General features: G+C 47.9%; 2 protein-coding genes across 3 annotated transcripts in view; both read left to right on the forward strand.

The window, feature by feature from the left end:
• Positions 1-7259, forward strand: part of LOC8023738 (mitochondrial ribonuclease P protein 1 homolog) — a 13420-nt gene extending 6161 nt beyond the window's left edge. The window contains exons 3-4 of the mRNA XM_029982830.3: positions 4679-4861; positions 7040-7259. Of these exons, the coding sequence (XP_029838690.2) occupies positions 4679-4861; positions 7040-7070 (214 nt within the window). The 3' untranslated portion in view covers positions 7071-7259. The remainder of the gene's footprint in view (positions 1-4678; positions 4862-7039) is intronic.
• A 22583-nt stretch (positions 7260-29842) lies between these two features.
• Positions 29843-53398, forward strand: LOC8034444 (RNA-splicing ligase RtcB homolog). 2 transcript variants are annotated; one of them, XM_040207430.3, is made up of 11 exons: positions 29843-30006; positions 30117-30222; positions 31956-32102; positions 33323-33422; positions 34099-34255; positions 34576-34625; positions 39750-39856; positions 45434-45593; positions 47709-47884; positions 51613-51801; positions 52678-53398. In XM_040207430.3, the coding sequence occupies exons 2-11, from the start codon at positions 30127-30129 to the stop codon at positions 53014-53016; spliced, it is 1521 nt and encodes a 506-aa protein (XP_040063364.1). In that variant the 5' UTR covers positions 29843-30006; positions 30117-30126; the 3' UTR covers positions 53017-53398. The 2 variants fall into 2 exon arrangements, with proteins under 2 accessions (XP_040063364.1, XP_040063365.1); XM_040207431.3 differs by having other exon boundaries at positions 29849-30006; positions 30121-30222.
• Positions 53399-60948: the final 7550 nt, after the last annotated feature.

Genomic DNA, 60948 nt, shown 5'->3' on the forward strand with positions numbered 1-60948 from the left:
ATGACTACCGTAAAATCCCGAAAGGGTGCCCACCCTTTTGCCAGGGATAATTGTAGCAAAAAGGGGAGTGGGCCATGTTTCTGTAGTCAACTCCAAAAACAACGGAACTTACGAGAAATGGCAGGTTTCTTTGTGCCTTTTATTCTCGCTAATCCTCTTTGCTAAATCCATTGAAGGAACCATCACTGCCGCTGTCAAAAATCAAGTCCAAGGCCTCGTCCACCAGACTCTTGTGCTTCCCGGGTCCTGCCTCTGCCGCATCGTCCACCGACGCCAAACGGTCATTGAGTTCACCGTCCTCCGTTCCATCGAGGCTCGTTGAAATGCCGCACCTCTTGAAGGATCGCCGCTCCTTGTCCTCGGACATGGAGGCCCAAACCTCTGCCACAAAGTCTATGATGCTCTACCTAGACGGCCTCTTTGGATTTCCCTTGGGGGTCAGCTCGCCCGCACGGGGGAACACGGCCCAACGCTTGCGCAATGCATCGTTGAACGGTTTTATCCACGACACATTGGCCGGTTGCAGTATTGATGTGCAACTGCCTGGTATCAGGGCTACGTCTGTGTCCCTGGTGTAGAGAGCTTCTTGGGCAGCCTCAGTTTTACGAATCGGCACCTGGTCCAGCACGAGGAGCCTTCTCATGTCGTTGACGTTCGGTCCTTAGACCCTGCGTATTCACTCTTGGAGGACAGAGGTCATTCATTCATTTCTAGATGATGTGACCTGCACATTTTCTGAAACGAATACCAGTACAAATTAATTGACAACTTTGAACTGACTGACTTACGAAAGCGCATGCTGTAAGAAAGCTTAAATTCAACAAGCCTCAAACGCAACTGGTGGATAAATATGGTCCACCCACTGGGCGTACCTAACTGCCTGACCATTGAAATTGGGGAGTGGCTTTGCCATCTTCGAAGCAAGACGAAATTCGTGTGACTCCACAGTAACTGATGGCGCCACAATTGGACATGCTTTTTTTTTTCTTTTGCAAGTTCGAAGGGACGGTTAATGGTGGGGCGGCTTTATAGCTTCTGTTTCTGTCTTGCGTAGTTCTAAGCGTGTAGCTACCTATATCTACGGCAGAGGAAGTTTAAAAAAAACATATTTGGAACCTTGAGTGCAAATAGTGCCCTCGGGGGTATCATGGTCTCCACTTTTTACCTTGTCCGAACTCCGCTCCCCTCACAACTAATGAGAGGGGAGTGCTAAGAGGTTTGTCTTATCTGCAGAAAATCGAAGTTGTGCATCGGCCTTTAAGCACGATCAACGGTAGAAGCTTGACTCGCACTGCCGTTGCACACAAAGCCACGGTCATTCCTTGCCAGGCACAGCCGGTGCTGGTGATTCGGATACTTGAGTTGCAGGTAGTGTGGTTCATTCTGATTGCTGGACGGTCCATTCGCACCATACTCTGGTCCATATTGGCGATGTTCTGATCCGTATAATCATGCTCCCGGCGAAGAGTTGAAGCAGCCTTTCTGAAGACTGCAATCGCCTCAGTGTAGCCAGCAGGCAGCTTTTGACTTTCGTTTGTCCTAACCCGTATGGACACATCGTAGCGCTTTTTTCAGCAAGCAGTGTACTGGCACGATGCCTGAAAGTTGCCCAGACCCATCTGTGCCGCTAGCTCTCGTGCATGCTCTTGGAGAAGTCGGTTGCTGATGGCTCGACCGGCTGATCTCTCAGTCTCCAGGAAATCGATCAATGTGTCGTCAATTTCTTTGAAGTCGAATTAAACATTTTAGTGTTTATACAGCGTAAGGTCGGTCTGCCAGTAGGGGTGACACTGGTTTATACTGTAGAAGAACAATTTTGCCAGTACAGTACAACTGCTAACCTGGGTTCTTTAACGTGCTCATGCAGTACAGTGAAACCCGTTTAGAACGAACCCACGCACAGCGAATTATTGTCGATATCGAACTCACGGAAAATTTAAATAAAAATGCATGTGAAAAGTATGTTTTATAACGAACAACATATTGGCTATATCGAACTTTTTCCCCCCAGGAAGGCTTCCAAAAACGCGCAAACAATCATCTTCTAGCCTGTCCCTTCCCCCAAGAAAGAAGTATATAGGAAAGAAGAAAATTCCAGAAACTCAAGGTGCGAAAAAAATTGAGCGAACAGAAGCGATTCAGAAGTGGAAAACACTCGGCACGCACGCACAGAAAAAAAATCATCCCAAAGCGTTTCCTCATGAAGAGAAGCGATTCAGATGTGGAGATAAGCTAAAAGAACAAACTCTGCACTCATGCACACACAAAAAAGAAAAACTTAACAGCGCGTTGTTACAAGGTGGAAGTGAAAAGATGAGAAAGAAGCAGAAGCTCTCGCCTTACAACGAACTCATTTTGGAAGTTCGTTGTAAATGTTTTTTGCTATATCGAACTGACCGTAGAATTTCCTGCTGTTCGTTATAAATGGGTTTCACTGTAGTGATACCCGACCGCACACCGGTACGAAGCTCCTGAAGATCGAAATGGGCAGGGGTGGGGCTCGAACCCAGGATCCCTGGGTTTGATTTCTTCACTGAAGAGGTCACATTTTTGAAGACTAGAGTGGTAAGGGGGCAAAACCCAACAAAGGTTCAAGGTTGCTGTTTTGGTGCCCCCGCATCTGATCATTCGAATTGATAACCGGAAAGGAAAACAGTGACTGGGTCAATTTCTTCACTGAAGATTGTTCATCCAATACCCATCGTTCCCTTTAGCTTAGTCTTTAAATGGGAGTGCTGCATGAGCACTTGGTATTTCATGTTCCATTCCTGTTCACGCTTTCTGTCAACCTCGAAGTGGCGTGCACTCTTGCTCACGTTGATTCCGTTCTTGCAGTGCCACTCCACAATATCCACCTTCTTCTGGATGGTGTAGCTGGACCTCATCCTGGGACCACAGGAGATACGTCTTCACAGTTGACTGGCAGATTGAGGAATGAGATGGCCAGGTCATTCCGACCTAGTTTTTCTATACGGTTATCAATTCGGACTATTCGATGCGGGGGCGCCGAAAGAATAACCTTGACCTTTTGTTGGGTTTTGCCCCCCTACCACTCTAGTCCTCAAAAATGTGACCTCTTCCCTTTGTAAAAAGAATTGGGGCTTTCAACAACAAAAAAAAAAAGTCTACCTGTGCGTTTTTGATTTCCGGCAATCGCTATTTCCGGAGGATGGGCGATCTATTGTCAGAATGACTGAAATAGATATTTGGCCAACAGATGGGGGTGGGCCATCAATTGGGTGTCGTCACCCTTTCAGGATTTTACAGTACGTTTGGCTGGCTTACCAGAGTAGGGCAGTCACAAGTAAAAACATGGTAATCCATTAAAAGTGCAAACATGCTACGGCCGCATGCGTGACAGAGCTGTTAATGCATCAAGCTGCCACGCTGAGGATTGTGGTTCGAACCCCGCTCGGTCACACGTGCCACATGCGTAAGAGCAACGGTGACCCACTGTTCCGGGGCAGCCGCCGTTTTGTCACCATCGCAGAACGTACGGCGGCGTCTTTGTCGAATTGCGGGCACACGTTTGCCCAATTAAATGTTTATTTCCAGGTTTGCATTGATGTGCTGTTTTTGCTTGTGACACTATTATAGTGATGCCTCAATGATAATATGGACACCTCCTTTCCCCGCAAGGAAGAGTCCATAATGTGACTTGTTCATAATGAGACAAAAATGTGCGTATTTTCCCAGTTTGTGTTCCCAAAAATGGTGTCCATATAGCGGGGTGTTCATATTAATGGGGTCCGTATTACCGAAACATGACTGCATAATTTTTGTTAACTCTTGTTTTCATCATGTTCTGGCTATTTCAGGTAATAAGGTTATTTTTTTGGTCACACCACCCTCACTATTCAGAATGCCTCAATAATTTACCCTCGAAGCAAACGTATACCGTTGGCGTGTGACTAAACTTCAAACACAATTTCAAAATTTTTCTGTTGCACGGCACCAATTCTTTTTTTAATAATTTTGCTTTTAGAGCGCAGCTCTTAGGCGCCTGTTTCCAGCCTGAGCGGCGTCGCCGTCGGTGTAACTGCGCATTGCGTTATGGCACGTTTCCCATAATTATGTCACGTGTGACATTACGAGGGCAAAATCTTCCCGCTAAATGTAGTGGGGTAATTTTTCTGCTAAATTTAGTGAGAAAATTTTACCCTTGTGACGTCACACGTGACGTCACGTAAGGTCACATTTGACCCTCCCTACCATACTCTCTCCTCCTCCTCCTCAAGAGCTGTGCTCTAATTCGCCATTACAGAGAATCATAAAAATTTTTTTTTTTTTTACATTGTTTTTACTTGAGTGTAGAAAGTTGCTCATCTCAAGAGAGGCACTAAGTTGTTGGTGGGCACCCCTTAATGAAACATAGTCTTATATAACTTATTTCCAGAGGTGTTGGAACTAGTTTAATTTCTGCGTGCAATAGAGGAAAACATTTCTGCTTAGGTGAGAGATTGAGAACCAAGAAAATCTGGATACCCCATGTCCTAACACCTTCAAAGGGGAGCTACACACACTAAGCACATTTATAGAATAACCAGATTGTGCCCTTCCCGGCATGTCATTTATTATCTCTAAATTCAAAATAACTCTTGAAAAAACTCTAAAGGAAAAATAAATTCTATGCGGTAGGTTGTGGGAGTACAAAACTTGTTGCTCCGTCGCTTTTAAGGTGGGGAAAATCCTCATCCAAGACGCTGACATTGAACGCGCTGATGAACATCCTCCTGGAGATGAAGACTACAGGGGACTGGACGAAGGCGTTCAACTTCGTCCCTCGGCGGAAGCTGAAGAGCGAGCAGGAGCTCCAAGCCGAGGCCGAGCTTGCCGCAAAGAAAGAGGCCCAGAAGAAGAGGTGAGGACGCCATCTTTGCCTCGCATTGTCGCGTCGCCATATCCAGTATTGACTCCAGGGTGTTGACTCTGTCAAAGCGAAGATCTGCACTCATTTATATCTGGTTTGCCTAGGTATGGCTCAAATGTGTTTCTCTTCTAAATGTCGACACGAAAGATAAGCGTGAAATAGAAGCAAGTTGTGAGGCTCGGAACGAGACCTGCAACAAAAATATTCAACTGAATGTTTTCTTGGGGGGAGAGTTTGGTGTTTCTTGAAAAGCTGACATCCTTTCATGCTTTTCTTTTGCTTGTCTCCTCCTCTCTTACATTCTCTTATTCCTTCAGTCAATACCTCCGTACCTGTTGAAAGCTTGATACCCTTTCCTCCAATCAGAGAGGACTTAGTGCCATATGCTCCTCTATTTTACCCTTCTTTTCCTCCTGGGCAAGAAGAGGGAAAGAGGAGGACTAGCTGGGGAGCCAGCTGGTGATACCTATTTGAATGAAGAGCAAACTAAGGAAATGTCTTGCCTTTTCAAAAGGATAAAGTTATGGTTGCTGGCGGGGCGAGAAAGGCAGAAAGGAACTTCAGTTGCGCCGTCCCCGGCGCGAGCTCCCTACATTCACCCATGCTTCGGCGTCTTGTGCACTGCGAAAGTGCATGCAGCCAGAGCATGGCTTAAAGCACGGACCGGGTGCTGGAGGCCAAGCGTTCTAAATGCATGCCCTGCTGTTTTCATATTGAGGTATTTAGCGCACAGGGTAGGAAGAAGAAGGACAAGACAGAAAAGAGCGCTACTCACAACTACGTTTACTAATAAAAAGGGAAGAGAAAGAAAACACCTAAATAATCCCCCGCGGACTCGTGCACCTGCCACAGCCCCGTGAATGATGTTTTCATTTTGTCGGTGACTATGTGGAGTGCAAGTTCGTCTGCTTCTTGCACGTGGGTTGCGGTGACGTCCGAATGTTGAGCGCTGATTGGCTCTGGTTGGAAGGATAGGGGGTAGACTTCAATGCTTTGAAGTCCACCCTCTGTCCTTCCCATAGGAGCCAATTGGAGCTCGGCGTTCTGACGTCCCCGCAACCCATACGCAAGAAGCAGACGAGCTTGCGCTCTGCATAGTCTGCCTTTAATGTTTCCATTCCACAAGATGCACAGATTCTAATTGGTTGTGTCAGCCCACAGTATGAAAGCGTACTTGACTCTTCTTGTGAGAACTGGGAAGTTACACATACTGTAAAACACCGAGCAGGTGCCCAAATAAACGCGAAAAAATGGGGATTGGTGCTTGTTAGGGCCAAGAGCAGAAAAGGGGATGAGCCCTTGTTAGGGCCAAGAGCAAAAAAGCAGGGAGGCCACGTGACACAGTAGGCCTTTGCTTCATCCGACGGAATGGTGTAGGAACTCTTTAAAATCTTAAAGCTGTCGTGCCACTCTTGTCAAGCTTGCTTTGCGACCGTGCTCTAGCATGAAGCTTTTCCACTTCACGCCAACGCAGACGCATAAAGCTTTGCTATTTTGCATGGGCTTCTTGAAGAAGCAGCTGACACGATAAGAGCACCTCAGTTATCTAGTTCAGTGAGCTTGAAAGTTTTCTGGTTGGCCGCTTGATATGACCTTTGCCTATTTATTTTGGACGTCTTGAAGTTGGGGTTGTGAGCCCTTTTCACAACATGAGCACACTCCCGGTACCTTATGGTACAAGTCAAATAACTTTTACTTGACCTGAATTGTTGTTAAGTTACAAGTCTATGTCAAAGCTCAAGTTATCCTGAAAAAGTAACTAAATTACAGTTCATTTTCTAGGTTAGTAAAGACATTGGTACAGTTTAATTTTGATTCAGTACCCTGCTCACAACAATATTCGAAGCACTGTACTAACAACACATTGTGTTGCTGATGAGACTAAACCCATGTGACTTTGTGTTCGTCGGCATAATTTTGTGAAGGTAACTCTTACGTCATGTTCAAACATCTGATTACCTAGGTCATAGTTACTTCATTTAAGTTGAGGAGCATCTAGTTGCTGAAGTTATCACGAAATGCAGTAGCATACATACTTTTTGATAATGTATCACTGCTTTACAGATTTGCTTACTGGTCAGCAAAGGAAAGTGTGTCGACCATGTTTTTTTCGCGCAACTGTAGACCAAGCCGCGTCTGCACCGTTTTTTGTTTTTTTTTTGCTTGCAGGGTCTTACGAAGACTGCCTCCGGATTGGTAATTGCAGCAGGGTCGTCGTGCTCGCCCTAAAATTGTACCTCACTAGCAGAGAACGTACCTCTTGCCTGGCCAAGTTACCACACCGTGCATTCACGTGCACTTTGAATTCTGTGTTGCGTGCAGTTACCCGACCTCTGCATTGCAACGACCCTAAGATGTCTCTGTTCCATTAAATTGTCGTCGGCTAGTCTGCTTGGGGCTTCGTTTGTACCATGCTGCCTGGAACGAGTCTCGTGACAGTGCGCCAGGCTTGTATGTAGTTCAACTACTCTACTCAAGTTACCGTAGTTTAACTACTTTTTTTAGTAATTTAGTAACTTTCAATTACATTTTTATTTCTATAATTAGTAGTTTACTTTAATTACTTTGTCCAAGTAACTTCTACTCAAATTACAAATTAGTTTCGAATTTTGGTTGTTTTGCCTATCAACTACTAAAATTGGGCTCTAACCTACCTGCCTACGTGCCACTAAAATTGGGCTCTTGTGCCCATGAGCCACTAAAATTACCTATACCTGCACAAAAAGAGGTAACGTGTTGGAAGATCAGCTGATATATGTAAAGAGGGGGAAGAATGTGGCGAAGGAAGAGAAGGGGGGGGGGGGGGGGAGGTAAGAAAGTGGTTTGGAGATTCCAAAACCCCCTAAAGATTTTCACGAGCCCCCCACTGCAACAATACCACTACAAGGCGCGGGGAGCGAACAGACACGACACAAGAAAGGCCAAGTAACTGCGTCATTTGCGCCAAAGACTGGCGTTTCTTTGTGTCCAGAATATGGCGGTAGCTGTCCAGAGTTAAGTGTCATCATTTCTGATCCGGTGGACACGATCCTGGGGAAACTAGCCCTTAACAGCTCTGCTGTAAAAAAAATAAACAAGCAGTGTTACTGTAGGTACTACTGTCTAGAAAACTTGAATGTTACTTGAACTAGTATCTCTATACTTGTACTTGTACTTTACCACAGTATTTTTCTGGTGCTTTCCGAGAAAAGGAAAACTCCCGACTTCAAGCTACATTTCCCGAATTTGAAAACAAAAAATGGTGTATCGTCGTGTGAAAATGCGCTCTCTCGAGACGTCATCTTGTCATTTCTCCAAATGAAGTAATGGCGGCTATAAGAGCGGCACGGATAGATGCCTTACAATTTGGTTGTGCCAAATAGCTCGTCAGCGAGAGTAAATCAACTACTCTGGCGACTTGACTTTATACAATATTTGCTGCCATTTCCGTAAAAAACTGATACACCTCCGATTACCCCTTGAGTAATGCGTACTAGTTGAAAAACAGCTTCTAGGGAATGAAAGGGCATCATGGAAGCTTCCATTAAAATTACTTGTACTTTACCTTGAAATGTATTGTATATATAGTATGTTACTTCAAGTCCCTTGCACCCACTGTACTTACTACTTTACTTTAAATACATAACCTCTCATTTACTTTTTACTTTATTGTATTTGCTCGAGTAATAGCCACATTGTTTATTAAAGGGACTCTGACAGGGTGTTTATGCTCACAGAGGTTTTTAGTTGTACATGACATATGAGAGCCCAACTACCCAGAACACAATTTGCGATTTGAAATTCGGTTTCTTTCCGCCCGAAAACCGCCAATCAAGAACTGGCTGGTTCGAGTCTCGCTCACTTTCTTTTCTGTGGTCATGGGCCGTTTTCTAAGGTATCAACGTGACCACCAAATTGAATCAAGTTGTTGCTCACTGAAGGCACACACTCAATGTTAAAAATAAAAAAAAATATGAAACCTATTTCTTGTGGCCTCTAAAAAGCTGGAAATACGTTGATTGAAAAAAAAAGTTCCACAGACAACCGGAAGCATTCTGTGCGTGCGTCGTTTCGCGTATCGTGGGACTTGCGGGGACGGCGGCAGCGGACGACGGGCGTGGGACCTCTACTTCAGAACTGTCGTTCGCGGTACCTGCGAATTCAGTCTGCCTTTAAAAGAGAAATTTGGGACTGATTAAAAGAATTGGTATTCATCCCGTACGACACGCCCGACCATCAAGCCGATTTGCACGAAGACGTCGCCGAGGCGTCGCTCCCTTCTTGCGGCTGAAGACATCGCTCGCGCAAACGTCAAGCACGATGTGCCTACTTCGAGTTGAATATGCACCCGTACAATTTCTTTACAACGTGCGAATGTCGCCAATGTGTGGTGCTTCCCGATTTCGACCCAGGAGTGCTTTTGCTGGAGGAAAATCGGCAGCAAACTTTCCAACCTACAGTTTACCGGCTGGATTGTTACTAAGGAAAGAGATCACCCAGTAAAGAGATGCCCCAGTAGCTCAGTGGGAAAGACGTCCGCTTCACACACGGTAGAACCGGGCTCAGTCCCCAATGAAATCTTTTTTTTTTTTTTTCAGACATTTTTTGATGTCTGCATTTCTTCTTTTTTTTTTTACAATTATCACTGAAGAAACAAACAAAAAAATAACAAACAATTGTTGTGGACGACATGTCGCTGAATTAAATGGTATGGGATTTCTTTTCTGACACCTGCGAACTCATTGTAATCACTTTCCACAAAATGCAAGGAGCATGTAAATCAGGTAGCGTCCGCTTTCCGAGGTGCCCGTAAACGTTCTACAGGAATTGCATCCAGCCATTGGTCCCGATCCCGTTGATCTTTCGGAAACTTTGTCACACAATGCCACTTTTTTTCGGACGCAGGAAATGTGAGCCAGCTCTTCACGCAACATCTTGGGTGTATTCTTTTCGGAGCCGATCATGGAAATTCATTACGGGCACTCACTACTCATCTTCAACTCCTCAATGTACAAAACAACTCATCTTGGGGTACAGAACAGCGACCGGAACAAACATAACTGCAAAAGAATCGCACGGCAAACAACAGTTCCCACTTCGCCGCATGTCGTCTGCTACGCAGAAAAGAAAAAAAAAAACGCACGGTCGGGTGTAGCCACACGACTTCCGCCATTCACACTCTTCTCTCCACTTCTCCAACCTCTGTGTGCGGGTTTCGGTTTCGAGCAGTTGCGTTTTTTGGCTTCATTAAAAAAAAATGCGCTACTCTGTTGCAAAATATTAATTGCGTAGTCCTCCGACACCATAATGAAGCGCCTGGCAAAAACTGAAAAAAAATTTTTGGTGTGTGTCAGTGTCCATTTAAGAAAACCTGAGGGTTCGCTTTTCCGTGAGGCATGCGGCTTGCCAATCATCGCGACCGGCAGCATGATTCCAGTGGTTTACAGGACAGAGCGTCTTCGCGCGAAGATACCATCTGTGAAAATTTCATTTGTATGGAGAATCGTGTTCTCGATCTAGTTATTCGCTTTGTTATTTTTGCGCAACGTGATGATTGGCTGTATATGTGTTCCGTGGGAAAGCAGACACAAGGGTCTTGTTCATAAATAGTGCAGCTATTGAGTAAATACGGTACTTCAAGCACTTTTTATATGTTCTTTACGCAACTCTGTACACAAACCAACACTGTCTAAAAAATTAAGCTCAGGCAGTGCTAAATCTCAAAGGAGAAATGATACATTCGCAGGGCATCGTTGAGCAAAAAAAGAAAGTACCAGACAATTAGTCACACAGAAGCAGAACCAGCTTTTAAAGCATTACTCTGAAAAAAACTAGCTGATTCATATTTGGCTGGTACAATTTTGCTATCGGATCGAAACCTATGTACTTTCTTGATACTGTAAAAAAACTTGTAATAGTAACTTCAGAGTAACATGTGTTGGCGCTGTCGCAAAAGAGAATGACTGACCCCAGCTTGTGCCACCACCCGTGTGGCGCACTGTTCTTTTTGCTGGGCAGGCGTACCCGCCAGACATATATTAAACGCTCCCTTTTAAGCCTTCAGTGGTCCCTGTTTCCCATGTCGAGGCCCTAACACATGTAAATAACTTCAAGTAACTTGTTTTTCTCCTTTTTTAATGTATATATTAGGGATATGATGCTTGTGTGTCATACGATGTTAAATGTGTTTTACGCTACGAATTGTGCTTGTTGTGTAACATGTCATTTTGCTAGTTGTTTTATTGTGCCCTTTTATTTCATTTTACATTTCACGGTGTTCAATGTTGAACTAGCTGTTTCATTGTGCCTACTTTGTTATTTTTATTTTAACTGTGTAGGCCATGTTTGCTGAACATATTCCTTGGACTGTTGAACTGTTGGGGGAACAGAGACTCTATCAGGCTTCACACCTTTGTCTCTGCCCCCTGGGCAGAAAAACCCGCCAAACAAATAAAGTAAAAAAAAAAGAAGTAATTTGCTACTTTTTAACGGTAATTAGTAATCTTTTAATTACTTTCCATTTGAGTAATTTCTACTCCACTCAAATTACTTTTGAGGTCAGTACTCAGTAACTGAACTTAATTACTTTTTTTTAGTAACTTGTACATGTTTGCTGTGCACAAGTTGTCCCATTAAAACGAAAAGGGGGACGTCCAGCCGAGAGCATAATTAGGAGCCCAGCGTTTCGAGGCCTCCACGGCCTCTTTTTCAAGGGTGACCGTGACAATGGCTGTTGAGGAGCAATATATTTATTTTTGTCTTGCCGTCGTCAATCATCGTCCGACGTAAATGTACTGGTGCACTTCCATTGGTCCGAGTCGATGCATCGGGAAACTAGTACCATGTTTTCCGGCGTGTCGGTCATGGCTTCTTTTCCGAATTTCCTGCGGTGCGAGTGATGCGGCGGTTTTGTCTTATATTTGTTTTTCTCTTTATAAGTATGAGCCTTAACTGTGCAAGATGTAGGCCATATCGACATTGACAACGAAGGAGGAATGGCAGTGCACTCCCCGGATGGCCTGCTCTTCTGGCGGTTCAAACATTGTCCAAGGTGTGACGGCATAGGTCCATGGCTACAGCGACTCTCCATGCCATTCTTCACAGTGCTCCGTAACTGTGTAAAGAAGTGAAACTTACATAGCAACCTTTTTGTGTATTTTTGTGCATTTTTGCGCCAGTAGTCCTGCCCTCCCATTTTGCTAAGGCACAAATGCACGTGCGCCATACTTCCATCCTATGAGAAAGGTAGGGCAGGACCGCCTAGCGCAAAGATGCGCTCCGATTGGAAACCGTAACCTAAAAATGCATCCAAATTGAGCTTTTTCTTCTTTCTTTCTTTGGATGCCATAAAATGCTGTTTTTGCCTTGTACGTTTCTAAAAGGAGTTGATTTAGCGTTCAGAGGGAGAGAAGACATGTTCTCCTGCCACCACACCCGGAGCTTAGCCACCAGCAAGCCAGGCGATGGAGGCAACTTCAGACACTTGCCATCCTGACCCCACGATTCCTCCATAGAGTTCACCCCGTACTCTTCGATGGGTCCTGTACAAGATGCTGTGGTTCCGAAGACCCATCCCCAGATGGCACGAACGGACATGTTTTGGTCATGCCCGAAGTTTCAACCCCCACAGGAACTCCAAAAAAAACCTTGATGATCAAGGAGAAGGCATCATCTTTCACTAGACGTCCCTTCTACAGTCAGATGAGCTGCGGTTCCAGCTGCTCCTAATGGACAGGACGGAGCAAGTTGTTTGCCACCTTCAAGACAAACTCTTCAAGAGGCATTCCCAAATGTAACACAACCTTATGTCTACTTCCCATAAATGCCCATCCCCTATTTCCTTCCTACTGTTGAGCCCCTTGTGCAGTATAGTTAGGCGGGCAGGTGAGCCTAGCCCCTGTACACACTGCGCTCAATAAAGTTGTGCTGCCTGCTACTAGGTTCAGATCTGGTCCTGAAGCACCGATGGCGCCATTTCGCAGTAGCTATACTCCATTTCACCTTATGTTGTACCGCAGCGAAGGCTAGAAGCACGAGCTCATAGCGTTGGCAGCTGAACCTTCGTGCACGAGAGCTTGTGCCGCCGTGGTGTGCCATAGAGCAAGGAGCTCGCGCTTGTAGCCTTTCCTGCGGTACAACACAAGGTGAAACAGAGTATAGCAGTAGCCATATATTGCAACTTCCATGTTTTGACTCGTCGCTAAAGAGTGGCGCCACTGATCTCTTTGACAATTGCTGGATTGCGCTTCCCGCTCCCATGAGTGAAGCCACCAGACGGCCATCTTGCTCATAGAAACATTGCAGTTCTGCTAGCGTTGCAGAGGCTGGGGGCAGCGTGCTGAAGACATGTTTTCTACTTGTTCGTCATCATTTGCCGAAGAAGTTTTTTAGGACCCTGTATAAGCGCCGAGACTTGCCGTTGAGAACACATAGAAATCCATTTATAACAGGCGCCACACAAAGGGACCCCCCTCCGGAGCGGAGTTCCAGAACTGAGTTGGTTCTAATAACGTTGGCTCGGACCACCCTATAGTTTGGTCTAGGTGGTCTCCATGGGGCGGTCCAGGTTTTGAGGGCGAGTTTCCCAACTGAGTGTTTTAGTAATGTTGCCTCAGGTGGACGCTGGGCAAAGACAGCTCATGTTAAAGCGCCCCTGAAAAACAACAAAATGTTTTTTTTTTTTTTTAGACAGACTAGTTGGAATACACATGTCAAAAAATTAATTTTACGCAAAAAAATAAATATATATATATAGCAGCAATATTGACGGCGCGAGGCATGATTTAGTGGGTATTCATCTCCTTTCCACTTTTCTCTCTGGGCATTTCGGGCGCGTAGAGAGGTGGATTGAGGTGGATCGGATTCGCCTTCATGTTGAGGTGGAAAGAGCAAATCATATCGTTGAGCAAATGACCATTCCGTAACGTCATGGCCTTTGCGTGCAGAATTACAAATAAATCTCTCGCCGTCAATGTTGCTCTAAAAATGTCTTTTCGCGTAAAATTTATTTTTTGACGCAGTGTCCCATCAAACTCTTAAAAAAAAAAAAAATGGGCGTTTTCTAAGTACGCGGGAGTTTTGGGTTAAAGGCCGACGACCAGACTTGAGATTCTGCAAGGCAGAAGACCCTCCTCTCTACGCCTTGGGGCGAGGGAAGCGAAGGATGGAAAGAAGGGACCAAGAGGGGCGGGCATGGGTGGAAAGGGTAGGAGGGAGAGGAGGAAGCGGGCGAAAAGTGGAAAGCACGAACTGGTCGTCGGTCTTTAAGTGAAGGAAAGCGAGTGGGCCGGTCGTGCTTCCAACCATAGAGTTATTATAATGTACGCTAGAGGTTCAAGTGGCGCTAGTGTGCTGCTGCAAATTGAAGCAGACAGCAACCAGTCGGAAATTGACTTCCGGTAATGCATTTCTATGGGGAAAAGCGAGTGAATTTTCTCGCTGCGCTCGATTATAAGAGCAAATATCACAAACATTTTGTTCGTACTGGCACATTGGAACATTTCTCAGTCACGCAGATGAAATAATTGGTCAGTTGCGGCGTTTTTATTCGAAATTCGTGGTATGGAAAACGGTGCTAAAACCGCTTCGTACATGTATTTATGTGCACTGTCGGACACTGTTAGCGCGAACACGGCATTGGCGCTTTAACGAAGGACATGTGGAAAATCAAGAGGGACGGCAAGAACTACGCAGTAACACTGGATAAGTAACTCCTTGTGCACGCAGGTGATCAAAATAAGTTGAAAGCCACGTAATATAGTTCGATTTGCAATAAATAAGTACTGATTCTTTCTGCTCGTGATTGTGTGCAAAGATGCATGTTCTGGGTTCAAATCATCAACCGCACGCTCCAAATCTTTGCATATAGCAAGAAGTCAGAGAATAGGTGCCCGACGAAAACTGCCCGACATAGCAAATAATAAAAAGGCACACCTTGCGTAGTCCACATACTTTATTTCTTACATTCGAATGTTTTTTAACCGATCGTAAAGATGCACAACGGAGTCATTTTCATAGAGTGACAGGACGGGCATGTTAGCAATATATAAGCGCCATCGCAATGCTAGCTAACTTTGAACGCACTTTACATTCCTTTCGATCGTTAGTTTGCTTAGAATCGTCGCTCGTTTTTACATACCTGCCATGGAACATAGGTTTGGGCCTGAAATATAGCGGAGGGTAACATCGCTTAGTGGTAAAGAAAAATGCTGTAATTAAAGCAATTACACTTTTACAATATTAATAAATGTACATACTATCCGGTACAACCGAAATAATAAAAGTTATTCATGTTATTTTCCGGCGAAGAGACAAATTTCACGCGCGTTTTCCCATAGGAATGCACAGGAGCACCGCAAAAGTAGACTGGTTGCTGTCTGCTTCAATTTGCCTCCCGGAAGTCGCATAGACACTAGCGCCAGTTGAACCTCTAGCGTACATTGTAATAACTCTATGCTTCCAACACGGCGTTCTTCCCACTGATCTCAAGATCAGTGGTTCTTCCCGTCATTTTGTTGGTTTGCTACAAAGCGCTGAGAAGGTTCGTGTCGAAAAAAATTTGTATTGCCTGCGCCGTCGGGAATAGGTGGCGCTAGCTATAGACCTTTGTCCGGAAGTGCTCTTTTTAGCCTCGACCGCAAGGAGCAAAAGCGAACAATAATCGCGAACCCAGACGCTCACGGGGAGGGGGGGCTGCGTCGGCCTGCACCGCCGGTTCCCGTTGAGGGCTTCTTCGCTGGTGTGCCGACTGCCGTTTCGCCGGCATCGGTCCTGTTTACCGCGGTATGTGAGTATAGTGCCCGTAATGTGAGAGCCGTGTGTCCATACGCCACTTTGCCGTTGTTCGTTTTCATCTAGCCGAGCCAGAAAACATCTCGCGACGAGTTGACCGCGCCGCGAGTGACGAAGAAGAAGCAAACATGGCGACGGTTCGTGCGATTGCTTTGGTGGCTCCGGTGTTGAGTGTCTTCAACGTACTCGTGAGAAGGTTCCCCTGCCCTTCGAAGTTATTGCAAGCACCACGAAAGATGTGGAATCATCGTCTCAACTACAAATAAGCAGGCTTTCACGAGCAACAACGGTGCCGAGCAGGCGCTCGGCACATTTGTGTCAGGCTTACGCAGCCAGCGGCACAGTTCTGTTGGTTGTGTCGTCAGATGTTCAACAACGCCGAGGTATTTTCATTTATCATTTGGAATGGCTTCAAGAGTGGGAAATTAATCTATTTCGCGGATTGTTAACGCCGAGGCGAGTGCCCTCCGTTGCAGTGCCGTCGTCGCGCAAAGTGCAGAGAAAACCGGGTGGCGATGGCGGCGGTGCTCTTTGATCTTGCGCCGTCGGGTTCATGAAGTCCGGAGTAAACGTACGTACGTGCGTCTGCTGGATCGGTGTTTTGGACTTCCTCAACACTCTTTCTCACGCGCATTTTCTTTGTGAAGCTTAGTAGCTCATTACACCTCATCGTCGACTGCGCTCATTTGACTACGACGGACGAGCCTGCGTGATGTGAATTTCACTGCCTAAGATCCTTGGTGTGCTGTAACGAGGGCTAATAAAATATCACCGCGAACTTCTGAACAAACGAGTCGAAGTTTCGTCTGCTATCATAACTGATCGCCTGTCACAATATTAATCAGTAGCGTTCCTAGACTCCGCCCCCACAGGCACCGTGCTTCGTTGCCCGCTAGTAAGTGTCTCCTGGTACCTCGTAGAATTCCAGCTCCCACTTCAAGTAAGTACCATCCTTTAGAACTGGCCATTAATAGTTTCGAACCCAGACGCTCGCAGTGTGTGTGTGTGTGGGGGGGGGGGGGGGGGGGGGGGGGGGGGGGGACGGGGAGGTAAAGATGTCGCTGGTCTGCCGCTGGCGTGGCCTAAAAAGAGGGGAGGAGCCTGGGAGAGGGGAGGGGGAGGGGCTATTGCGGAGCGCCAATGGCGAGGTGCGCGGAGGGGCGCGCGCCGGGAAGCAGGCACGGGCGCTGCGGGCTCCTATTTCAGTTGCTTCGTTGGAGTACAGATGGCGCTACGAGCGCGCTGTCGCGTGGAGTGGGGAAGACGGGGCAGACGGGCGCACCAAGGACGCGGACACCGCGGACACCTATTTGAGTTGCTTTGTCAGAGTACAGATGGCGCTACGAGCGGCGCAGTGCGCTCGTGACGGTTGTGCGCCTTCGCGCTACGCGGTGAAATGGGCGCACGGTCGCACTAGCGACGCCGGCGTGCTGTCGTGACGGCTCTTGCGGCGCGCCGCCGTGTTTCGCTTGCTTTTGACGGCTCTGCGCTCGGTCGCGCGTCGTCGCTCTCTGCGCGCTTTTAAACATGGCGCTAGTCACGCGATGTACTCGGGGTCCCTTTCGTGCGCGCTTTTAAACTGCAGATGACGGGGCTCTGTTGCGCTTTTGAGTTTATACATTTGAACAGTGATTGCAGTGACGTCTTGTAAAATTTAATCGGAATATATAAAACCATCCCTAATTGATAGACAGTTTGACGTCTATTTTTAGGTTATTAATTGTCGTATCAATACCGCTTTTCTTCTAGCAGTCTTCTAGCTGAAAGGCTCAATATAAAAAAAAAAGAAAACGCATTACGTATAGTGCTGGTACCTGATACATAAGAGCAATTCTTACAAGCTGCGACATTCTTTGAAGCGCCGACTGCTTGACGGTGCAGTTTTAAGGAAGCGAATGGCGGTGCACAGCACAAGACTGAACGGAATGACGCCATTTTGTTTCAGCGGAATGGGCCCCGTCATTTGGATTGGTTCTCGTTACTTGTAAAATTAATAATGAAGGGACTTTACAGTGTTAAGAAGCGGGGCGTCCCCTACATCGTGATGTCACCGTCTTCCAAGCGCCGGCCGCTCCCAATGCACGGCGGAGGCTACGCGGTCACTGTCGTGCTGTCGTGTGACCGCCAGTGACCGCCTGTGGCCGTGTGGACGTACACTTTCGTTCGCGGCTCCCGGAAGGCTCCCACTTGCTTTGCAGTCACTTGCTTTCTCTTTCTTTATGACAGCATTTCAGAAATTTCATAACATAAGTATCGTGATAGTTTCATACCAAAATTTATTTGTCTTAAAAAAAAAAAAAAAAAAATAAGACATCCTCGTTGCCCTTTTTAGTGCGACACCTTTAAGCTCAATTATCATACTCAATCTCGAGCCCTTGTTTGTTTCATTCTCCCAAGCTTGCCGATCGATACCAGGGGGTCCGGAGACTGTGCCAGTCTGACAAAGGCACGAAAGAAGCCAAGCGAATTCGATCAATCTTAATGTACGAGAGTTTCCCATCAACTCATAAACCGTCATACATACGCAGAATGAGAGTCGTGGAAAAATGGACAGCCATCTAACGACAATTTTTTGGGGGTGCCAGATAATGTGTGTGTGTGTGTGTGGGGGGGGGGGGGGGGATCATAACGCGTTGACACGTGCTGAAACGCGCAGTTGTTCGGCGGCGCAAGTGCGCATGCTTCGGACGGTGGCGAATTCTGAGTTAGGTTCCGTTAGAATGGAATTCTACATTGATATTGGGAACTTCTAGCAGTCCGTTACCGTGTTCCGCGTACTGCGCTACCGTCCACTCAAGGTATCATCGAGGCACGCCCTTAAAAGCATGCTTCAGAGGCTCCGGTAGTGCGGTACGCGAAACACGGTAGCGGATCGCTAAAAGTCCCTATTACTACTATCTACGACTACAAACTGTTCAGAACGCTATCGAGCCAAAATATTGCGTTACTTTTACTCTGAAATTGTTTCTCCCCACGTATCGTCACCTCTAGTTGACTTCTTCAGACATGGCTCGCATACGTCAATCGTACAAACCCACCGTAGGGACGTACCGTTCAGAAGCCTGGCACTCTGGGACTATTATGTTTTCTTGTGTTTTAGACTACCCAGCTATGCGGAGAGTCAAATAAAAACACAAAAAGCTGTATGAAAGTAAGACAAAGCATAGAAGAGTAAAATAAGGAATAAGGAGAAATATAATAGATTTTTTATTCTGCGATGAACATGAACAGAGTTTTAAGTCGCACTGAATAAACTGATGCACTTTACACACAGAAGTCGGATCTATTTCAAGATACGCGTATTCATTTCAAATACAATTCATAATGCGACCGTTGGATATAAAGAGAAAAACAATTATATGTTGCTCTTTCAAGACGAAATCAAAACTAGCCCATAAAGGGGGTGGTAAAACAAATTCTGTATTTTGCGCGAATACGGCCTATACCCACGTCAGACGGGAAGGTAAATGTCATTTTGATCGAATGTCATTCATCGCTCGGCGAATCAGCTCGTGATGCTATAGTTCTGCATGTGGCGGGTGCACGCGCAGCGTGGCTTATTAAACACGCGGATTGGCCGAGCTGTAATGTCATTTTGCTCAAATGTCATTTAACGTGCCCGTCTGGCAGGGGTATCAGTACAGTGGTCTCAAACTCATTTGAGTGTAGGCTTATAGATTAGACACGACAACTGCGTGGGCACTCGACTTCGGCTCGTAACAGTCAATGCCTCGGCGGACACTCGGATCGTGGCTCGTGTCCACCCACTGCAATGATGAGAATAGCCGTAACAATTCCTGGATTCCTGGAGCCGTTTAACGGCATAGGATTGGCACGAGGCCACGTGGCCGCTTGTTCTGGCTTAGATTTGAGGGGATAGACGATGCATATAGATATTTCTCGAATTTTTTTAGCGACTGCCCATTGCCTAGAAAGAAAAACTAAGTCAAGTTTATTCAGTTATTAACGTTGGTGAGTGATATTAAGTAGTAATTGGCGAAGGTACAAAAATCGTTTCGTGGCTTCTTTGATGGTGATATTTATTTTCTATTTTTTTGAAGTCGAGAATCCCGAGCTTTTAGCTTTATTTTTGGCAGTTGCTCCTGTTGATCGAGAGATCGCGCAACCGAGATGCATCCCTCAACGAATAGCTCGCTCTTGCATTACAAAAAGCTGGAAAGCAAAAAAATATAACAATACAAAGGGCAAATGAACACGGATAAGTTTAAACTATGTGAATACGCTAAAAGAGCAGAGGTACTTTTCGAGCAAAAATGAATCGACGACACGAGATCACTACGCCGCATGCCATGCGGTCGAGACATTGGAACCGCGGGACTCGAAGCTGATAGCCTGCGGGCCGCGTGTTTGAAACCCCTGGCTTAGAACGAATCCCTGCACGTTTATGACCAATCAAACACGCGTTCGTTTTTCTCCGCACAAAATAAACGTCGCAGAAAAAAAAAAAAACAAAAAAAAACAGCGTTTATTCTCTTAACTCGCAGTCAGAACAAGCGGCCGAGTGGTCTGGAGCCGATGATATGCCGCCAGTGTGGATCATGGGTGTAGGCCCGTTTGTCATGTCCGCATTCGTCATAGGCCAACTTGTAATAGGCCCGTTCGTCACAGCGGAACATTCGTCATAGGGGAATTTGTCCCTAGGAACGTTTGTCACTGTGCGAACCGGATATTTGAATTTGCCCAACATATGTTCACCTGGCTGTGCAAGCAATAAAGATTAGTACGGTATATTTAATTTTACTAAAGAGAGGGAACATCCAAACAAGTCATCGTTGTACTTAGAAAACAACAGATTTATTGAGCGAAATAAAAAAAAATTAAAAAGTGATATTCCGAGCTGCCACCCTCAGGGTTTCTAGACGATTGCGACCATTGTAGCGGCTCACAATGATTTGAAGACGCCGCTCGCTGTCGTCGTGCTTCTTGGACACCGTCGAAGATGTCGTGCCGCCCTCTGCTTGAGCCAGCTTCATCTCTGTCAAAGATAAAAAGAAAAAAGAACACACACACTCGTGGAGAAAGCTTTTTGAGTGGGCAACCTACTGAAATTTTGAGCCACAAATGCAAAAATGTACTACAGAAAGCGTCCAAGTTCTCAGAGGATTGGGTCAGTTCTTACGTGCAGTCCCCGTAGCCACGCTTCGATGCTGTTGTTCGTCCTTGTTGGCCTTTCTGCTAGTGTTGATTCTATGACTGACCAAACCAGAGGAGGGGAGGTGGCCGACGACAAGCCGTTTCGACGGGGTCTCCCGATATACACGTCCTCGAAGTAGTCCGCCACGAGTAAGGCATCGGTGGGGAAAATCTCGAGAAGTTCCTTGAAGGCCTCGGGAATGTCGGCGATTGGCAAGAAGGCCAATGCTGGATGCGTTCCAATTTGAAAATCAACAAGAAATAAAGTAACCAATTGGCTTACCTGAAGACAACAATAAGACGTATAGATAGAATGCCGCATACCAGAATAGCAAACTCGTCATCTGAATTGTCTGAACTGAAAAAAACATCCCTGTATCGTTGATGGCCGCTATCTTGAAGTCCGTGTAAGCCACTTCAAGGCACTTGGCCCCCCATGTGACTCAGAACGACGTCGAAAAACCTTAAAACGAGCGAACATATTTTGAAGTGTTTAAACACATATCCAATAATAGGACCACCGAGCGTTTCGTTTTATACGTTTATCAGAGCTCTTGAATGCTCACCTTCTGTAGGTAGCTTCAGATTTGTTGGGCAGCAAGCAGTAAACCATTGGCTTTACCACGCCGTTGACTGTGGCATGCTCCGTATACAGTTAGTAGAACTGTGCCGGGGTCACTTTCAAGGTCCCGTCCGCGAACCACGTAGTCGCGTGAGCCAGACAGCTCAAGTTGCGCTCGGTAGCAAAGATCAGGATTCTTTCGCCGTCGCCCTCTCCGCTATCGTGGAGGAGAAAGGAGTCTTTTTTTGGCTGTGGTCTGCATGCAAATAAAACAGTCATTATTTTCATAATATGTCGCGCACTGTGATTTTTCGCTGCAATACACTTTACTTTGAACTCTGTGGGCATTCGATCGTATGTCGGCTCTGCAAGATGATACGCTGTACTCGAAATTCGGCCGCTGCCTTTGCTTGCGGATGGTGCACCGGAGTGTTGGCGGTGCGGGAATCTGCAAAGAAGTGTCGTCACTGACACAGGCAACCGCAGCCAGAAGCATTTGGTGTGGTGATAGACGGCCTACCACTGGAATAAAGGACATTAATGACCTTGTTTTGGGAATACAAGAGCAGGAACAGATTTCGGTACATACCAGCTTTTTCCTTCATCTCATGACGAACCCAAGCACGTTTATCTTGGTGTTGTAAATGCATGCGTATGGTCTCCTGAATAAGAGATTACACGAGTCTTGGCGTGATCGGTGACTATTTTAGTTTTACAAAGTGCTCTTCGCCGGCAGGCCCAATACAACGTAGTTCCGTAAACCTTAATGAATGTCCTTCGTGAAGAAGCATATCGCCACCTCTCTTAGTAGTAACTACCTCCATTTAGAAATCGAGACTCGTGATATTTTTGTAATCGGAGGGCAACCGGCATAATAAGCCCTGAAACAGGGCACACACAAAAAAAAAAAAAAAAAAAGAATCGCGTTCGGTGGTTTTTTTTCTATTGTAAACTTTATGTTCTCGAAAATCTTTTGTAAGAAAGGTGACCCCGATAAGACAACATGCAGGCTAAAGGCTGCATGCTGCCTTAACTTGGGGTCATTGGGACATGCTTTTGTTTCCCGTAGTCAACCTCACTGGCCTTGTACGGATTTAATTAAGTGGCCCCCTTTCGTAACTTTCCTAAGAAAACAAGATAGAAAAAAAAAAAAAAACGTTTAACAATCTTGAAGTCGTTGTGTGACGAACTGCCAGCGTGACGAATCACCCTATGACCAGTGTTCCGCTGTGACGAACGGGCCTGTTACCAGTTGCCCTATGACGAATCGACATGTGACGAATGGGCCGTATCCCGTGGATCATAGCCACACGCTGAGGTTGGCAAAGCACAGGACACGCGCTGAGTTTCAGACATTATTTGGGTTCGGCGTCGTGATTGCCGCGATCGGACACACGAGCCACTATACCCGAATGCTTGTCGAGCTATCGATTATCACGAGTCCAAATCGAGTGCTCACGCGATGCTCGGGTTCAATCTATGAGCCGCATTTAAATATTATCACTGGGGGCTATACCAACACTGCGACCCCCACGCTACGTCATCAAGTTTTGCGAAGGATAGACTGAAAGAACACGCTCGCTTTTATCCTTGAAATTACACTGCAACGAAGAGGTTTCTCGGTCATTGGTGTTGCGTGCGAGTATACCTGGGTCCCACGAGCGCCAGTAAACTCGTGTAAAGTGAAACACATTCCAACTGAATATCCTTGCACCGCCCATTTGTAGGGGTAGTGCAACAATTTTAGTGTTAAAAAAATTGTCAGTTTTTCTTTTTTTTTCTTTTTCTTTTTTTTTTTTTTTTGCATCCAATCATTACGAATGACATGTAACAAAACGACGAATAACTGAAGAAAGTGAGACGTTTAACAAAACGAATTTGTACAAATCCACGATCCCGGCACGTCGCAGAACAAAGTTGTTTTTCTCGCCTTAAAAAAAAAAAAAGAAAAAAAAAAAGAGATGCTTTTGATGGCATTGCGGCCATCTTAGTGGCATTTACAGTCAGTGCCTCCATCACGCGCTCTTTGTCTTTCGCAGCGCTTTGGCTAGAGTGTACTTTGGCTACTTGTATAGGGAGTATTCACTGTCGGCCATAGCTGTGTGCGCGAATGCTGAGCGCGTGCTGACGGCGAGCTTCCACAGTTCTTTTGCAACGTGCATTCCGCACCATCAAGAGTGCCGGTCTTAGCAACCTATTGATGTTAGCTCGTTCTGAGCTTGCGCTCTAAACAGCACCCACAAATATGGCGTCCAGTGAATACTCCCTACAGCTGCGTGAGCACTCTTCCGCTTTCAAGACGAGAAAGCTCGCGCTGGAGGCGGAGCTTCGACTGCGCTCTTCGCCCACGACTATTCGCCCCGAGATTCGATCGACACGGCTCATACGGTGAAAATCAGAACTACGCTTTGTTTTACACTTACTTGGAGCAAAAGGAATGCTACGCACGTGAGGCCGAACCCATGGGAGACGCCAATGCAGCGCTCGCGCACTGGGATCAAGTGCTAAGAGCTCGTGCTCTGTACCCTTGCCCGTGCTCTGTGCCGCTGGTGTGGATGCTTTGTCTCCACCCGCATTGTGGACAGATGGAATCACCTAGGGTGCCTCAATGTCCTTAGAATCACCCCATGCCTCATAGAGAACCATAGATAAACAAAAGCGCGCTTCCATACAGTCTAATCCGGGTCTCGAGGCCAATAGTGTTTGTTTTGTGCGCCATAAAGAGAGCAAGACGCGTTATCGGAACTGTTTTCTAACGACTATAAACGAGACAAAATGCCTTTATATAAAATCGGCTTCGATACTTAGTGATGACATAACGAGGAAAGGATCATGCCGGCGGCATCGCTTCTTTCGCCTATTGTTCGTGATAGCCTAGATCAGGGGTCTCAAACACGCGGACCGCATGCGGCCCGCGACTCGCCGAGACGCAGCCCGCAGGCAACCGGCTACGAGTCCCGGTTCCCATGTCTCGAGTACTAGAAATGGCATGCGCCATCGTGATCTCATCTCGCCGATTCATTTTCGCTCGGAAATTGGCCCTCTTTTTTCAACTTTTTCACATCGTTTCTACATACCGTATCTGTGTTCATTTGCCCTTTGTTTCGCTTTATGTTTTGCTTCCCAGTTTTTTGTTATGTACAACAATTCCGCGACTAGGCTGCAAGCGTGAACTCTTCCTTGAAAAATGCATCTCGGAGAACTCTCGATCAGCAGGAGCAACTGCCTAAGATAAAACTACAAGCTTGGAATTCTCGCCTTAAAAAAAAAAAAAAAAATATATATATATATATATATATATATATATATATATATATATATATATATATATCGCCATGAAAAGACAAGTATATGGGTGTTGTAATGAAACTCTTCGGGAAAGCAAGAACTGCCAAATTAACTGATTCTTTCATACAGACATATCGAGCTTGGTTAATTCCCGAGTGAATTGAGCAACGGGAACGGCAGTATACTTGCTCTCCTATTTTAAAAATGCGAGCACGTTGGCGGGGCGGTGTCATTTTAATTATCATTATATCACATCAAGTCAGGGCCCAGAGTAGTCATATAAACAAATGAAATCTAAAAACGTCCCTCGGAAAACTGAGTTTACCTAGATTGTATATAGATTGTAGGGAGGGTCCAACTCAAACTATGGGGAGCGTTTGCCGTTTGAAAGCGGACGCCTCTATCGGAGGTTGGTCGCAAGTGTATCTTGTTAGCTCCATAACCTAAAGGTGTACCTTCTGTTTGCAAGTAGAAAAATGCTCATGCACTCTTTGGTGTGGTGTCCTTAGGTATGGTGTCACTCTATTTTTTAACTGCTTTCGACAATGGCACGTCAGAATTGATAGCATTCTGAGGGGGATGTTGAAAAGTGTTACTTCAACACCTCAGGTGATAACTTATTTAGTTTACTCAAATTGCCTTGTTTCTATTCGTTATTTATTCAGGCGGTTGTTTTTTGTCACTTTTGATGCAGTGATTTTAAAACTGAGAGTTTGGCCCCACGTATATTTAGAACACTACTCGGCTTTGAAATTCCTCGTATCTATACTCATTATGGGGAAAGCATTAGGTAATTTTACGTGCCGAAGATTTTTAATGAGCTACCAGATAACTTATTCTAACCATGGGTTCAAAAAGAGTCTGAAAAAATTTATTACATGATATTCCCAAGTGATAAATCTACAGTTGATATTTAGTGAGTTATGCTGCTACCTGCTATTTCTGCAAGGAATGGGCTGTACCGCAAGGTCATGCAACATAAGCCTCCCTTGGCTCACGCAGACCTGTATTTGTATTTGTTTATTACTATGAATAAAAATGTATAATTATTATATTATTAATAGTATTATTACTAGTATTATTAAGTGCGCATGCACTGCGTTATCGCGTGACTATACCCCATCTCACTAAAACTGTGCAGTACAGCCAAAGCTACAGGAGCGAGTGTACCCCTGAGCTGTTCAAGAGGAGGGAAAGGGGGAAGAGGGAATCCCGTTCCCCCGTTCCCTCCTCGTAAACAGGTTAGCACATGCTCTCTCCCCTGTAACTTTGGCTGTACTGCACGGTTTTAGTGAAATGGAGTATAGACACTTTTCACAAGGGCGCCCCAGTATCGGCGAAAACGTTGTTTTGCCGTCGCCACGCCAATATAATATATTTAGGATATAAGTGGTAGCAGTCACACATTCTCGTTTTGCCGCCCCTCTATTTTTTTTTATTTATTTATTTTTTTTACTATTTACAGGTTGAAGCGTTTTATTATTTTTTCGTCGCCCACACCGGATACGTTTATTAAGTGGCCGGGGACAAGAGTACACAAATAAGCGGATGGCTCCGGTCAGCTGTGCCCGGAAGCAAAGCGAGAGGCGCCTTGGGGTCGCCAACGTGGCCTCCAACGAAGGATTATTGAGTTGACCGACGAAGTTCGTCCCGACAGCCTTGGAGAGATTCCGCCTTCTCCTAGCTTCTGGTGCGTTTGTGGGATTATCCCTTACCGCATGGATTATCCTCTTCCTCCGTCCGGACTTCGATGGCGACACAGCGACGAAGGACGTCTGGCCCCTCGGCGCGGGTGTGGTTAACGCGAATGGCGGTGTTTGAGGGAGAAGGAAAGGCATAGCTGTACGTTGAGACAATGGCCCTATCGCTTTGGTCGGGGCATTGTCCATCGGGATTCCCTGCTAGCGATATGGAGAAATGTGACGTTATAAAAGGAGCGGCAGGCGGCTGCTAGCGTGGGTGCGATTGCGCTATGAGCAAAAAGTTTCCATATGTCGCCAACGAAGTTTTGACGCAAAAAAAACCATCCTGTCGGCAAAAAAAAAAAAATTTTTTTTTTTTCATTGCGCGCTTTTAATTGTGACGGACGGCTCAAGGAACTGCTTGTAGTAAAACATTTACGATCTTGCGAAGTACTGGTAAGCAAAGTAAGGTTACCGTCATAATCTAAACCCTGAAAAAAGGAGAAAAAAAAATACTGAACAAGACGACTCTCCTTGTATCAAGGTTTAAATTATATTTCCTAAGCAGCTCACGTGCACACTTTCGCTCCTTGCAAAGGCAATCGTGTCGCAGACGGCACAAGCCGATGCCCCGGCGGCGGCGTCTCTGTGAGCGTGCACACGGCGGCGCCGCTGACCGATCGCCGTCTGGCCGGGCAAACAGCCCAAATGTGCGCTTGAAGCGTGGAAACGGCGTGATGAAACGAAAGGCCAAGGGTATCCACACGAACGGAGAAAGCAGATGCAAAGGTATGCACCAACGTAAACAACGGTAGAAAAGTGCGGTCGCTCGCCGCTATGAAATCCGTCCGCAAACTCAGTAATGCGCGCCCGCATTCCTTTCCTGCTGCTCGTACTTTTTCTAACTTGATGATTACTCTGTCGCGGGGCATGCCGACGAAACGCTGGGCGGGGCACTTAGCAATTGCTACAACCGAGCGCGGCGCAGTTTACCAAGGCTCTTGCCGCGAATCACCATCGACTCAACCACCACCATGGGTGTTACCGGTGTTCAATGTCGTCATGTGACGTAGGTTCAAGGCATGTATACAAATGACGAAGCAGATTCCACTGGAACAAAATGGCGCCATTCCGTTCAGTCTTCTGCTGTGCGCCGCCATTCGCTTCCTTAAAACTGCACCGCCACGCAGTCGGCGCCTCAAGAAATGTCGCAACTAGTAGGAAGCTCTTATCTAGGGACTTTGTGACACCGCGACGCCCCTACACAGCGCGCAGTCAAGTAATGCAAAGAGCACGTTGACAGGTATTTCGGGAACAAAAACAAGACACAAAAAACCTCAATAAATTCTATAACTTAGGTCTAATGAACGGACGATGACGAGGCTTGTATTGGTGGGGAACACGTATCTAAGCACCACCGCGAAAAAAAAAAAAAAAAATTCCAATCTGGCATTGTGGCGTGGGAGCCAGTTTTTCCCGCAGTGCAGCTGTTCCTTTATTTTTATTGTTTTCGCCTGGCAGCAGTTGCTACACTGCGAAGTTTGAAATGCTTGGATGATAGCTGCTCCGGTTTCTATTTCCGTGCTCGCTCGATTGGTTGATCCAGAGCCTTTTATACTGGGTTGATCACCTACAGAAGTGGAAATATTTCTACTGTATTATTTTTTCTTCATGTTATTGATACACTGAGTGAGAAGTTGTTTGATGGTGGGTGAGAGATGTGAACTAATTGTGCAGTCCAAAAAATTGGATATATGTAAAATTCTTTAACCCAGTCCCTGCTGCTTTGCGCCGTCGTGCCTTTTGGCTTGCTCGCTCCAATTTTGGGTCACAATCCCGTGCACAAACTAACAAACGTACGAAAAGAAAAAGAAATTTGTGAAAAGAAAGCAGGAATATCTGATCAGGAAATTCATTTCCCTTCGCAATTTACAAGCATTGCTTTTTCATGCAAAAATAACAATTTTATTACCGCTCGAGAGTTATTTCTGTTCCTCGCTTTCATCTCCTTTAGTGAGAGGTCAAGTACCCAGTGCGTTGTCTTTGTTTGTCTTGAGCCTTTCAGCTAGCAGACTGCTAGGAGAAAAGCAGTACTGATACGACAACCAATAACCTAAAAATAGACGTCAAACTGTCTATCAATCAGGGATTGATTTACGTATTCCAAATTACTTTCACAAGACCTCACTGCCATCACTTTGCAAATGTGTACACTCAAAAGCGCTACAGAGCCCCGTCATCTGCAGTTTAAAAGCGCGCAGAAAAGTGAGCGCGAGTTCATCAAGTGACCAGCGCCATAAGCGCGCCCAGAGAGCGATGACGCGCGACCGAGCGCAGAGCCAGCAGAGCCGTCAAAAGCAAGCGAAACACGGCGGCGCGGCGCAAGAGCCGTCACGACAGCACGCCAGCGTCGCTAGTGCGACCGTGCGCCCATTTCACGATTTCACCGCGTAGCGCGAAGGCGCACAACCGTCACGAGCGCACTGCGCCGCTCGTAGCGCCGTCTGTACTCTGACGAAGCAACTCAAAGAGGTGTCCGCGTCCTTGGTGCGCCCGTCTGCCCTGTCTTCCCCACTCCACGCGACAGCGCGCTCGTAGCGCCATCTGTACTCCGACGAAGCAACTGAAATAGGAGCCCGCAGCGCCCGTGCCTGCTTCCCGGCGCGCGCCCCTCCGCGCACCTCGCCATTGGCGCTCCGCAATAGCCCCTCCCCCTCCCCTTTCCCAGGCTCCTCCCCTCTTCTTAGGCCACGCCAGCGGCAGACCAGCGACATCTTTACCGACGGGGACGCGTGCTAACATACTCGGAGCCCTCGTTTACGCCGCTTCGCAGCGGCAGACAAGGCGCCACATTACAAAAGAAAGCTAATCCGAGCTGTCTATGTAACTAGACCCATTCGCTAGTCATTCGATGAAACGTCGTCGTCTCGTTTTCATTCGCTAAAGCTGCGTTCGATCAAGTGAACGCCTCGCACTTATTTCGGCTTGGCAGAGCCGCGCTGCCGCAGAAAGGCAAGCAGATCGCGAAAATCGGTCTCAAACGTGCCACGAATGTAATGTCGTATACAAGAAGCCAACAATCAAGCATTTGAAAGCTACAAGAAAGCGGTAGCGAAATATTTACTACGCAATGAACCCGGACTGAAACGCGGATGTCAAGGGTCAGCAGACACCGAGAACATCTAAGACAAGAAGGGTTTTCCCTTATTTTCCTTGATCGAGATGGGTTCTCGAATGTTCACGACATCTTGCCTGTTGAAGAACGGGCCGCAGAGGCTTCTGGTGAAGATATCTTTCACGATGTGTCGGTGCATTCGGACAGCCTGCCGCATCCAGCTACCCAAAGCAACGCCGCCAACGCAGCCCCCCCTCCCCGCCTGCCAGTTCTTTCCGCGTGGTGGCGCGAGCGTAGATAAACATGGCGGCGCCCCAGAATTGGCGCGGACACTGGTCTATAGCCACTTCAAGACAGCCTCTAATGTTTTGGGATCCAGTGTCGTGACGGTTTTTTATCTATTTCCTCTCTCTTTTCTTTCGAGGCTGCGGGGCGCGGGGCGTGCGGTGAATCAGGGATGAGGATTTAATCGATTTAATCACGGTACTTGGATAAACGCCAATGAACAGCCGCATTCAGACATTTCTCTAGTCTCCAAATTTGCCTGTCGCGCCTGGTCTCATCGGTGGGTTACCCGCTATTACTGAAATCTTGCACGTCGACGTAGGCCTACACGTACCGGCGTCCACGTGTTGACTTTGGCAAATCTGAACGTTTCCTTTCTTCCCGGCGAAGGTAGTCAATCATGGGGGTGCGGAGCTACAACGAGGAACTCAGCTATTTGGAAAAACTGACTCCCGTCTCCTGGAGGATCAAGAAGGGCTTTGTGCCGAACATGAAGGTGGGTACTGAGGTTGACGTAATCTAACGTAATGTAAGCTACCCACGCGGCCACACCACTGCGGGTTTGCTGAGCGGTTGTTGGCGTTCACGCTTCGCTGCAGTCTGTGAACAGTGTTTTTGAGAACCAACCGTGGCAGAGCTTCTTTCAACATATACGTTGAACTGTGGGGTACACGGGTCCGTATCGTTTCGTTGACAACTTTTCATGGACACGTTTAGCGGAAATTCGTTTCGTGGATTGCGTTTCTTTTTTTTATTATTTACTAGGCGCGTAGTTAAATTCGGAAGCCGCTAAAGGCTAGTGCGTGATTCACTGAGGCGTGTTTGCTTAACGCATAAAAAATGACAAAGAAATTGATCGTTTGACGGATTAATAGGATTGGAATTTAGGGGAATTAAGGGGGAGTGGAGTAGGGTGTATTCACTGAGTGTGCTGTTCCCTGCCCATGCTCGGAATGGGCACAACAGGCATGTTACAGGCTGCTAAGACCATCAGTGTATACTGGCGGCCATTGCTGTGTGTGCGTTTGCTGAGCGCGTGCTCACAGCGAGCTTCCACAGTTTTTCTTCAACATGCCTTTCGCATCATCTACAGGGTGATTCAAGGAGACGCCAGGCTCTTTAAATCGACCGCAAAATTCAGTTTCTTAACCTATCGCGCTGCGACTTCGTGCAGCGTTGCCCACATATGGTGCATTTATTTTTGTAAAATTTGCAAAGAGCCAAACTTACCCGAGCAAAAAGTGAAGAAAGAAAAAGGCTTAGCTCCTATGGAAACTCAGTGAAGCCACGTCTTCAAACAACATGGCAATTTACACGGGAGACAAGAGATGGCGCAAGCAGTCGCAACGCCAACTGCCGCCAACGAACGAGCATACGACGCCGAGAGCCGGCGTCTTTAGCAGACAAGGAACTGCAGTTCCTTGTTGTTACCGCGTCTGTTTTTATTTCTGCGACTGTCGCCGCCTGCGGAATGCGCGCCGCTTTTGAGTCGAAAAGATCTAAATACGCCGGCTCTCGGCACCGTATGCTCGTTCGTTGCGCCATCTCTTGTCTCCCTTTGCGATTCGGCGCCGTGTTGTTTGAAGACCGATGGCGCCTCTGCGTTTCCATAGGAGCTAAGCCTTTTTCTTTCTTTACTTTTTCCTCAAGTAAGTTCGCTCTTTGCAAATTTTACAAAAAAAAAATGCACCATCTGTGTCGTAGCGCGATAGGTTAAAAGACTGAATTTTATGGTTGATTTTAAGAGCCTGGCTTCTTGAATCACCCTGTAGATTGCCGGTCTTAGCAGCCTACTAATGTGAGCTCGTTCTGTGCATGTGCTCTAAACATTGCCCTCAAATATATCATCCAGTGAATACCCCCCCTAGGCTGCTTCGGACAGGCTACTCCCAATACAGAATGTATGAACACCATGTCACTGATGTACCAGAATGGCAGGGCGCTTCTTCTGAACACACGGGCTCCAGCACGCGCTCTGTGCTTTGGCTGAGCGTGCGTGCTCGAGCTGCAGGTGGTGTTGAAACGTCGTCAAAGGTAGATAGCTTGCGCTGGAGGCAGGACAACAGAAGTTCCTCCGTGTTGTTCTCACCCTGTCAATGACTATACCATCCGTCCATCCACAGCTCAGGTATCGTTAGACGGGAGCATAACTTGTGTAGAAGATTTTCGTTCTTCATAAGCTAGCTCCTTGGACAGACGGAGGCTTGAGTGGTGTTGTCCCCTGTGCAGGTGGAGGGGGTCTTCTACGTGAATAGCCTGCTGGAGAAGCTGATGTTTGAGGAGCTCCGTAACGCCTGCCGTCCTGGCATGGTGGGCGGGTTCCTACCAGGGGTCAAGCAGATCGGCAATGTGGCCGCCCTTCCCGGCATTGTCGGTGTGAGTTCCAGGGCTGTGCACAAGTTGAATTTGAATGCTCTGGTGGTGGTCCCAGAGGTCGTATTTGATAGTTTTAATGTGTAGTATAGTCGTTAAGACGTAAAAAGAGGAAGAGAAGCTTCTTGCACAAAACTTTTTGCTCACCGTAATTTTTTTTTCTGTCCTTGCTTTTTTTTTCTGACGTTCCCTCTGCTAAAGTGAAAAGAGCAAAGGACTTTGGGGGTCTAGCTTGGTTCTGCTCTTGAGCTGCTACAGACGTAGAGGAAGGTTGCTGCTGGTTTCTGTTTTGTGAAATATTTTTCTGAAAATTCTGGAACAAAAGTTAGACGGCGATTAATGCTGCTATGCACCAACACGCTACTCAAAATCCAGAATCGCGCAAGGCAAAGCATTTGCGCATGCGCCACGACGACGACAGTGTTGCTGCAGTGGCACAACGTCGGTGTTGCACGTTAATATATAAGCGCCTGTTTTTTTTTTTTACTTTCAAGGATGTAATTATCTCCTTACAATACTGTAAACGACTAAATTTTCGCGAGGACCTAATTTTTGCAAATCGCGTACAATTCGCGAAAAATATGTCCCGCGAACAATTCGGGCAATACGTGAATGCTACGGAAGCTACACTCGATTCGCGACAATTAGGACCCGCAAATAATTTCAAAATTTCAGCTTTGGCCCGATTCGCAAAAATTTGAGCCCGCGAAAATTACGTCGTTTACAGTATCTACAAATTTTAGCTCGAAAACTTGAGCCTGTGAAAGTTGCGTCGTTTACAGCATCTAGAAATTTTAGAAATATCTTTGGCGTCTTCTAGCTCATATTCAAAGAGACAGATGCCGAGTGTAGTTTAGGCTCTTGCGACGAGAGACCACAATGGTGCTATCCATCAGGTAGCGCTATAACACAACTGCTCTGTGCATAACTAGACAGAGTTTTGCACTATTTGCAAGATCAAATAAACATAATGTCTATGAGAAATGGTTGCTTCTAACGTGGTTCGGATTGTTTGAAGCCCATGGTGAGAGCGACACATCAAATGTGCGCAGACCAGAAGTGTGGCAAAGCCAGCCAACAGGTGGAGCAAATGTTTTCTTTCGTCGTAAGCAATCGTGGGCGGTTGTGACGGGGTCGATCTAGTAACGCTAGCAAGTGAACGAGCCTTAAGATAGGCGGCAGGTCAGCTGATGCCCAGGATCTCTCCCTTTCCTGTGGCGCAGCACTCCATAGGCCTTCCCGACATCCACTCCGGCTACGGCTTTGCCATCGGCAACATGGCCGCTTTCGACATGGACGACCCCAAGGCCATAGTCTCTCCCGGTACGCAGGACTCTACTTGGGTGACGCAGGTACACCGCCGTTTGGCCGCCTGCCTTTTGCCCTCTGTCGGTCTATGGGATGCTGGAAGTGTAGTGCTGCTGGCACGGTGTATGTGCAAAAGTTATTCTTGAAGAGTCATTGCCTTGTTTCCCGGCCTGTGTCGCGCCTTATGAACGGTTGTTTAAAAAAAACTGAAAATTTCGTTTATAGGCAGGATGTGAAGCATTTATTCGAAACATGCAAAGGGAAACACTTTTTTTTTTTAAACAGAGTAGATGGAAACAGAATGTCATAAAACAAACTTACAACAAAGAAATACATTTTTTAGAGCTATATTTACGGCGTGAAACGGGTTTGTGGTTGGGTAAGACGACCGACCCTCTCCTGTGCGTTGAATGGCACGGCAGAGGGACGTCGCCAAATTCCCAGCTTCGCGATTTCTGTAGAGCTTCGTTGTCCCAGAAAAGTCAACATCAACATGCTCAGATGGTCCGCCCAAACAGAGCGACCGGAAACCTCTTCGGTAGCCAGAGGCTGCTTGTGCTTGAAAACAGAAAAAGGGTCTATAGCACCCATGCTGAGACCAAGAGGGGTTCCCAGAGATCAAAGTGTTTGAGAACTACTGCTCTAAGCAGCGTGAATTGAGGGCCCCCTTGCCCTGTCCCGTGTCCTGCAGGAGGGGTGGGGTTTGACATCAACTGCGGGGTGCGCCTGCTGCGCACCAACCTGATGGAGAAGGACGTGCTGCCCATCAAGGAGCAACTGGCCCAGAGTATGTTTGACCACATCCCAGTGGGCGTGGGCTCCAAGGGCATCATCCCCATGAACGCCAGGTGAGTCGCTCTTGCCGTTTCTAGATAGGGAAGGGGACAAGCTTGTGAGGCAGCCAGTCACTGAGCGTGTGGCCTTAGGAGGCCTTCGTTAGCAGACGGTTGGCGCGCGAGCCAGTCTGCCTCACAAGTTTGTCTTGTGCTTCCTTGACCCCTCTCTCTCTATATCTCGTTCGCCGAATGATTCAAACACCAAAAGGGCTTGGACGTAATTCAGAGCCAACATGTGCTGAGTACCTTGTTATGACGGCAGTGACGTCCTTTCTCGAGTTTGCTACTACTCAGTCTTTGCAGTTTGTAACCCTTGATGTCTCTTGCCACAGGGATCTCGAGGAGGCGCTCGAGATGGGCATGGACTGGTCTCTCAGGGAAGGTGAGCTGGCTTATTTGTTCAATCCATTAGAATTTTTGATTTGCTTCTCTAGTCCAGGCAGATGCTATGGAGTGTGATACTCTGGCAGTGGTCAAGTCGGAATGCTGTATGGTGTCCTGACACGTTGCTTCCAACATCCTCTCTTCTTTGACACAATAGTTTTATGATACCCTATTTCCCAGCGTATAGCCCGTGGGCTGTACATGTACGAGGGGTTACCCTGTACTTCAAAGATCCTCGGTCAATTCTGATCAGATTTGGAGGAAATTCCTGCGCCTAGTGTAACTTTGACTGCTGAACACAAATCTACCGGGTTTTATTAGCCTATCTCCTATACTTTGAGAGGAAATCTTAGATTTATGGCAGATTATTTAGCTCAACTTTTCTGTAATAGCCCTATAAAAAGATATGGCACAAAATATGTCTTTACATTGTGCAAACAGTAAAAAGTGCAACAAAATAATTTTTAAAAGTTTTAGCACTGTCTGACAGGAAGTTATGACACAATGAAATCTTTTCACTGACAAATAGAAATGAATCGTTACATGTATTAAAAATAAAAATAAAAAGTTATGGTACAGGTTTCTCGGAAGTTTGTGTATTGTTGCACTTTCCGATTTCTGAGCTGTCAAACCTAAAATGAATTATTCAGATCCACGTTCTAGATCCCAAGATACCATAAACAAAACTGTGTTGTGATGAAAAAATGAATTCTATGAAAACAAGGAAAAAGGTTTCAAACAATGCGTGCTGTTTTTTCTGTTTCTTTTTTAAAGCAAAATATGTACGAAGGATGTACAGGAGAGCATACCCCTCCCGTATTACCCGGGAGACTCCCGTATTTCGACCATTTCATACAGTTGCATGATAGACAGAAAAACCTCCCAGAAAATGCAAAATACCCCCCCCCCCCCTCCCCCCCCCCCCCTTTTCCCCACACTTAAAGGGCAACTCCGCTCAATTCCGAAGATTTCAGGATAATGATTGATTTCGAATTAAAAAGCCCTAGTAAAACACACTACGTCGTTTGCTTCGTGAAAAATGGGATATATATTTTTAAATCTGATTTTAAACATGAGCGGAAATCGAAACTTCGGCTCCGTCCGGCAACATTGGCCTCGGGTCGCCAAGTACATGGCCATCACGTGATACGAGATGTCACGTGATCCTCGGCCCAACGACAGGCGGGATTGGGGCGGGCGTGTGGCAGGCGCGAGTGTCGTCTGCACCGCACTCTTCGCCACGTTTTGGTGTCTATGGCATTTGACGACGTCTGCACAACTGCGGCATAAGTGTGCGCCTGTGGTGTCCGTAGTGTGGACGAAACTCCGAGAGACAATAATCACAATCGGTGAGACGACGACGGCGGTTGTGACGCGGAAGATGGCAGTAACGGCGGGACCACGGCGGGCGGCCGGACGGCTCCCAAGAAACGCGCTGCGCAGGCGCGTTACGCCAATCACGTGGACACTGCTGGGCGCCGAGAGGCAACGTTGCTGACGTCATGCGCTACGCTCGCCCGGAGAAGTGAAAACAAGCAAAAGGGAGCCATGTAGATGGCGTTTAGCTCAATGTTGGCTCCGCCCATGCCGTAGCCTTGACTGCGCTGTGGGTTGCACCTGAATTCGCCCGCTCAAGTCAGCCGATTTCGGCAACTTGGCGAGTTGCAAAGTTTGCCGGACCGTTTAAGAAACATTTAGACAGAACTGCGTCGTAAGATTTCCCGTATGGTCTTTTTAGGCGATACTGAAGAGGACTGCATTGTTTTTTCAAAACCAAACATGAAGCGGAGTTGCCCTTTAATGATGGCGAGACCCAGCTGTATCTCACTAGCGTGAGCAGTGCCATACAAATGTAATGACGTAATCTTTGTTTCAGTTCATTGAATTCATTGTCATTATTTCTTTTATTAAACTCCCCCCCTCCTCAGTCCTAGAACATCTTCCAAATTTTCTCCGAACTTGGCAGGCATGGGACAGTGCCTAAAAAACTCCCAGGAATGTAATCCTGGTCATTCTCTTGCCCACACTTTCTTTTCATAGCTTGTGTGAAGGTTTGTTCATGGGCAGGTTTCCTGTTGAAAGCAGTCAGTCGCTGGTGATCTTTCTCACTTGACCTCTGAGTACTGCTGTGTCTTGGTGTAGATGGAGCTCCCTCAGGATTGCGGTGGTGGCACGCTGTTTGCCGCAGTTGAATTTGAGCACAGTTCGCGCAATTGCACATTCCCCGCTGAACGGAGGTCTCCTCTGTGGTGCAAAGTGCATGGTTGGGCTTTGCATCAGTCGATGTGATGCGATAATATGATGCCATCACCACTTTTCACATTTTTTCAATGTTAACCTCATGCGACTTCAAAGCCCCTTCATAATACATTGTGAGCTTAGTTACAGATCAACTGCAAGTTTCCCTTTGCCACCAAGACTTGGCTTGCCTCCACTCTTCTGCTTCTGCACAAGGTTACAAATTGCAGTGCCCATTCTATTGTGGATGTGACTGACACAGTCCTCTTTTTCTGCTTCCACATTCTGAAGTGCATTGTACGACCGACTGTCACCTTCACACAACATTGTCATGTAACATAATTTATTCTTCGCAAGCGAACGCTCAAAGAGGATAGTTACAGCTTCAACCTCCATTTGCCCTGGCTTGCTTGAGTCTCTGGCAGATGTGAGTGTTCTTCCATTCTTGGTATGCAGGATCACTTTCCTTTGGTCCAATATCGCAGCCCAGGCAGAAATTAAACGGGACAACAAAGCGAAACACGTAGTCCAAGAACAGTTCAATAACACTTCCAATGTTTGTGTGCACCGAGTGACCCCTTGCGAACGGAACAGCAACGTTTCCAGGATTTCCGAAGTTAGGTCTCAGTAGAGTGTTTTTACTGCTCCCGTGCACTTGCTCATCGCAGTTCCAGCTGCCTTCTAAGCTGCTGAATTGATCTCCTTTAGACATGTTTGGAATGTCTTCTTGTGCAGACCTCCTTTTGAAATGTTTATTGCAAAGAAAAGATTGTTCAGCACTGTTTATCCGTTTCCGGTACTTGCAAGAGCACTCAATGCGAGTATGTTTATCTCAAAGTGGTTGCATGTTGCATTTTCCTTCCCCCTCTGAGAACTCCACTCTGATTTCAGTTCACCGCACTTAGCACGGCTTAGAATCAGATTCACTGCAATCCCATACTCCCAGTCTCCTTTTGAGATGTTTACAGTACCATCGTAAACTTTGCACTTGAGAAGCGCATTCACAGCCGTTAGGCTTACAACAGTAAACGCAGTGCCAACCTCCGGCAGACCTGCTTTTTCATTGAGGAGAGGAGACCTCCGATGTGTAGCCGACGTGGACGACGGCTTTTTTCGTGCTTCGGTTGCGTGATGCGCTATCTCCGCCTGCTCAGCTTTGGAGATCCGAATCTGGTTCACGCGTGTTGTTTAGCTTTCGGCCAGGAAGGAGGTCAGACGCGCGGCCGCCCTCTTGGGAGCGGTGCAGCTTGGCGCAGTGCAGTTTGGCGCACTGGCAGAGCCGGACGTTGCTTGCTTTGAAGTTCCGGACGGCACTTTATCAATTATGAGTTGTCTTTTTCGCCGTTTTTAGAAAACTTGTGAGCAGTTCTCACCTTTTGATGACCGCCAGCCATGGTTGCGCAACTTATTCAAGACAGCGAACATATCTAGCAGCTGAAACGCCACTGGAAAACGAGTGAACTCGTTCGGTGCCGTACTCGGCGGCTGTCGCCGTGTGTGTGATCTTATGTACTCATTGCTAGGCCTAAATTGTCATCGGGGCTCTGTGGATGGAGCGGCGTTGCTCTACGCTGCGCTGCCAGTGACGTACAGTACTGGGAGCCCTCTTGCTTTCGTGGTGCGGGTCGGTCCCACACACAAAGCTTTGAGGCTCTCCGGCGCGGGCCGCGGCGCCCGAACACGTGTGCTGGGCTGTTCACGTCTGTTTTTTCGTTCCTTTTTCCTCGGGCGCGTTAAAGCCGAAGTCCAAAGTCCACTCGTCGAACAGCGTTCACCCACACCTTCTCCAACTTCCTTTGCGGTGGAAACTTGGGAAAAAGCACCTCCATGTTGAGCAGCCCTCAGCGCTACAAGTTGCACTCGGCATCTTTCGAGGAACAGCTGGGCAGTCTTGGGCGCACCGAGTTGCTCGCTAAAACGAGTCTTGGAGTTCTTGCAAGCAAATAAACAAAAGACTATACTGAAGCTACACGGGCTGCAGATAAAAGCAACGGCTAAACACGCCCATCACAAGCCGAAGTAGTGGTGCAAGCGGCTCAAAGAAGCGCACTCTGCGCAAGACCCGGTCCGGAGGAAAAAAAAAGAGAACGATACTGACGTCACGGCCCAATGTTGCGTTAGCGATCGGCAACCCGCTGGCCGCCCGCTAAGGAGCAGCGGGTCGCGGCGGAACACATTTTTATTATCGGCATTAGTTGAGAATGCGGCGTCCCGCGGACGTAATGTTTTGACTGGGGTCATATTTTGTGTCACTACAACGATACCAGTAATTTATTTCATTTTGAGTTTTGGCCAGAGTTGCCCTTTAAAACTTCCAATTTAAGGCAGTGAGGACTGCAAGGATTTGTTTTTTCCAAGAAAGTTTTTTTTTTTTTTTTGGGGGGTTTTCACGTGCAAACAGTAGGATATGTGACTCAGAAATCATGTAACTACATATATATATTAACTTCCCTGGTGTAATAATTGGGAAAAATGTAGCTTGGGGTTTACTGATCAAGAAAAACAATGTCTGAAAGTACAGTTTTTTTCTAAATTTTTCTCTTGGTAAGACCCCTAAAACTTCCGATCTTAGATGATGAAACATGATAAATTTTGTGAATGACGCGTATTGTTAATAGTGATTTGTGCACAATACAAGCTTTGTGAGCTACTAAAGCAGTCATTGTTGAGGCGTGATGTGTACAATCGTTTTTACCAGCGTGCTAGGCGTGGGGTGCAGACTATCTAAGGAAAAACAATTTGCTTTCAATCGAAATTTACCCCTGCAAGCTATACATCTATCTGTTGGGCACTATAGTCCGGAAAATACGATACACTCCTCTCACTTTGTAGTTACTGCATGCACGTGGGTGTTGCTAACGGGGACTTGTTTCTGGGGTTACAGGCTATGCATGGGCAGAGGACAAGGAGCATTGTGAGGAGTATGGGCGCATGCTCAATGCGGACCCTGCGAAGGTGTCCATGAAGGCGAAGAAGCGGGGACTGCCGCAGGTAAGGCTCCTTGCAGTCGGCTCGGATGCGATTGAACCTCTCTGTACACCTTTCTGAATGAAGCTCTGTGGGTAAACACTGAAGCAGAGGGCATAAAATTGTAAGCGCTGGCATCGATGTTCTTGAGAGAACATCAAGATAAAAAGCTGGCAAAATGTTACTGATGTTCACATTACCGCGACGAGTTGAAGTTGCGTGAGTGCTCTTCAGCCCTATTTATTTCTAAACAATACATGATGCCGGTGTTTTTGTGCAAAATACAACTAGTTTGATACTAGATACAGGCATTGAGGGTACCGTTTTCCTGTTCCTTCATGCATATTGAAGCATTCTCAGCATTATGGTCCTGTCGGGACCATTGATGTCTGCACAACGCCCCGTCCTTTCAAAGTGATCGAAATGCAGGGAACCTACAACTCTACCATAAAATCTTGTAAGGACATCGGGGCGATTCCTCAAGACATAGACCATCCTGTTTTTCTGGCTAAATATCCGTAAAACAAAAATTCCGGAACATCGTCCACCTCCCCACTCTCACGGGATGTCCGACAGGAATCTCATCAATCGTGTGATTTGCAGTACCGGTACGTCTGACAAGCGAGTTTTTAACGGGTTCCCGCGTTTTTGTCTGCCATATGCGTGCGCGATATCAGCTCCTGTAGCACGCGATTCGCCACATGTACGTTGCATTGTGAAATATGAAACTGCTACGTCCGCGATCTGAGGTATCCGTTCCTGTGACACGCCAGTTTGTAGTGGATTCCCGCATCTTTGTCCGCGACCTGCGCTTGCATATACACAAGACAACGCGGGTTTGTCACGATCCTTCTAGAACGTGGACGAAGGGGGCCGAAGCACCCGCCGAGATGAGACGACACGCAGCCTGGTTGTGAGGGTAAACGATGACTGGCCGGAGCGGCGTGCGCTCAACGGCGTTTTGGGGCGCGGTGATCAATGTTTCCCGCCGAGCCTGGCGGCCACAGACGGGCGGACTGGAGGGGGGCGCTACATACTTGTCACATTCCCCCCCCCCCCCCCCCCCAGTTTGTTTCCTTACAAACAAAATAAATGAAATAACAACGCACACGGCCGACACCAACTCGGCGTCTGGTCGTGCCAAGTCCTGGCCGGTCGATGGCGAAGATCCCCCCGGCGAGTAGCAATCAGGTGGCCTGCGCTGCCGCGTACTCCGCCTGGGCACTGGAGTCGATGGGCCAGGTGTGGCAACGCCGGGCGCTGCCTGTCCCGGTCGCACTCCACCCGGTGGAGACGCAGGGACCGGATTTGAGAGTGGCACCGGTCCAACTGGTGCCGCAGGACTGGAGACTCTTGTTGCCTCCGTGGTGGGTGGCGCTCCACTGGCCGCAACTGGTGCTGTCGTTGGTCCCCCTGTGGGCTGTTCCTCTGAAGCGACGGCCGAGGGTGCAAGCCAGGTCCCGGAGCGAGGCCTGACATGGTCGGCGTGCCGGTGCCAGGTGGTCCCGTCGGTCATGCGGACGACCAGCGACGAGGCACTCGCTGGTGAAACCACATGTCCGGCAGACCAGGGAGGACCAGGACGAAAGTTCCTGGCGTAGACCGACGCTCCCGGCTCCGGCAAAGGCCCGGGACGGCACCCTTGGTCAGCAGCCAGCTTCTGCTTCAGCTGCTTCAGGAGTGCCGTGGACCGGAGGCCTGGATGCAAGACGTCCAACGGTATCTTGACCATCCGGCCCAGCAGAAGCTCGCAGGGGGCACGGCCAGTGACCTCGTGGGGTGTGGTCCGGTACTGGAACAGTACCCGGGCCACCTGCGTTCGGAAATCCCTGGGCTGGCTCTTCTTGAGCTTGTCCTTGATGGTCTGGACCACTCGCTCGGCTGCACCATTGGAAGCAGGATGGTACGGCGAAAGCAGCATCCGGCGGATCCCATTCCTCTGCAGCCAGTCCAGGTACTCGGCGCTAGCGAAAGCGGGACCATTGTCGGACACAATAATGTCCGGCAATCCCTGCGCCGCGAAGACCTGCTGCAGAGCCGCAATGGTCGCGCTTGCCGATGGACTGGTGACTGGCAGTGCCTCCAACCACTTCGAGAAGGCATCCACTACCACCAGGAAGTAGTGGCCCTTGAAAGGTCCCGCATAGTCCACGTGCAAGCGGGACCACGGCTTCTGTGGGAACGGCCAGGGGGTGATCTCCACCTGGTGCGAGGCTCGCTGGGTCTCCTGGCAGACCTGGCAGCCTTGCACCTGGTGCACGATGTCCTGGTCCAAGCCAGGCCACCAAACGTGCGACCGTGCCACCATCTTGGTCTTTTCCACGCCGGGATGCCAGGCATGCAGCAACTACAGGACCTTGGCCCGGAGGCTTTGTGGAATCACCACCCTGGAACCCCACAGCAGGCAGCCCTGCTCCAAGCTCAGCTCGGCGGTCTTGTGGCTGTACGCCTCTGCATGGCGGGGTTGTTGATGCCGCAGACAAACCGGTCCCGGAGTAGCGAGTCCAACTGGTCGCCGAAGGCGCAGGTGCTCGCTAACCCTCGTGGCGCAGCGACGAACTGCCCGAGGGTCTCCCCGTCCTGGCGGCTCCGGTTGTTGAAGCGGAACCACTCCATAAGCGTGGACGGTGCTGGGCTGAAGTGCGAGCGCAGCATGGCGAGCAGCTCACCCAGCGTTTTGATGTGCGGCGTGGCCGGCTTGAGGAGGTCGAGCAGGAGGCTGAAGACGCGGGTCTCGCAGCTGGCCAAAAAGATGTCCCGTTGTTTCGCCTCTGGCGTGTCGTTCGCCCGGAAGAACACGTGGACCTGTTCCTCGTAGACTGGCCAGGCGGACCCATCTCCCTCGAACGGCTCGAGCCTCCCGTAGAGCGGCATGGCGACAGGAGCGGGGGGCGGTGTTGCAACCCTCGGCAGCGTGGGCCGAACCGTGCACGTTGGTGGCCTCCAGTGCCACGGTTGCTCGTCGCCAGTGTCACGATCCTTCTAGAACGTGGACGAAGGGGGCCGAAGCACCCGCCGAGAAGAGACGACACGCAGCCTGGTTGTGAGGGTGAACGATGACTGGCCGGAGCGGCGTGCGCTAGGGAGGCTGTAGTGTGGGTGGGCGCAACTCAAAACCTGGAGAGCGTTTGCAATTTAATGGCGGCGCCAGAGGGAGAGGATTCGAGAAAGGATATGCGCCAGTGTTGCCTGCACGAGAGCAGGCGCCCGCTCTGTTGCAACTCTGTTGCTCCATGCGCCTTTCCTCCTCTCGCCTCCCATTGCAAGCAACGAGCGCCTTGGCGCAGCCTCTCTCGCTTCCTTCTCGCTCCGAGAATTGCAAACGTCGAGCGGAGAAAGCAAAGTTGCCAGACAAGCAGCAACGTCCAAGATGGCGGAATTTACCATTTTTCGCGTTAAAAAAATACTTAACCTATCGCAACAAAACTGGTGGTTATGGAAAAGTAATCATTTATACCTTGTGTAAATTATTCAAGCACCTTAATGGGCTTTTATGACCCGAGTTAGGAAAGAAAACGACCCTTTGCCCCATAGACTCCCAGCAAAATTTAGCAATTAAATGGCGTCCATGTCCTGTGATCGCCGATCTAGCAGTTGCACCCACCCTCACTTGAGCCTCCCTAGCGTGCGCTCAACGGCGTTTTGAGGCGCGGTGATCAATGTTGCCCGCCGAGCCTGGCGGCCACAGACGGGTGGACTGGAGGAGGGCGCTACATACTTGTCACAGGGTTGTCTTGTGTATATGTTTCATCGTGAAATGCGATTTTGCTGTGTCTGCGATGTGCGATATTCGTTTCCGTGTTGTGCAAGTTTGTAGCGGACTCGCGTTTTAATGCGAAAGCATTAATTGGGGTCTCATGGAGCGAGCCGACGTCATCAGTTTGAAGCGCGAAAATGGCACATAGTTTCCCTGATCCCAAAGGCCCCATTGGGTGGCGCGCGGCGACGTGGCTCCCATTGGCCGCTGCGTGCGTCAGTTTCAACGACTGCCGCCAGATAGCGCTGCATATCCGTGCCGCCAGCGCGCTGATAAAACTAACCGCTGCAACACCATGCCACTACGGGCCCCGCACCGGTTAAAACGGACACGTTGGCACGTGCTCGGAGGCTCCTGCTCGTCTCGCGGCCGACGGACATGGCACCGCCTCTAGCATCCACATTGTAGCCGGTGCTTCTGCCACATCTCGAAAACATTTACTCGCGCCACAAAACTCCGCGGATCACTCCGCGGCCATCCATTGGGCATTCATGCTTTTGCATTCACAACTCCTAAGAAGTGCTTAGTTGTCTTCCAACTTTTTTGTCCGCAATCTGTGCGCGCAATATTGGTTCCCATGACAGGCAAGTTTGTATTGGGTTGTCGCACGTTGATTGCACCATGAAACTTGAACCTGCTGCATCCGTCATCTGTGGCATTCGTTCCCGTGAGATGAGAGTTCTTGGTGGATTTCTGCGAGTCCTTTGCACCGTGAAATGCGAAAATGCAGTGTCCGCAACCTCGGTGTCCTTTCCCGTGACATAGGAGTTCTTAGCTAATCCCCGCATGTTTATCGCATCATGAAACACAAATTCGTCGTGTTTTCAATCTGCGGTATCAGTTCCCGTGTCACGTTGTTTGTAGCGGGTGCCCCGGTGTTTATCATTAATATTTGATAAGTTTTACTGTGGCATTCCCTAAGGTAACCCAAGCAATGTTTTTCACCATCTATCTCTTCATTTTCGGTGGGCGTTCTTAAGGAATTTTAGGGTAGATTAATATATTAACTCTATTATGTGGCTGCTGCCATTTTGCCGCTTGGGACGCAACTAGCGCTCTTCCGGCAACCCCGACCAGTTAGAAATTTTCTTTTGTCTTTGGAAACCTACTTGGCACGGCTTTTCCCCCTCGTCATTGTTTTGCGTGTCTTTTTATAGGAGACTCACGAGGCTGCACGCTTGCTGAACCGCCATGTTTTACTGTCTGATGATGATGATAGCACTCCGCAACCAAAGTCAAAACGAAACTATAACATATTGTAACAGTCGTGGTGCCTGGAGCGCAATTCAGACTTGCGTTTACCGCGTCCTCTGAAACGATTCCTCCGTTTTCGCTGATGACGTTGTAAAAGTGTCACCCCATTGACTGTTGCGATCTCGGCGGTGGCATGGCATTGAGGCGAATGCTGCAGACGCCCGTTCTGCCATAAGTCGCACAGCAGACAGACAGTCAGTGGGGACGAAAGCAGACTCTAGACAGGATGTCGCGATGATGGCAGCCCTTGCAACCGCTCGCCCTTTTGCCGGCATTTCTACGACCAACCGCCAGGATTGCGACATCCGACAGCATGACACATCTGCTACTGCGATGCCATTTGTTGTCACTTTGGAACCACTTTCGATACATGGGTGGGACGGGACAAGAAACACACCAGTCAGAGATTCATTTTGGGGCCCGCAGTTCATTTAAAAAGAATTTTGCGCTTTGATGTCGGGTGGCACATCATTTAGGGCGAGACGAAATACCTTTGCGATCTTTGTCTCGCGCTTCGTTATTGTAGGCCTCCTACGTTGTGCTCGGTGGCGCAGAGAAGTGGCTGACTGGATGCTTCGGCTGCGTTTCAGCTGGGCACGCTGGGCGCGGGCAACCACTATGCGGAGATCCAGGTGGTGGAGGAGATCTTCGACAAGCACAACGCCTACAAGATGGGCATCGAGCGCTGCGGACAGGTGTGCGTGATGATCCACAGCGGCAGCCGGGGCTTCGGGCACCAGGTGGCCACCGGTGAGGGAAAGCTTCCGCAGACACAGTTTAGCCGTTACGATTCCCTATGCCTGGGATCGGCCACAATACCGCCTGCACATACACACTCAAGGCCCCTGCGCACATTTGCGCTTGAGCGCGGTGCGTTCCGCAGCGGCAAGCGGACGCGTTGCATTGCAAAGAGTCGTGCACCAAGCTTGTACACACAGTTGCGTTCACACAGTCAACCGCAGTCAAGGGCCTATAAGAAAATGCTATTGTCGCTAGCAGTTCACCCATAGTAAGCGAAATCCACGGCTGCATGTTGGCGAATGGCGATGGCGTTGGAAGTGTTTGATCTTCGGACTATCCCGCTAACTTCTCCGAGATTCTGTCAAACTCAAACCCTTGTTGCCTTGGAAAGAGCAGTCCCCACAGCTGCCTAAAACAAAAAAGCAAGTTCTGTGAGTGGTGAAGCAGATACGCCTCGTCAAGTGGCGCGAACGAACATGTGACCCTCCTCTCCTCTCACGGCTTCTGCATCTTCAAACACTCCGCAATGCTTCGGAAAGTTGAGCGAGCGTCTACTCTCTTGCGTCGCGCTACCGAGCGTCGGGAATGGTGTGCATTCTACCGCAAGCGACCGCTCCTGGTCGCAAGGGCGCTGCAACGCGTACAGACGCAATTGTGTGTATGGGCCTTCACTCAAACACACTCACTCACATACACTCGGAACAAAGGACGCAAGAATTATGGTTTGTTGCAAACTTGACATAATCAGACGTGTTAGACCACTTTCTTTGATAGTCTTTTTTATGGTCATAACTCAGTCTACGGGCTCTAAGCATCCTAAGCAACTAAACATTACATTTATGCGTCACCACGCATAAATGCGTGGTGACGTTTCTCTGTTGTAATCTGTATCAAAGATTGATGACCCCAGAACTATCTCTGAAACCGGAGAGCACCATCAGACGAGGACAAGGGCTTCTCCTCGTCCGACAGTGCCTTCTGGTTTCAGCAATACTTCCAATAATCAATCATTAACACCAAGGATCATCGGCCTTGCTCAAGTGTAATGTTTGTTTTTTTAGGATGCTTGAGCCCATACCATAAAAAAACTCACAGCAAGTGGTGTAGTGCCCCATTTAACAGGTCCAATTGCACCAGGTTTGCAACTGAGCATAATACTTGCATCTTTGCTCTGCTACTATTCAGTTCACTGTGAAAACGCAGACTTTTCGTTGAGCAGTTAGTACACAAGCTCCTTTCTTACCCATTCTACAAAACCTAAACATGGAAAATATAGTAATACAGTTAAATCTCGTTGATTCAAACTCGAGGGGGACAGAAAATTTGTTTGACTAAAGCAAAATTTGAATTACCGGGAGTTTTTTTCCCATAGAGAGAGAGACAATGGAATCTGCATGTTTGTTTCATTTATCTGCAAGTTTGAATTAAGAGAGTATGAATTAACGAGATTTACTGCGTAGAAAAGGGCCCTGTGCAGGTGTTTGTGCGAACAAAACTTGTTGACAAGTGGAGTCGCAGAAAAATCTAAAAACCATATTATTTTGGAGATCACATTGTTTTAGTGTTTTTACTAATACACCGTCAGGAGTAATATTTTTTCGTTTTCTTCCACTCGCTTGGTACTGATTTCGGAAGCAAGTTCCCACGAAAATGGGACATTTGGCTAAATTCAGACAAAATGGCAAGATGAGAAATGAACCTCTAAAATGGGACTCCCCCGGCCAAGACGGGACGTCTGATCACCCTATGTTGAAGTGAGTAAGCAAGCAAAAAATTTTCACATGCATACCTGCAAAGGTTGTTTGGTTGTAAAAATTGTTTTTCGGACTCCAATCAAGTAGTAATTGGCAGCCGAGAGCATGCGTGAACAGCGAGAAGCCCGTTCATTTCATATCGTGAAATTTTGTGCTAGTGAAATATTTAAAAAAACTCACACTTTGCGAAATTCGATAACCATAGAGCCGCAAATATGGTCGTTTGCAGTATGCCAATTCATAACAAAAACATAGTAGATCACTCCAAATCGTGCAGTTTTGTACCCACCAACTAGGGGCAATCCTTCTGTAGAGTTGCTTACAGTATCTGCAAGTGTCCGGCTTGATGCATTGTCGTGCCCCGTTGCAGACGCCCTGGTGGCAATGGAGAAGGCGATGAAGCGTGACCAGATTGAGGTGAACGACCGCCAGCTGGCCTGCGCCATGATCCGGTCTCCAGAGGGGCAGGACTACCTCAAGTCAATGGCGGCTGCCGCAAACTTCGCTTGGGTCAACCGCAGCAGCATGACCTTCCTCAGCCGCCAGGTGAGGCCAAGGGGCTCGGTTGATGTCCTCACTATTGATGCTCAGTGGTGCTGACCTTCTGGGTTTCCGGTGCTCAATGTACGGAGCACGACATGGACATGCAACCACTTGACTTCTTATATAGCCTAATTTTTTTTATTTTGTTGCAAGTCCCGTAATTTATACAGATGTACAGTCGAACCTCGATATAACGAACTTCAATGTAACGAAATCCTCGATTTAACGAAGTATTTTATTTTTCATAATTTCTTGCCCATAGACCCCATGTATTTTTAGTCCCTATATAACGAAGTCTATTTTGCTGCTATTTCAATATAACGAAGCGCCATTGCCATAGAAGGCAATAAATAAATCACCTCTAAAAAACAACTTCGCAAAAAAATTGTGGTTAAAAAAAAAAATTATGCGCAAACGCGAGCGCTTGATAGGTTACTTCACGGGGACAGGCCTTCCAACGTTCCTAGGCTGCCCGAGGATGCGGCGCCGGTAGCGCCGGCGAGGCATGCGGCAAAGCGGATTCCGCGAGGCTGGCCAGAAAATGCCGAGCAAAAAGTTAACACGGCATAACAGCATCACCAATGACATTCACTGATCATCATAGTCCACTGTACCGCGGGTAGCGCGGGAGCCAACTTCAGCGGGGAAGCGACGTGATGGCGCGACCGCACGGGCAGTGCCTGGCAGTGCCATCTAGGAGAACACCGAAAAGACCGATTATCGTCTTGCGAGAATGATGTAAAGCAAAGGCGCAAGCACACTGTGGGCGCAAGGGGGCAAGTAAACTGTGCGGTCAAGAGTGCTGTGTAGGTTGGAAACATTGGCACCGCCTAAACTAAACAGCTTTATTTTTTAACCGGGCGGTTCACTTACGTGCTTGCTGCCATAAGGAAACGTAAAGTTCTTTCTTTGGATGAGAAAGCAAACGTTTTGGACGCCAGCCGGAAGAAACTGCCGAGATCACGAGCACTCGGGAAGTGCTCAACGCAATGGACGTACTGAGGAGGTACACGGCGTCGCATGGGCAGCAAGGTGCCGTGCAAGCGCTCTGGGCGCTCGAACGCCGTATGACGCCGCCGACGCCGCTGCTACTGTCGGACAAGGCGCAAGCAAAACTCGCGGACTACTTTGCCCCTAAATAAATGTCATTTTCGGTGAGTTTTCATACCCGTAAAATGTTTCGGAATTTTTTTTTTTTCGCATGCTAAAGCCAAATTTCGATTTAGCGAAATTTCAATGTAACGAAGTAAATTGCGAATTTTACCGACTTCGTTACATCGAGGTTCAACTGTACCATAATATCCCGAGTCAATGCTCACCCCACTTTTTGGGGGAATATCTATTTCCAAAAAAATGCAGTGCTCGCCCACCCCTACAAGTACCCCAATGCGGAGTCCGCGATCCACGAACATTCATACAACCCGAGTGAGGCGGTTTTGCGGACCTTGCGGTTAGAGAACGTCCACGACAAAGTAAAACTCGGTTCAGAAGGCGTTTACTCATTTTCTCCCCAATTTCCGCGAGCTTGAAGTTGGAGTGCATGCGTGCAAAAGAAAAGCAATGGAGATAACAAAATTAAAGTTGATTTTGCTTACAGAAAAGGTTGTTCAGACAAAACAAACAAACAAACAAAAAAAAATGGAAATATAACACAAGCATTAACCCATTCAGGGATCGTGAGGTCAGCGAACGCTACTTATCCTGGGAAGGTAACCACAGAGTGTAAGGTCAAAGTCCATCTCCACCAAAATAAGCTTCCCACAAGTATCCAATCATTCTTCTAGAGTGTAGTAACTGTGGTTGGTAAGGTTGTGCAATGTTTTGGAACAAAGCCAACGGGTAAATAGAGAATGCTGCAATGACACGCAGATGTTTGTGAAGTGTCCCATTTCGAGCTCCGTGTTTGTAGTGTCGTCCACGCCATGCAGCAACGCCACATCAACCCACAATGATAGCACGCCATGCAAGAACATGCATGTATGCACCAAATAAGAAAGTTGCAGAAGAGTCTGCTTTTAGTGACTGACAAGGTGCCCGACCTTGCCCGATGCCCAAGCATTTACCAACGTGACCACCGGCTTCCCTAGCATTGCGCTTCATTGCTTTTGCTTGTTGCGCCAGATGTATTTTTTTATTGTCCAGTTGATCATTTTTTTCTTTTTCTATCTAAAGAGGATAGCATAGCGGTTTTAGAAACATGCTTTCATTGAACAGACATTCGTGCTGCATGCAGTTTTCATAGCGCGTATGCAGGCAACAGACTTTGCGGTAGTAAGACATTCTTTTATGAGCATTTATTTTTATAAACTATAAAACTGGTTTTGAGTTTAATGTATCTCCTGTGCTGCCACACTATATACTTACAGAAAAATGGGTGTATTTTAACTTTCAAAGTTGTGCTTATCCACCAAGACGTGGCCCACCACACTCTTATGAAGTTCAGGTGGCAGGGGGGCTTGGCAATGACTGGACAATACGGTCAGTACATATGTAAGACAATGTGGCTTGTGCATAGGGTTCTAAGAGCATGGTTCTGCGAAAGGCAATATGCTTGAGAGCATTCACGCAGCAAAAATTACGCTCCATCACACATATTGTCGCAGGTCTGAGAGCATGGTCCTGCGAAAGGCACTGCGTACACAGGCACTAGTGCAGCAAAGGCATCCATGAGCTTACACTTCTATAATTGCGAGCACTCGTGGCGATTTGAGAGATGAGGTGTAGCTTTGGGGTGTATTTCTCCTCTTGGCCGCAGCTTGATATTTCACTTGTCTTGCAAGGTTTTTATTTATTGTCTAAAACAATGCAAATTGTAGTCATAAACATGCAAAAAAAAAAAAAAAAACTCATTGCGCAAAAATAAAAATATTTGCGCGCCTTTTTATTTTTGGTTCCCTTTTCTCCTGCTTCTCACCTCCTCGCTTCTTTTGATTTGTGACGTCAAAAATCGTGAAATTTAGAAGCTTTGTAGAAGACATTTCTATAACATTTAATAACGCCAATCGTAAAACATGTTTTTTAACACAATTGCGAACGCACTATGACCCTTTTTTTTTTTTTGAAAAACCAAAAATTAGAGTTCGGTGTTATCTTGGATTTGTATCATCCTGGATTTGTATCCTCCCTTGGAAAACTGGCGGTGCTCGATGCACATAGCAGAGGATGGTCAGTGAGTCGGGGAATGGGACGAAAAAAATGTTTTTTCCCCGGTCCACCGGTGCTCTTCTCTTTCGCTCCTCAACTCCTCGCTTCACGTCGCGGTGGTTCGGAGACGCGAAAGAAAGTTGACTCTCAGGACTCCGCTATATTTGACGTCACCGCACTGGCGCGGATCATGCGGGAACTTCAAATTCGGCATTTGGAAATTGTTTTTTTTTGCTTCACAAATATTGAATTCCCAAGTTTTGAATTTTAAGGGTAATGTCCCAGCATCGTTTTAAGTCATTTCAAATAATAAAAAAAGAAAAAAAAAAAAGATTTTGATGTGTCAGTGCCTTTTTAATTCCAGCAGAGTTCCAGTCACAAGGCCAGTGCTTGGCAGAGGCCCAAACTGTAAATGCACTTGTCCGCTTACAGCAAACTTTCAATGTTCCACCTCCTGCCTAAATGGGTAGCAAACTTGCGAGACGTCTGGGCGGCACAGTAGGAACCCGAAAACAATAAATAGTCTGGGTCGTCTGCTTTCTTTTTTTTTTACGATGGCCTTGTCAAGCCTTTTTTTTGCCCCGCAGGCGTTTGCCAAGGCGTACAACACTACCCCGGACGACCTGGACATGCACGTCATCTACGATGTGTCGCATAACATCGCCAAGGTGGAGCAGCACGTGGTGGACGGGAAGATGCGCACCTTGCTGGTGCACCGCAAGGGCTCCACCAGGGCCTTCCCGCCACACCACCCGCTCATCCCCGTGGACTACCAGGTGAGACACCTCCCACTTCAAGCCATCTCGGTGAAGCACGCACTTAGTGTTTCTTTCGAGTACCGGCAACGATTGTCATGAGGACGCACGAGGAAAAGACGTGTGCCACGAGCGAGTGCTTTGCTGCCATTCATTTCCAAGGGCTGCTCGTTTCAGTGATAAGCTGCCGCTTGCTTCCCAAGGCCGTATGAGGCACAAACTCCGGTCGTTGGCACTTTTGTTGCTATGTACGAGACAAATGCCTTTACGCCCATTTCCTTCACAGCATCACGAAAGCGAGAGCGGTCCCGCGATTGAAGCCCACAGAGCAGAGTGTCATTTGTTGATCAACAGCAGAGTTCCATCTTGACCCAACACCTCCTAAGTGAAAAGGCCATAATGCTTGATGTTATGACACCTACCCTCAACAATTTGCAGTAGCTGCGACAGCGCACAAGCAAACTGTTATTAAACAAAAGAAAAGCTTAAAATATGAAGGCATTCCCTTGTCCATCTTCCAAATGTCTTGTATGCAGAATGCAAAAGCAATACATACACATATTTGCGCTGCATCGTGTGACTTCATGCTGTCGGGAGACATTAAGGGCCGACCTACAGAATATCTTCTGCCGCGCAGAAAATCCTTGCGTGCCCTCCATTTTCTCGCATGCTCTACGTGGCTTTGGTGCTGAATTTCTGGTGTTGTCGAAGTTTGATGCAAGGCAAAGGTAGAATACGAGCACTGGCGTCAGCACTTGCGTCCTCGTTGATTGGACACTGGTTTCAACCAAACGTTGAATTCACTGCTAAACTAACGACGTAAAAGCTTGGAAAGATTGAAGTTGAGTGAATTTGGTATTTGGCGTCATGCCTGACCATATTCTGTCTTTTTTCCAGCTGACCGGCCAGCCCGTGCTGATAGGCGGTACGATGGGCACGTGCAGCTACGTGCTGACGGGCACGGAGCAAGGCATGAACGAGACGTTCGGCACGACATGCCACGGGGCCGGGCGGGCGCTCTCACGGGCCAAGTCTAGGCGCAACCTCAACTACCAGGATGTGCTGGACAAGATGAACGAGATGGGCATTTCAATCCGGGTCGCCTCTCCCAAGTTGGTCATGGAAGAGGCTCCAGAGTCATACAAAAATGTGACTGACGTGGTGGACACGTGCCACGAGGCCGGCATCAGCCGCAAGTGCATCAAGCTCAGGCCTATCGCAGTCATTAAGGGGTGAAGATAAGCATTGAGTTGCCCATCGCAGTCATCAAGGGCTGAAAATGTTTGTCTACTTGCCCATTACGGTCATCAAGGGCTGAAGATGTGCATTGAGTTGTCCATCGGGGTGATCGAAGGCTGAAGATGTCCTTGAGTTGCTCATCAAGGGCTGAAGATCTGCATCAGATTACTCATCTGGGTCGTCGAGGGCTGAAGATGTGCATCGAGCTGCCCATTGCAATCACCAAGGACTGAAGATGTGCGCTGAGTTGTCCATCACAGTCATAAGTGCTGAACAAGAACAGCTTTGTCTCGGGCTGGACATGGACTCGAGGGCTGAACATTGGTGGGTGTCTCGGGCTGAGAATAAACGAGGGGGGTCTTCCCGGGTTTGACCTGGACAATGGCTCTTTTCTTGGGAATTAAAAACGGCGCGAAAAGATGAGGACCAGATAAAGACATTTCTTGGGTTGTGCGAGTTTTGTCTGAAGCTAGGCATGGATGAGAGTTGTTTTCAGTTAGATCTAAGCATCTTTTGGGTGTGTTCCTGAGGCTTGGGGTCTCCTGGTGAAGACAAATAATTATCTTGAAGGAGTTTTGGGAGCCTTAACAAGTGGTGGGAATAACTTGGTGGAAGAGAATGTGGATGAGGACAAAAATTTCCTAAATTGTTCCACATGTACTATCACAATCAGTAAGACAACACCACTCCCGCGGTACTCTCGGTGCCCCCTGTCGATTGTGCTGTGAACTATAAAGGCTCTTTGCAGAGGAGACAATGTTTTCAGCAGTTGTTGCACCACTCTGCACTTTCGGAACGTCTTTTAGCGAAGAACGGTTGGTGGGAGCGTGGAACTGTTGACCACTAACCAAGAGCATTTTTCACTAGGAATGTGCATTAGCAAAAGTAGCTTTAAATACTGTAAACGACTTCATTTTTGCGAGGACCTAATTGTCGCGCATTGCCTACTATTCGCAAAAAATAGGTCCCGCGAACAATTGCGGTGAAGTTTAACCCTTTCCCTACCATGGACGACCTGAGTTCGTCCACGGTGTTTGTACCGCTCCCCCCGAAGATGAGCTGGGTTCGTCCACGTGGATTCGGGCTCCGATACGCTACCATGGACGAATTGGGCTAGTCCACATGTTCCTAGTGAGCTTTGCCGTGGACAGATGGCACTTCATGGAAAATAAAAACCTGGTAAATTTCTGAATTTGGCAGAAAATTGTTCCAACGCAGGCAACTGAATTTAAAAATGGCGACGTCGATTTCTGGTCGCAGAGTTCATAGTAACGATCTTGCGTCAAAATTGGGTCGAAAACGAAGATATTGTGACACCTCTTCAGATTCAGAAGACGAAATTAATCTTTCATCGAACAGCGAGAGCAATGCAACTGGGGTATTGAATTTAAGCTCAGACGACTCCGATTTCGATGAGGACATTGTGTTGGCATGAACTTGAATCAGTGTAGAAAATCCCCCTCCACGTTTAGCATTCACTTTGAGTGCGATGTGATGTGAACTGTCTGATGTACTGCTACGCCCGGCCTGAACGTCCATGTGCAGGGTGATGTGAACTGTCTGCGGTAATGCAGTGAAGTGGAATTTTAGTCCCTTTTCCTTTTGCAGTGTGTTCAAAGATTTCTCAAATATTTTCGCATTTGTTCTTGGCCTTTGTATTGCATATTAAATTTATAGGGGCACATTAAAAAATTCGGTCCCCTACTGCGTCGCGAAAATCCAAACTTCAGGTTTGACCCGTAGCTTTATTTAGTGACTAGTTTGACCTAAATACAGAAATATTGAGCCCGCGAAAAATAAGTTGTTTACAGCACATATTTTTCAGACTTGTATGTAACTTAAATCCCTTACTCCAAGTCACTGTATCTTAAATACTTCTGGGAGAAACTTGTAGCTCGTACTCACTTGAGTCGCGAACCGGCCGCGGTTCGAGTTCGACCAGGTTCGACTTTTTCGACCTTTTAGTGGAAAGTTCGTCGAACCTTGTATTGAGGTTCGACTCGTGTGAGCATGCGCGACAGGCTGGCCAGTTGGCTTCGGATTGGATGGTAATGGCTAAGAGATGAATTAAGTGCAGCGCTGATCGGCTATTTCAGTCAATACAGTAATAAAATTTAAGTTATTAACTTCTTCAGAGAATAGAATTAGCTTCTTTTAATTGCAGCTGTTCACAGAATAAAATAACCCTTTGCATAAAAAAATAAATTCTCCAAACCTAGACATGCTTGTATCAAGGTCTGGCCACACTGTCCACAAAGTCGAACCCACTGATCTCTATGACAATTGCTGGATCGCGCTTCCCCGCTTGTTCGCTGCAGCGCAAGTGAAGCCACCGGGCTTCACTCGCTTGGGATACGATTTGCCGTTTTTGCTAGCCTTTGCTGCGGTTTTCCAGCGTGCTGACGACACGTTTTCTACTCGTTCGTCGTCATTCGCCGAAGAAGTTTTTTGAAGACTCTGTGTATTGTTGAGACTTTCCGTTGTGAACACGTGGAAAATTTTACGAAAGTGAAGTGTCGCAGGAAAAAGGCACAACGCGTCGAAAGGAAGGGCTGGCGGCGTGTTCAAAGCATCCTTGGCACGCCGAAGTGCCGTGTCTCTGTGCCTTCGCACGCTTGGATACCGACCAAGAACCGACGCCGTGTGTATGTGTTCAGCGAGTGCAATGTGCGTGAAGCTGTTCGTGCCTCTGGATCAGCGTCTTTTCCCCTCGCGGTTTAGGAACGAGCTTAATCCAGCGTCCACTAGCGACGGAAGATGGGGAGAAGGTACGTCTTTTTTTCGTCCTTAGACGATATACACAATACCGTGCACAACAGCTCCTCATCACTGATCAGTGCTGGCTTATTATCAACCTACGCGACTCGCCTAATTGTAATTGGTCAACAGATTGCACACGACCATATCGGCCGCGCTTCAAAGATTTTCATTCTCGCCGTCTTGTACTTTTGCTTTCGAAGACCCCCCTGGCTCCACGTACAACGTTGCCCTATTCGTGCTCCCACGGAATCTATTAGAGTAGATTTGGGACATAGCCATGGTTAATATAGTACATAAGAATACGTACAGATCTCCCCCTTTTATTGATAGCAACTCACCGGAACAGCTGGACGATCCAGAACTCCGTGGCCGATATATATAAATGATCTAAAGGCATCTACGCGCGACACACGTTCAGAACTTTGGCGCGGCGTCAATTCTTGACCGGTATCCAAGCGTGCGAAGGCACAAAGATGCATCACTCGGCGTGCCAAGGAAGCTTTGATCACGCCGCGACACCGGCGACACGTTTTCGACGAGTTGTACCTTTTGATACGGCTTCACGCACATTGCACTCGCTAAACACATTCACACGGCGTCGGTTCTTGGTCGGTATCCAAGCGCGCGAAGGCACAGAGACACGGCACTTCGGCGTGCCAAGGATGCTTTGAACACGCCGCCAGCCCTTCCTTTCGACGCGTTGTGCCTTTTTCCTGCGACACTGCACTTTCGTAAAATTTTCCACGTGTTCACAACGGAAAGTCTCAACAATGCACAGAGTCTTCAAAAAACTTCTTCGGCGAATGACGACGAACGAGTAGAAAACGTGTCGTCAGCACGCTGGAAAACCGCAGCAAAGGCTAGCAAAAACGGCAAATCGTATCCCAAGCGAGTGACGCGCGGTGGCTTCACTTGCGGGAGCGGCAAGCGCGATCCAGCAATTGTCATTGAGATCAGTGGTCGAACCGGTCGAATCTGGTGAAAAGGTCGAAGGTTCGTCGAACCGGTTCGACCCAGTCGAACCCCGAAAGTTCGACCAAAAAATCTGGTTCGACAAAAGTTCGTGACACCCCTAGTGTCCGCGCCAATTCCAGGGCGCCGCCATGTTTATCTACGCTCGCGCCACCACGCGGAGAGAACTGGCAGGCAGGAGGGGGGGGCTGCGTTGGCGGCGTTGCTTTGGGGAGCTGGATGCGGCAGGCTGTCCGAATGCACCGGCATATCGTGAAAGATGTCTTCACCAGAAGCCTCCGCGGCCCGTTCTTCAACAGATAAGATGTCGTGAACATTCGAGAACCCATCTCGATCGAGAAAACAAGAGAAAACCTTTCTTGTCTTAAATGTTCTCGGTGTCTGCTGACCCTTGACATCCCCGTTTCAGTCCGGGTTCATTGCGTAGTAAATATTTCGCTGCCACTTTCTTGTAGCTTTCAAATGCTTGATTGTCGGCTTCTTGTATACGACATTACATTCGTGGCACGTTTGAGACCGATTTTCGCGATCTGCTTGCCTTTCTGCGGCAGCGCGGCTCTCCCGAGCCGAAATAAGTGGGAGGCGTTCACTTGATCGAACGCCGTTTTAGCGAATGAAAACGAGACCACGACGTTTCATCGAAGGACTAGCGACAGACACACACACACACGCTGCGAGCGTCTGGGTTCGAAACTATTACTTGCCAGTTCTAAAGGATGGTACTTACTTGAAGTGGGAGCTGGAATTCTACGAGGTACCAGGAGACACTTACTATCGGGCAACGAAGCAGGGTGCCTGTGGGGACGGAGTTTAGGAACGCTACTGATTAATATTGTGACAGGCGATCAGTTATGATAACAGACGACTTCGACTCGTTTGTTCAGAAGTTCGCGGTGATATTTTATTAGCCCTCGTTATAGCACACCAAGGATCTTATGCAGTGAAATTCATATCACGCAGGCTCGTCCGTCGTAGTCAAATGAGCGCAGTCGACGACGAAATGTAATGAGCTACTAAGCTTCACAAGGTAAATGCCCGCGAGAAAGAGTTTTGTGGCAGTCCAAAACACCAATCCAGCAGACGCACGTACGTACGTTTACTCCGGACTCCATGAACCCGACGGCGCAAGATCAAAGCGATCAAAGAGCACCGCCGCCATCGCCACCGGGTTTTCTCTGCACTTTGCGCGACAACGGCACTGCAACGGAGGGCACTCACCTCGGAGTTAAGAATCTGCGAAATAGATTCATTTCCCACTCTTGAAGCCATTCCAAATGATAAATGAAAATATCTCGGCGTTGTAGAACATCTGACGACACAACTGTCGTTGTTGTTGCTCGTGCAGGCCTGCTTATTTGTAGTTGAGACGATAATTCCACATCTTTCGTGCCACTCGTGGTGCCTGCGATAACTTCGAAGGGCAGGGGAATCTTTTCACGAGGACGTTGAAGACACTCAACACCGGAGCCACCAAAGCAATCGCACAAACCGTCGCCATGTTTGCTTCTTCGTCACTCGCGGCGCGGTCAACTCGTCGCGAGATGTTTTCTGGCTCGCGGCTAGATGGAAACCAACAGCGGCAAAGTGGCGTATGGACACACTGCTCTCACATTACGGGCACTATACTCACATACCGCGGTAAACAGGACCGATGCCGGCGAAACTGCAGTCGGCACACCTGCGAAGAAGCCTTCAACGGGAAGCGGCGGTGCAGGCCGACGCAGCCGACGCAGCCCCCCCTCCCCGTGAGCGTCTGGGTTCGAGATTATTGTTCGCTTTTGCTCCTTGCGGTCGAGGCTAAAAAGAGCACTTCCGGACCAACTCAACTCTCCTACGTCACGCCGCGGTGGTGGCGCGCCGGGCGCACTTCCGGTCTGGGGCGGTGGGCAGAAGTCGCCGTGCCAGACATGCATTCCTGTGTTCCTTTGGAAGAAACGAGACAAAAAACCTACCTTCTCGTCAAAATGCTGCGATGGGGGCTTTACAAAGAGAGTCTGGGAAGGTTTGAAGATCAGTTTTCATGTGTTTTTGCACCCTCCGTTCGTCCGAGAACGTCGATAGCAGCCGTGAAAAGGGCAAACCTGACGCTGTCGAACTACGATTGCGTGTGCGGGCCACAATTTGTAGTCGCCAGATGTATCTGCTTTGTTCCAACATGACCGAGAGAAAACCCCCAAGTTGTCCGGACCACCCACGGATTCAGTGCGTCTTCAAATTCACACGGCCGCCTGATCGTTCGAACTTTCGTCTGCTCTTTCAAAGTTGTCTGCTTTTTGTCGTCTGCTCGTTCAAACAAAAGCGGCCCGTAGACCAAACTTTGACCCGGTGATTGCAATAAGAAGTAATTGCAGGCCTCAAAAGACTTAAGTAGGCTCGGTGTAAGAGTAGATACAAGATGTTGATCATTGGTACCGGTGGCCATCACCTACTTGTTACGCTTTGTCTGTTCCCGCTTCCGATTTTCAGTATCGACGTCGATCATCGCCGCTACCTTCTACACTTTTGCAGCACGAGGGTCGTCGCAACCGAAAATAGCTAGAAGAGTCTCATCATGGTTTTGTACGTCCATTCTGCGGCGGTCATGCAAATACATCGCCGCACGTCAAATTATTTGTGCAAAATTTAGCAGCGTAACGAGCCTTGATGATTTCGCTGAGGCGATTAAAGTGGTAAGACATTGCGATGAGGACGTAGAATCGACAACTCCAACGCGAAAAAGAGTATGCAGACTCACACAGACGCCGACAACGTGACATTCGAATGGTTTGTTGACGCGGGACGCGGTGCTTCTTGCCCGTACTCCATTGCGCGTGCGTTCCAACTGTCGTCTGCTCTTTCAAACTTGGCTGCTTTTTGTCGTCAGTTCGTTCAAACGACAGCGGCTCGTAAACCAAACATTGACCCGGTAATTGCGATAAGAACTAAGTGCAGGCCTCAAAACACTTTTGAAGGTTGGTTGGGGTAAGTCGGCTAAGTGTAAACAGATACAAGGAGTTGTTGATCATTGTTACCAGTGGCCATCACCGACTTGTAATGCCCGATTCTACTTGAGGTTTTCAGTATCGATGTCCACCATCTCAGCTACGGTCCACGCTTTTGCAGTCCGAGCGACGTCGCGACTGAAATTAGCGAGCAGAATCTCGACGTGGGAGTCAGGCTTTAGCGCCTATTCTGCGGCGTCCACGTGAAATGAATCGCCGCACGTCACATTATTCACGCAAAGTTTTGCCTCGATAGTTTTGCTGAAGCCGCTCAAGTAGTCAGACATTGATAGGAGGACGTAGAATCAACAATTCCAACGCGAAAAAGAGCACGGGGACTCTCACCGACGCCGACAACAACGCAATTCAATGGTTTGTTTATGGGCGACGGCGGGCTTCTTGCCCACCATCCACGGCGCATGCGCGGCGCCGGTGACGTCCGCTAGGGGCGCTCCGGTTTGTTTGTAAACATGAGTTGGTGTATAATGGGATTGTTCGGTCGAAACCGGAAGTACCCAAGTTTTTGCGCTCGTTACGTTGAGGGAGCCGTCTTGTAGACAATCGACATTTTTATTTTGATATATGATCCATAGAATTATTATAATGTACGCTAGAGGTTCAACTGGCGCTAGTGTCTATGCGACTTCCGGGAGGCAAATTGAAGCAGACAGCAACCAGTCTACTTTAGTGACTTTAGCGGTGTTCCTTTTGTCTCCGCCGGAAAATTATTTCGGTTGTACCGGATAGTATGTACATTTATTAATATTGTAGCGGTGCTGCCGAGGCGCGTGCTAGAACCCACCGAGGACGACGACGAAGCGCGTGCAGACGGCGCGTGACACACTTCGAATCTGGTCTAATTTGGCTATGGACGTCCTTTTGTAAATTAAAAACGTAACATTTGGTGTCAGAAGTGGGATTTCTGGCATGGCGCCTCAAGTTACCCGGAATGCCTCCTCTCGAGAAGAACATCCTCTGCAGTGTGGTCAGCGCCGGCGTCTCATGGAGCCAATGGCTGGCGGCTGGATTGCCTGACGCCGCTAATCTTCATCACGGAACCGCCACGAGCAAGTTACCACTTCGCCATGTTCCCCGTGACTATTCTGTGGCCGTGCAATGCAGATCCTGCGTTGGCCTATGGCCACAATAGCATCCCAAAGCTTCAAGGCATCGAGGCGCGTAAGTGCGCGCCGGACTTGAATGTTTTTCTTACTGT

Source organism: Ixodes scapularis, unplaced genomic scaffold (genome assembly GCF_016920785.2).
Source record: "Ixodes scapularis isolate PalLabHiFi unplaced genomic scaffold, ASM1692078v2 PGA_scaffold8__174_contigs__length_109621045, whole genome shotgun sequence".
Lineage (NCBI taxonomy): Eukaryota > Metazoa > Arthropoda > Arachnida > Ixodida > Ixodidae > Ixodes > Ixodes scapularis.

What these genes read in the sequence shown, in the direction of transcription:
- LOC8034444 (XM_040207430.3), top strand. Translation starts at nt 30,127, where the DNA reads ATGGGGGTGCGGAGCTACAACGAGGAACTCAGCTATTTGGAAAAACTG. An exon ending in CGGGCACCAGGTGGCCACCG is followed by an intron (nt 45,594 to 47,708) that starts GTGAGGGAAAGC and finishes GCCCCGTTGCAG; the next exon opens with ACGCCCTGGTGGCAATGGAG. An exon ending in TGACCTTCCTCAGCCGCCAG is followed by an intron (nt 47,885 to 51,612) that starts GTGAGGCCAAGG and finishes TTTGCCCCGCAG; the next exon opens with GCGTTTGCCAAGGCGTACAA.